Raw genomic sequence first — 59,902 nt, 5'->3', positions numbered from 1 at the left:
CCTGCACAGCACAAGTTAGAAGTAGGGGTTCACAGATTATGCCTCTACAGATACTGTCATTATGAAAATAGAGGATTCAATATGCATAAAGAGTAGAGCTTATACAAATCTCTCAATGTTTCTGGAGGTCTATCCTCAAAATTGTATTTGCTAAAAAAGCAAAAAATGTGAAACAGACTGAAATTAATACTGATGCCTCTTTATGACTTAAAAAGGCAAACAAGATCATCAGCAACAACACTGATTATTTCTTTGCCATTTTTAATGTCTGTAAACACTGCCTCAGGGTAGGTGTCAGTCCAGTGCAATATCTGTACGCTGAAGAAACAAAATTTCACATTTTACAATGCAATAATTAATATATTACACTTTTAAAAGAACATTACGTTGGCTGTAATTACGAATATATAGAGAGCTAAGATGTGTTGCTTTGTCCACAGGAGGGCGCCAAAATTGACACAAACCAAAAGTTCCTCATAGGAGCTTTAATGTGGGGCCAGCTTAATTGTTTGACCTATAGCCTGTCATGAACATAGCCCTAAATGTTTTCATGGCCATAATATTTGCCCATAAATCGATAGGCACATTTTTTAAATCATTTCTTTCAGTTTTAAAGTAATATAACACAGTTCTCCTCACTACAAAAAAGTTTATAATGTTTGTAGTTTGGTTTCAGCTTTTAGCTTTTACCCCTTACACAAAAATGTTGTTCTGTCTGGCAAGTAGGCCTATTTCATAGCCCACTGTAGTATTTTGCTCAATAATGTCACATTGCTGCCATTGGTATTTTGTGGTCCAGTGGTCTGTTTCGTTTTTGTGTTAGTAAAAATATACATTTAACTCTTTCCCATTAGCATCTGCTGTAAAACTACATGTGTTTAGCTCTAATTAGTTGCTAACATTAGTAAATGTTGAAATTGCATAGCATAAGAGCATTTAGACCATGAGAGCACACTGCTGTTAGCATTTAACTTTAAAGTGCAGTTACTGAGGAAATCACTTTATTTGTACTTGTTTGTGCTTACTGAAAAAGGTTATCAGACCAAAACAAATGATTGAGACTAAGACATATTTACTTCAGCATTTTTGCATTGTCACTGTGAGCATGTTAGCATGCTGCATGCTGTTAGCCATTCACTGAAAGCACTGCTGTGTCTAACTCCAGCTCACAGAGCAGCTAGGAAGGCGGCAGATGTTCTTTTTTCCAATCAGTTTCCTCTCTGAAGCAAATGATAATCCTGTGGTTTTCCCCTCATAGCTGAAGTTTGAGCACTGGGGCTTTGAAGACGTGAAATATCATGAAGAGATTTGTCAGTTAAAAGTGGGAGCGATTTCTCTGTCTGGAGGAGCTGATTTTCTGATTCAACACTCAGAGGGCCACATGTTATAGAAGTTATCTTTGACACCATGCTAAGAGATTCAGGAGGAAGATCCCACTTGTGAAATTTGATTTCAGATATTTCAACACGGACCGTGCACTGTGTGTAGGTTGTTCTATGTGGGGTTGGTATGGATGTCTCTCTCAGCTGTTTTCTCCTCCAGTTGGAGTTGAAAAGAGGAGAGGGAGACTCCTTCACCCATCATTGTACCCGTGCTCTCTCCCATAAAAGCAGACATATATTGGATCTTTTCTTTGTCTTAGACACCTCTCTGTCTAGTCACGTCTTGAATTTTCTTGCTCTCTGTTCATGACAGACTTAAAAGACTTTAGTCCAAGATCTTGCTCACAAGTGCTTCAAAAAGTTCAGATCAAAATTCAAACCTTAAGGAAAGAGTTGACACAATGTTGTCTACTCTGAGTGTTTGTTTTTGATCATTATTTCTTGTAAAATGCACCAAAATGTAAAGGTGAGTACACAGCTCCATTCAAACACACGTTGCAGCCCTGTTTCGGGATCACACTCAGAAAACGGCTTCTCAGTGAAGGTGAGACATCATAGGGGTGAAAATACCTTTAACAGGCATAGTGCCTTTATGTTGTTTCTGCATTTATTACTATGACTGGATGTGATCTTAGGTGTTTATGTAAAAAGTTCCACAAACGTCTGGACCTTATCTCTGTTTTGACAGCCTGGGATTTCGGCAGCTTTTGATATCTCATGCTAAAATAGTAAAATAAAACAGCAACTCTAATTCCCAAAACAGTGGTCATTGTAAAAGATAACATCAAGTTTTTAGTACCCGTCTTTGTTGCCTTTCATTTTCACATCCTGAACCTGAGACTCTCAAAATCCACCATAGCAGCAGATACTGAGTAATAGCTCCTGAAAGCTGTTAGCTGACATGCAGATCGGCAGCTGAAGCGGACACTTCTCCTCCTTTAACTTCTCAGTTTTAATGTATCACCTTGAGCTCCACAGGGCATCCTCCCAGGAGTCCCTTTGTCTATGAATGCTAATAGGATCTCTCTGTGTTAATAATAAATAGCCGCTGATAAAATAATAAATTCCTAATGTCCCTCTCAGACCTTTTCTCCCTAGCTCTCTTCCGTCTCAGATTAGTTTATCAGGGTTTCGCCGCCCCAAACACTTTGGGCTTAATTATTTAAAAAGCCTGAAAAATTCATATCCTTCTTTTTTTTTGGGTGCAAAAGCCATCGTTCAGCCTGTGAATATTTGGAGAAAAAAAAGGGGCATAGGGGAATGAAATATTCAGCAGCATGCAGGCCCTTCAATTATTATTTTTTTTCCAGTGCATGAATGTTAAAAAACACATGCAAGCTGAAATGAGCATTTTAAGTTGGAATAATTCCTACAGCAATATAATACAGCTTAATTATTCAGGGCTAAATCTCCCTGCTGCCACTTTACACATTTATGTTTAATCACATTCAGGGGATTCGGATGCAATCACTTTTTCTTTCTGCCTGGAGCGATGCAATTAAGCGTGAAAAAATACAAATTTGGGTATATTTTATGCTGGTAAACATTATATATATAAAAAAGAAAAAAAGTTCTGCCCATTTGGGAGTAGATCCAGTTTGTAGCCAGCATGTTTCAACTTTCTTTACTGGTCAAAGACTCCTCTCTGCCTCTGTCCCCGCAGGTTTGTCTCCCATCAGTGTTAACATCAAATAAAATAAAAGTTGTTTTTTTTTAAATATGGTTCCATTCTCATCTATAATTTCATTACTTAGTAACCCCAGTATTGCTCCACGCTACACAAATGCTTTTGTTTGCCAGCTTGTCTTCGTTCTGTATTATTTAGTGGCAGAACAAACAGAAAGCGATTGCTGTCTTCTTTTTTCTTCCTTCACTCAGCTCTTCGGGGCCTTTTGGTGCATCCACCACAGGGATCAATTTCATAGCTGCAAACCCACTAGATCAGATCAGGTGGGAACACACAAACACACACACACACACACACACACACACACACACACACAAACGCCCATGCTGCATCCACACAGCATCATGGGATGACATCTTTGGAGAACTTAGCTTTTCCAACCTTTCTCATAGACTTCATGAAGAAGATTTTGTACTTTAATGACAGTTTAAAACTTCTTCTCATAATTGAAAAGAACATAATTGATTTTGAGGGTTAAATGATGGGCTCTGAGACGTATTAAACTCTCCAATTAATTTAAATTTCTGTGTGACATGCCCAGAGGTTCTGGGTCAGTTTTTTATCCTGCCCTTCATTTCATCCCTCATGTCCCTGATTTACCTGCTATTTAAGTGAAATAGAGATGAGAATTGCAGCTCTTTAAAGGGGATGAATTTAATGGCTGTGTTTCTTTTGATATCTGTTTATTGGGCTTTGACTCTAGGCTAAATCTCACTTCACTCGTTAGAGTTTTACCAGGGTCGTTTGTGTTCATTTTTATCAGTTAAAAATAATCTGTAGGGGCACACAGAGCGATTAACCTCAACATCATCGTCCCCCTAGATACATTTCACTGCTCCTTGAAGATAACATACGTGTGAGGACCTGCTGTGAGCTAAGGAAGGCTCAGGCCAGATTGGCTCAGCAACAACATTTCTTAGATGGACACAAACTAGCATGTTCTGTTTCAGCTGTGAGCAGCTTGTTCAGCCTTGTCCTATATTGATGGTTTCACTTGCACAATCTAAATCTGCAGACTTATGGATGTACTTTGAAGTGCATTCCTGGTGAGTGTGTGGACGAAGTACTCAACTTCATAACTTCAGCCAACGGTTGGTCTAGTCGAACATGACTCCAATTCAAGGGAAAGATGCTCAGTCAAGTACTTGCTTTTAAAAATACTTATTCCAACTACTTTTTTGTTTAAATCTCACAACATTGTCGTATTTTCAAAATGAAAGAGTGCAGTCAAGAATACATGAATGTACAGTCTGCTATTGTGTTCATTTAGAAAATATTTACATCTTTTGAAATCAAATGCTGGCAATTTTCAATTTTGCAGCTCCAATATAACAGAAACAATAATGGGAACAACCAAAATAACCTGATGAAGCGGGAAAATGTTGGCCAAGCTTTACACAGTGAGAAAACATTTAAAAAAAAAATGTAAAACAACTATTTCAGTCTGTACAAGGCCTCTTGAACTCTGCAATTGTGAAGCATATTGTTATTCCTTGGGATGCAAAAGATCCCTTTGCTTTTTCACTTCTCTGCAGTTGTGTTAGCTCCAAACACATACGAAAATATATAAAAGAAAAGTGTCTCTGTGACAAACTTCTGTATTCCACTAAATGAACTGTCTGATTTGAGTGATGTTTGCTCTACCGTATACGTTCAACCATGAGGATGCACGACGTTTGGGTGCGGCAACACCACTTGGACAAACCACACGCAATAAGACACTAAAACAGTTGATTGTCTGTCTGATCGGATTTTAGAAAAGAAAAGAGTAAGTGAGTTCACAAGGACATTCAAGTGGAGTCAAAAGTACAACACATTTGTCTTTCAAATGTAGCGGAGTATAAGTAATACGTTTCCTTAGAAATAAAACTCAAGTGAAGTACAAACTCCAAAAATGTTTGAAAGGGATCTTAATGAAACATGTCAGATACGCTTATTGATCTTAGTGGCTTTTCTTTGAAATTGAAAATAGTCTACAGAGTTGATAATTTGAATTTCTTTACCAAAATGTATTGTCATGAAAATTGTACATTTTGTCCTTTATATTTCACTTGAAGATAAAAAATATTGTCCAGGTCATTAGACAAAAGTGGCTTTGTGTAGCAGTCACTCCTCTGTTGTTATTATAATACAGGAAGAGAGGAAAGACAATTGAACTGGTTGTAAAAAATAAAAACAGAAAGTGAGGATGTCGGATTGTTAGTGTAAGTGATCAGCGTCAAGCAGCATCAGTCTGCACTGTGAACTCATTCAGCTGTGTTGGTCAGAATTACACTAATAGATTTTGAGAGCAGACAGATTATTAAAACATTTATTAACCAGCTTCATGCAATCAATTATTCATTTGGACGGCTCATTTAAAAACATCATGTCTGGTACATAGCTTACATTATTATTATATTAATAGAATCATATTACCATAACGGCATGAATTATTAAGGATTGTGGCCCAGTGTGTGTATGACCCATCGCTATGGTCAACTTGAATAAAAGCAGAGTTTGTGTTCAGTGACTGCAGAGCAAACTCACACAAACACAGTGCTTATAATTCAGAACTCTAACGCTGAAAGTGATCGATTGAGTAATCCAGTGGATACCTCTGCCTTTGAGTTTGAATGTTTGTGTATCTGTGAGGTTCAGTGTGAGAGGGAGCAGAGGCACACACGCGGCAAAAATACGAAAAGATACTATAGGTTTTAAAAAGTATATGTGCAAGTGCCAACAATTGCGTAGATTTGGGTGCTGTTACAATGACACACACACACACACACACACACACACATTTATAATGCCTATGGGCCCTGGGGCCGTGCTCTCAGGCCCCTCAACTGGAGGACAACGAATCGGCCTCTCTGATTTATGGAAATGCAGATGGAGTTCTTATTATCCTTTTTACACATGCATGCACATACGCACACACGCACACACGCACACACGCACAACTACTTAACACAGACAGACACACACATACGCAACCATCAAGTCCTCTTTGTTCTGCTTTTAGCTGCGTGAGTTTGTCTCTGTCTGTCTATGAATGCAGAAATCTTGATATGTAATTGCTATATCTAATAACACAAATAGTTAATACATTATGTTTTTTTTTGGCAGCAGCAGATTATTCATATTCAAGATAGTGTGTTGTATATGTGTTTGCAAACTGTACAGAATATATTAAAGGTTATAAGACTGGTTAGAAAACATTGGTCTCTTATGTTGTCAGTGCATCAGTCAATACTTTCCATGACTCTCAATTTCTTCTTCTTAAATAGAATAATACTAATAATAATACTTGTTCAACTTTTCGACTGTGTTGATTGGGTTATTTACTTTTATTTACAAAAGTCCTTCAAGAAAATGTATCTTCATGATCATTTAATGTTTTCATACCTCACCTGTTCAGTTCGCTTAAAAGGAACTTGAGTCTGTTTGCCAAGTTAGTGCGGTTCATTTGCACTGGTGTGAAAGCTGTCAATGCACCTATAAAGACGCCGCTTGTAAGGTTTTTTTTTTATTCTTTACTCTGGTGCGTTTCGTTTGTAGTAAGAACATGAACCGACCTGGATCGGACCTAACTGCAGGAAACATTGCAGCTTTTTTTTTTTTTTTTTTTTAGATAACCAGCTACTGTATCCAGGGCTCTCTCTATTCAGCATTGCTGAACATGTGTTAAAGACAAAAGACATACCTGATCTATACAAACTAAGATGAGGAGGTCATGGCTCAGGAGGATTGACGTGCACCTCCCCATGAACTGTTTTCATATGCTCCTTCTGCGGCAGTAGGCCTACATCAACATATTATTTCTGAGCCTCAGTTGCACCTCATTTTCAAACTGAAACATTGGCCTTCAGTGAAAAATGCAAACAATATAAAATACAATTCCCAGAGCCAACCTGTGTATTATCTGTGTCCAAAATAGGGTCAGCCAGTCAGGCAGGAGTTACTGTAAATACTGTTTGTTTACCGTTTTTTTTTTCTGGGAAGAAATTCTGACCTGATCCTGATCAGAAAGCCTTTTCCTTCCTTCCTAGTTTGCTGCTTTCTTCACTGGACAGTCACCTAATCTTCATCATCCAAAACATCTGATCCACCACATTCAGAGGTCACACTTTGTGGAAGTCTAATTTCCCTTTGGTTAAAGTGTCCTTTCAGTCCCACATGTGCGATTATAAAATACAACATAAGTTTGTTTGTTTCAATTTGTTTGCTTGGGGACTTGTCTAATTGAACCAGTTAAAAAAAAAAAAAAAGACCTCAACCACTTTTTTTAAATAATTTTTAGTGGTTTTAAGCCTCAAGGGCATAGAGACGAATCACAAGATAAACCACAGGGCTCATGAGATAAACAGTTCTAAGATGAAATCTTGTTTTTTATTTTATTTTGTGTTTGTCTGTTTGAGCGTGTGTCTTTGATTTTTGTATTGTATAATTTGTTAATAAGTATATAGTGTAAGGTTACCTTTTAGTTGATGTTATATAAAATATGCTGAAGCTGAAGCTTGGTATTTTTTCATTTCTTTTCAATGTATTGACTCATATAGATTTATTAAGTAAGTTGGAATAAAGATGTTAATAAGGACAGAAATACACTGCAACTACAACTACTACTGGCTTATAAGATGATCTGATATGAAATGATCTATACTCTATAACTTCAGTACAGTGTGTTTGCACACTTTCTGACTTTTTTAAGGCTGACATGTTTTTCCAGTTATTTGCACATCATTTTCAATTGTCACATTTGATTTCTGTTATCCAGAGAATAGAATATCATTCCAAGCTGCGCCTGGCTTTTTCGTTCCTTGTGCGGGGGTGGGGTGGGGTGGGGGGGGGGGAACCAGAAGTGAGACACATCCAAACGAGATCATGTGTGAAATTCTGTCCTGAATATTCATAAACCTCCAAATTATCAAATCATCTGTGTCTAAAGAGGGGGAGCAGCTCTGTGGAGGGGTGAAGGTGCAAAAATAACCAGCTTATATTCCGTTAGGAGGTATTCTGATCCTCCAGACGAAAAAAGATACTTGTCTGTCTTTAGAGAGGGGAAGAGGAAGGGGAAAAGTGTATGTATGTGGGGGGGGATGCTCTTCAAAAGATAAAACAAAACAATTAATCTGCTGCTGTTCCTGTTCCTGTGATGATGCCTCCTCAAGCTCCTCTGCACTCTAACATAAGAGCTATCGCCTCAATTTCTTTTTCTCCTCCTTTTTGTGCTCCTCTCGACCCATTCTTTCTTCATTTTCACTTCGGTTTCCCACCCACTCCCCCCCCCCCCCCTCCTGAGTGCTCTATATTTCCTTCACCCTCCCTCACTTATCTCCCCCTCTCTCATCTTACCCCCACCTCCCCGCCCCTCAGCGTTTAGTGATTAATGCGAGTTTTAATTGTCATGCTCACTTTTACGCTCATTAAAGTGTATTATGCAGCAGTTAGGGTATTAAAGTTCAGCCAGAAATTTCATGCATACTGATGAGAATGCAAATTAGTGTGTGTGTGTGTGCGTGTGCGTGTGTGTGAGTGTGAGTGAGTGTGTCTGCGCGCTCGTGTGTGTGTGTGTGTGTGTGTGTGTGTGTGTGTGTGTGTGTGTGTATGTATCTGATTATCCCCAGGAGTGAGCCAGTGTCATTATAGTATGGACTAGCCATCTTCACTGAGCAGAGAAAGTCCATCCATAGAAATCATGTTAATGGGAGTCTTGCAGCTTAATGCCTAATAGTATTTAAAATGTGGTGCCGCATGCTGCAAGAAACGTTGCATGGGCTTCATTCAGCGAGGTACAAACAAATCAGGTACACATGCAAGCTACATGAAATCATATCCATGTAAACTGTATTCAATATGTTGCACACAACAATTCTCAGCCACTGACATCCTGTTTTTCTGTAGCCAGAAGAGCATGTGATGCAAGGGGTTAGCATTCAAGTGAGCTTTAACCTAGTTAGAAAGATGAAATGGTGTGTAGTACAAGATTACAGTATGCAACATATGTGTGAGTTGACTAAATAACAGAGTTGTAACAAAAAGATGCCACAAGGGACTAAACATGGGAGGAAATACACTGTGAAGCGCTGTCAGAATAATTCCCTTGCAGATCAGAGATGCATGGTTTATTCGACAAGACATGAAATTACAACTGGTACCAGTGACCGGATCTTAATATTTGCATGTAGATTGTAGTTCAGTATAGTGTGGTGGTCTCTCTTTTTATGGTCTAAGCTAAAATGTCCTGTTGTACAGGTGAGTGTGGTCCATACAATGACATCACCACAACATTTTTTGGTGAAAATGCCAATCACTAACATTAAGAAGAGCATAAACAAAATAAATGATTAACCTACATTTATGGCTCCTACAAGAGTGTTAAAGTGAATTTCCAATTGAGGGATTAATAAACATTGTATTTTATGTTCGATTTTCTAATTCACAGTAACTGTGTACGGGGGGAATTTTTTTCAATAAAATGGCTAGTTAGGCACGTAGCTGACATGATTGACAGGTGGGCACGATGTAACAGTTTGGTGTAAGGGTTAAAACCTGCCTCAGCTCCAGCTGTCAGCCTGTTGTTATGTTGACTGAAAGTCAGGGTGAGACAGCATTTCCAGTATGGCGGCTGCTGCCGATGAGCCACTTTAGCCCTCTGCCGTTACAGATGGCTGACGTCACTCAGGCTTAGTCCATTCATATTTACAGTCCATGGTTGGGATGCATACACTATACTCACACACCGCTGTTTTGCCTTGCTGGCGTTTTAGTGTTAAGCCTTTACGTATCTGTTTCTGATGCCAGCTCAACGCCGGAACGTCTTTGCCCCACCATTAAACCTCTGACATTGACATTGACAGCAGCGTCAAATAGGAGTAAGGCCAAGCAAGGTAAAGGAGGCTACTGTCTGTTTAAATTGTGGAAGAATTTTAATACGCAACACCTCACTGCAGAACATGTAACTTTTAAAAGTGATGGTGCAGATGCTCAAATTAACTTCCTTATCAAGACTCATCAGTTTTGATGCGTCCTTCTCTAATTTGTTGCGTTCTTAATTGAACCCTGAGAAAACAGGAGCACTTAATTCAGCATGGATAACAAATTACAGGAGTTAATCGTGCAACTACGTAAGAAACCAACAGTACAGTTAAGGGATATTTCAATGTCATGGTAGTTTTATATATATAGACATCAATCCACAAATTCCATTCACATAGCGTCAAATCATAACAAAATATATTTGGGGACTCTTTACAAAAAGAGCCGTTCTTTTTTTTTTTTTTGACCCAAAACACCATGAGCAAGAATTTTGCAACATTTGGCAGCAGTGGCAAGTTCTGTGTGTGCCTGCTCCAGGGACCGCAGACATAAGTTTGCTTTTGGATACATTTGCCTAAAATGATCTCTTCTGATTTGAGATAAATGTCACTATTTTTAGTACAGACTGACAATAACAACACTCATTCTGTTAGCCTCCACACTGGAAAGCTAATCACTGAGTACTGCATGGTCATATGAGATGTGTTTTCAGGTGTTTGTCAGGACAATTTTTATTTCTTAGTGCAATTGGAACACTCATTTGGACATATATTGTTTTTCTATTGTATCGCTCTGTTATAAAATAAAAACATGCTAAAATCTAAAACAATGAAAAAACAGCAGCAGCCTCCAACAATGAACGAGGTGTCCTGGTGAAATGTGTGCACTGTCAGCGAAGAAAAAGATAAGAACCTTATTTACATAATGAGCATCTGAAATTTAAATGTAATATAGTGAAAGAAAGGCCTATACGAAATGAATATAAACTGAGTTATTGGAACGTGTCTGTGGCTTTTTCATTGCAGTGTGTTGTGTCTGTCTTCCTCTCTCAGACCTCCTGCTGTTTCCAGCACGCTGAGCGAATAGGCTCAGTCATTACTGCGCTTCAACTGCATCGTCTGCGGGGGAAAATGAGACAACAGTAAAGATTTTCAACCAGGGGGCCTAAATCATTTACGCAGCATGGAGCAATGTGCTGAAATGAGGCCGCTGATCACTCTGTCCTGCAGCAGCAGCAGGTGGTACTGTAGCTGAGAGAAGACAACATGGAGGAGAAACGACAGATAAAGTCATTACAGTGACAAAATCTGAGTTTATGCATCAATAGAGATGTTTGAAATCAGGACTTAAGTATTCCCTCAACGCTGATCAAAGGGGGACAAACATCCTATGCTGAGGCTGCTGCTGGTAATGACAGTATCTAAGTGTTTGTGTTCCAAATGTGTGAATTGGATGTTGCCGGAAAAAAAAGCTTTATGTTTCAGCCTTGGCTTTTGTTACAATCCAGTGCTCCAATAGTGAATGCCTTTAGAAATATTTTTTCAGTTTACCTGACCATTTAGTTGGGGAACAAAAGCCAAAATAAAGACTCAAATCGAACCAGTTAAATGTCTGATTTGAGAGAGACTAATGTTACACATAAAATGATTCGTGGCCGTTTTTCAAGGCTGGGGTTCAAGTTTTAGTTCCTACTCATTCGTCAACCTAACATTTCTGCATTTGTTAAACCATATCCCGGCACATTAACTTTCCAGGATAGAATTCAGTTTAACGGTGTCTACGTCACTTTTTCAATTTAGTGTACCCTCAGGCTGTAACACACCAGTGAGACCAGATTAGCTCCATTAATCAATCGGGCTCGAATTAACACTGAATCAGACAACTTTGGGTAATCTAAAAGGAACTCACAGAGGATCATCACAAGGCTTTCTAGCTACTTTTTATAATTTAGTCTCATTTCTCTCACCAACCGTGTTTCCTGAAGCAAAATAAAAGTTTTAACAAATTGTACAAACTCCAATACACTATCCACAGAAACCAAAACGCCCCAACCAAACCATAGAGAAAACATCTGTCTGGTAAAAAAAAAGCTAGTAAATGTGTCATTGGCTTTAGAAAATCAAACCAGAGCCAAAATCCCCCCAGCAGTATCACAGTATTTAATACTCCAACTTCAGCTCTTTACTCCAAACAAGTGGCAGCCTCCAGTGACAAAAATGTAGCAAACATGGAATTATGAAAAACTGCAGTTCCTTCAGTGGCCATTCAAGGCTTTATCGCAAAGGACAATCTCTATACAGCCCCATGCCGAAATGCTCAATTTCCCAGCAGAAATCAACTTTTTGAGGTGGTGAGTGGTATCAAGGATTAAAAACTGTTCGTCCAGAGTCCTTCTCTCTGCCACCGTCACCAGAGAGTCCAGCTCTGGGACCGCCACAGAGCCAGCCTTCCTCACCATGTCTGTCCATTGTGCTGCATCCTTGTTCCTGTTGCTTCCTCACCAGTATACCACAGCATACATGAGGAGATTGGCAAAACATCTGCAGCCGCTTTGGCAGATGTTGAGGGACCCCTGCGTTCCTATAGGAAGTACAGACAGCTCTGTCCTTTAGTGTCCATGTTTGGTGAGCAGTCCAGCCTGTCATCCATCTGCAGCCCTAGATATCCATAGCTCCTGACCACCTCCACATTGCCCCCACTTTGATGGAAACAGGTTGTAGATGTGGCATGTTCCTTTAGAAGTTCAACATCATCTCCTTGGTGTTGGAGGTGTTCAGCTGCAGATGTTTCGACCTGCACAACGTCACAAAGTCCTCAACCAGGCTCACTTACTCCCCCTCATGTCCATCCCTGACAACAACCAACTATCAGTGTATTTCTGCATGTGGCAGAGCTTGGAGTTATACTGGAAGTCAGAGTTATACAGAGTGAACAAGACAGGGGAGAGCATAGTCCCCTGTGGTGCTCAGGTGTTGCTAGCCACAGTGTCAGATGGGCAGTCCTTCAACCTGACATATGTTTGGTTTCTCTGTAAGTCTGTAATCCATCCAACCCTCATCTCTGTCAGCTCATCTCTGAGTATGAGAGGGTGGATGGTGTTAAAGGTGCTTGAGAAATTAACGTCCATGATTCTCACCACACCTCCCCCATTGTCCATTTGAGAGTAAGCCCTGTGTAGCCGATAGAGAATGGCATCTTCTACGACCACCTTTGCCTAGTACTCAAACTGCAGTGGCTCCTGCACATGGTGGACCTGGTGTCTGAGGAGATGGAGCAGCTGCCAGTGAAAGGACTTCATTATGTGGGACGTCTGCAACTGTGGGGAGGAAGAATTTTAAATAAATCACCTAGTTATAGGATATCCAGTATAAAATTATGAGTGCGGCCGCTTTCACAGACGGGTGACCCTGCTGTATGCTAGAGCTCTCCTTGGATAAGTCAGTCACTGCACTTAACCCCTTGGATGTGTTTTTGGCTCGTGCCTTTTTGATAGTTGTTCATACATTTCAAATATGGAACAAAAACTATGTCTGGCCCTGTAATGTTTAAATGTCAACCCTAACTTCCAATTATCTGTTTGCATTTGTCACCTTGCTGATTAACTTTTTCTTTTCCATTTAGCCCACTAATTAATTCAATTTGGATATGGACTGCATTTGTTATAGTCTCTGGCTGCACTTCTGCTCTACTCTTGGTTCCATACATGTTCACTTCTGGCAAAATAACATACAAGATGACAATGGCCACATTGACTGAGATATACGAACCAAGAGGTTGCAAATGCTACTATTTCAGGAATTGAAAAAAAAACACAAGGTACTTATGCCCTAATGGAAGGGTAAGCGCTTAGTGAAGAAACCCCTTATCCCAATAATACACCTGTGCCCTACTGATGATGAGTTATATAACCTACACTACGTCCCTAGTTACCCCTGCAACCTGCTTCTGACCCAGGTTTTGTTAAAGCACTACTTTTTCAGTGTTCTTTATTTAAGTAACCTGATAGCTCTCAAAAGGGCTACTTTTAATAGGCCTTTGTGTATCATTACAATAAGATTACCATTTTTTTGTCAACACTGTCTTTTATCAACAGAGGTATTTCTTTAATGTGCTTTAGTCCCACATCAAGCTGTGTTTCCTTTAAACAAACCCACATTCCAGCGGGCCTTAAACGTCACAGGGGGCGGTGCTGCGTTCACTACCCCTCCCCCACTGAACCACGAGGCTCCGGTGTTGACAGGCCTCATTACTGAGTCCGGCTTTTCTGCTTTCACGCCTAACAAAGCAGAACGCCCGGTCTCTTAATATGTAGCACATGGAAACGGGCACACACTAGGAGCGAAGAAGGTCGCGACAAATCTTCGGTTTTTATCAAATGCGTCTTCTTTTTAGCAACAAAACGAGGCTCACACAGGATTAAAGAGCTGCCATGCGGGAATTCCGCCCTCCAGTCCTGTTTTAGCACTGAGCCAGTGGTGGGCAAGTCAAGAACGAGTTGGCTCACTGAGCCGGCTCCTGAAAATGATCGAGGGGATCTGACTTGCTGCAACAGCTTAATTCTTTATTTCTCCTTTTTAAGAAGTGAAAAGTCATAATTAAGGGGGTGGCGCCATTGTTAGATGCGTTCGATTTAGAGCTTATTGTACAACACTGCCTCTGTTGTCTGCTGTTTACATTACATGCTGCTATTTATCATACCAAGCCATCATCACTTGTCACTTTATCTTGTCATTCTCTGCAAATACTGTCTCAATTCTCAATTCCCCCCAGTTAACGTCATCATTCATTTTGTACTGTATATACCCACTTTTATTTGTATTTATCTTATCTATTCTGTTTAATGTGTATTTTTGAGCTTTTTTGTCTGTGCTGTTGTAACGCCCGAATTTCCCCTCTGGGGATCAATAAAGTTTTATCCTATCCTATCCTTATTGTTCCTCTGTGTTATAGCATATTCGTTGCTTTTTTTAAAGCATTTTGAATTTATAATATAATTTGTCATATTAATGTTACATCACAGATATTAAATACACTTTGTGTCTGTTGAGAGGTATCTGTCTCATTATTAACATTAAAATCTGGAAGGCTTGATCTGACTTTTAAATCATTATTACTATATATTTTTATGAATTGATATGAATCATGCATTTCATGCAACTGAAATATTGAATCTGGCTAATCAACAAATATAATTTTTAAGTTTGATGAGCCTATTCTAACCTGAGGGTTTTATGCCAACATAGGTTAAATCATGCTATTCTGGAGGTTATGAGTCGTTGTAATCAAATAAAAATAAAGTGTTTTTTTATTATACACTTGTAATAATAGCCTAGGTAACCACATTGCTTTAGTTTGCAAAATCAAATAAAAAAGAATTGGCACAAAATGACAAGCCAATTTAAAACAGAAAGAGCTGGCTCATACTGCTGAACCGGGCCAAAAGATGTGACTCACTGAAAAGAGCCGGAATTCCCATCACTCCGGGTCAGGCCCCGCCTCTCTCAATTTGTCAACAAAGGGGTATGACAAGCCCGGAGAAGCTCCGCCCCCGTGTTTCCATAAAAGGATGATTTGGCCATACACGGCCAAGAATCAAACCGTGGGTAACCTTTTTTCCCTTCCCTATCCCGTTCATATGGTGCGTTGACTTCCTCCGTCGCCGTTAAAGTGGAGCTATCATGGCGGAGCGCGTACAGCAGCCCCCGGCCAAGCGGCTCTGCTGTCGACAGGGATACAATTCAACATGTAAGCAAGGACAGCGGGCCGCGGGGGCACCGTGCGGAGCCTCGGCTTCCACCGAATCGAGTAAAACCCAGAACCCGGAGTCTTTGCTGGACATCGCGGCGAGAAAAGTGGCGGAGAAGTGGCCTTTTCAACGGGTCGAGGAGCGTTTCGAGCGAATCCCGGAGCCCGTCCAGAGGCGGATCGTTTATTGGTCTTTTCCGAGGAGCGAGCGTGAGATATGTATGTACTCGTCGTTCAACACCGGGGAGGAGATCGGAAGCAGCGGGGAGAGCAGCGACGAGACGCGGCTACCGTTCCGACGGGGCATCGCTCTGCTGGAGAGTGGCTGCGTGGACAACGTACTGCAAGTCGGTGAGTGATGAGACAAACCGGGTTAAAAAAAAAAAATGAACCGAAATACATCGCATCCCCTCACAATTAACAACCAGAAACACAAAGAAACCCAAACATTGATATGTAAGTTACTCTGGAGATGTGGGTATTTAAAGTGATAGGGCTTGACAACAAAGGGGGGATGCGGTCAGGCGGCAGAGGAGAGGCTACAATGGGGCTTTAAATCTGCTGTGTGCATGAATGGGAATGTGTGACTGGGGGCATTTAAATCCTTTTTTTTTTTTTTTGCTCGAGGCTAGTTTGAATGTGAAACACAGCGCATAAAGACAAAAAAAAAAATCCATTAATTGTGTTGAAAAATCAAGCCGTGGCAATAACAAAAGAGGGATTCACTTATTACCCCACATCTCACCCCAAACCTTGAAACCCTTAGAAATAAAAATATCAACCGTTCGCTACTGGCTTTAGGAAAGTGGACACATATCTACGAGACATTAGAGCCGGTTTTAGATCTCGTCAAGTCATCAGAAAGCACTTAAACTACCCCATCCGTGTTTTATTAGAGCAAAAACATTGAATCAACGGAGCTGACGTGTCTTTAAATTCATTTGGAGACATACACATTATCTTAATTCTGTCATTTAATGCTGACTCTCACGTGCCTGTCCTTTTAAACACTATTTTTAAATGCTTACATAAAAGTATTGACTAATAAGGGAAGTGCTCAAACAGTGTTGGGTTGGGTCTCAACTGACATGCATTGCATTTGAATAAGTTGTTCTGTGCGACACAATTGATAATAGACACGTTGTGTCTTTTGATTAGATTTATCCTGGAACACATTGTGCTGATGGAAACTATTTGGAAAGCACTTCAAGTCATACTTGTCGCTAACTGACTATGTAAAGCAGTTGCGTTTATGGTCACTACTGTTATGTTTTGTGCAGTAGATAGATTTTCTTTCTAAGTGAAACAGGAACAAATACACACGCTCGCTGAGCTGACAGCTAGTGCGTGACAACTTTCCTCCCCCTCAAATAACATCTGATTTTATGCCATTTAACTTGTAATTCTCTTACCATTTTGAACGTGCTTTGGCCCCGGTCTTCTAGATTTGAATACCCAGCCAGCACACATATGAAATGTCTGGCATTCCTATTGTGAGTTTGGCACTTTGTTCCCATTTTCATGTTCATTTGTGTCTTTCAAGCTTCCCGTCGCCTCTGAAAGGGGAACACAAACAAAAGCATCTTTTCACTCCCTTGTTAAGTAGAGGAGATTCAGAAGGAGGAAGCGTATTCTTTTTAAATGGGCCCACGATTCACACCATCCACAGCCAATCGGTTCAGGTTCGAGGTCTCTCTTTTTTTTTTTTTGTGTGTGTGTGTGTGTGTGTGTGTCTGCAATCACAGAAGCATTCGAGATAGCTCACTTAAACATTTGGGACTCTTTGATTGTGTCTGTCACCTGTGAGTCCACCTTCTCACAGCCCTGTAATCCCATTACTCTGCATGCTTAATTTGAATAGTAATACAATCTGAACACTTGAGTTTCAGCACGACCTACCCCCCACTTTTAAAAGGATGCAGTGGGCTTTGTGAGGGGGGCCACAGGGAATACACACTCCCAACACACACACAGACACACACCAGCCTCTGTCCTGCTAAAAAAAAAAAAAAAAAAGAAGAAGAGCCCTATATATTCCCAGATATTAAGAAATGTTTTCTGCAGGGGGAGAAAAAATAATCTAGGTTGTTATGGCAGAGAGCGGAGAGGGGCTCGATCTACATGCTTACAAAGAGGAATAATAGTAACACAAACACACATAGAGGGAGGGTTTCTTTCTTGGCTGATTGCACCCAAGTCTGGAATTTGCTGGAAAAACAGAGTCTAGTGATAAATAAAAGATGTAATCTCCTCATGTGTGGGCTGTACCAGAAGAGGGAGTTTTTTTTTTTTTCTCGCAGGACACCTTCAGGAAATGAATTGGCACACATTTTCTGCATAGACCCCCCTCACTCCACAATAAACCCTCACTGTTAATCAGTGCCGAGATAAAGGAAGCCATTTTTTTTTCTTATTGTGAACCATAGTAAATACTGCTGCAGCTTCTATAGTTTATATACCGGTGGAGTCTTTATTCCCTCTGTGGTAGTAAGCATCATATTTGGAAGGATGAAGTTGAGCCGCAAGGTGGAATACTAAAGAAAGTGTGCTCCAAGCTGTAGGCAGTTTAATATCAAACAATAAAGAAGTGACCAGAGGTGAGAAGACGGGCAGACGAGACGAGTTTTTTTCAGAAAATCAATCAGCCGCTCAAACTGTTTCTGAAGCAAAAACACCGATCATTAGATTGTTCCAGTTTTTTTTTTCCATCTTGCATCGCAGCAAACGGAGCATTTCTGGGGTTTTGACTTTTAATGGATAATCGGCAGTTTCTTTGAGGTGGAGATTTTTCAAGAACTGCGAAGACAATCCTCACAAGAATCTTTTAATAAGAAAATCCTGACAAAACTCATAAAAGATGCAAAACGTAAGCTCCAACCTAGTGAGTGTACTCCTTTACTAACTGGTTATGTATTGTTGCTATCTGTGCAATGAGTCATTTAAATTTCCTTCAACCTTTCAGTAAGTTCCTCATCAGAAGGAAAGTCAAACTCACTGATCGTGCGCATTACATTTAAAGACTTTTCCTGCTTAATGCTTAAAATAAGAGGAAATCTGCTGCTTTTTTATTTCTGTGCAATCAATATTAAAAGCACAAAAAAAAAACCTTAAGGGAATAAAACATCCAGTACATCATGTTAAGCTTCAAGTGTGATGTTGAAATTTAAATGGGTTAATTTGTAAGTTCAAACATTCTAAGATTACAGCAGCAATGAGCATGGATAGCCAAATTTAGCACAATTAAAAAAATATATATATTTTAAAAAGTTGGGGAGCCAAAAACAGAGCTGCAGTTGTAACAAATGTATTGTGAACATTCAGTCATAGGAAAAACACTTATCAGGCACACAAAGTTGAACAAGCACACAGTGGACACAAATTACGAATGAACTAAAGAACTTAACAATCGTGCAAACATATATGTGCACCATCATATTTATCTCAGTAAGAACAAACATGGCTTCTATATGTGCTGTCATATGCTTGTTGCCTAAAGGCCACAGTAAAGCCTTGGACCCTTCAAAGGAGGTCAAGTTCAGACATGAAAAAACCTCATACAACCTTCTCTTTGTGTTTTATCTCTTACACATATGCTTCCATTTTCTGTGAAGGTCAAAGGTCATATGGAAGTCAATTCTGCTAATACGCTGGAATTGGAGGATGTCAATCCCCCCCCTCGCTCTTTCCTCTTCGTACTCACTCTGCTGAGAGAGGGATGAAAGACCCTAGAATGAAGCTCAACATATCATTTCAGTCTATTAAATTCCCCATATTTGTTGTGTTTTTAGACTAATTTCTTATAAATCCATAACTTCTAAAGCCTCAGTGTGACAACTTGCTTGCGTGGGGTCGGAGAGTAGGCAGATGAAACCTGTTTGAGGTTAGGAAGGAAAGGTGTATACAACTGTTTTGAAAACACCAGGAAGTCAGTTTTTGTTGTGTGACCCACTCACTGATTTGACCCACTTATCAACACAGTCAGCAGTTACCAGAGAGCTGTGACCCACAGCTCATACAGGCTACAAAGCCATACATCTTTAAGGGTTCAATTTTCTCAACTTGCATTAATAATCACTCTGCTTTTTGCATTCATTAGCCCCTTTATAAATAGACAATTCAGGTTGGGATAATTCCCCCGTTACCCTTCGTCTGCAATTTAAAATGCACCGAGGGTGGGTGAGGGGAAGTGGTTCAATCTGTAAGTGGACATGATGAAAGTAACAGGACCTGGACAAAAGTGTGTGTGTGTGTGTGTGTGTGTGTGTGAACGGAGGAGCCTGCAGGTCAGAACACTGCTGTGTTTGTGTGTGTGTGTGTGTGCGTTTCTGAGTGTGTATGTGAAGCTCATGCTGTTTGTTAATATTTTGTGAACTTGTGCTTCCACAACCTTGTGACACAATGTATAATCACACACTGGGACATCTGTTGACATCATAACCCTGCTTAAATGACTGCAGAATGTGCCTTTCAGAATGATCATACTTTTATACATTTTTCCGTATGACACATGGCTTTATATTATATGTTGTTGTTGTTTTTTTTTCAAGTTGATCTTGTTGGCCTTTTCTCCCTGTGAGGAGTTTTTAACTGGTTATGAAACCAAAAATAACCATCAGTGAAAATATGAATTATTTCAATGTTGTTATTGTATATGCCCGTCACCCCGCTATGGGTTAGGCGTCAGATGGAGCAAATAACAGCATGCAGCTGACGCAGGGATTCAACATTTTCCCCAATTCAGAGGGGTTCAAAAACATGGCAAAGAAAGAGTTGGGGCGACATGCACTAAACGGTCAAAGGTAGGTAGTTAAAACCAGCGCCCAGCGCCCAGTGCCTTGAGGACTTTGCCTCTGTACACATGGGGCGCCTGCTCTACTGACCGAGCTTAATCCACGCCCCTATCCAGTCTACTCTGTCAAGATTTAGATGGAGCTGCAGCCCATGCTGGCATTAAATTAACTGGGTTTTTTTTGTGTGTGTGTGCCACAAACGCCCCATAAATTGTATAAACAATAATAATAAATCTTTTGGGTGTATCTGTTTGTTATAGCTGCCACCATAATTCAATTTGATGACTCGTGGATTGAATTCAAACACATTTGCCAAATATTTGGAGAATCAACAAATCATTCTAGTGATTTTTTTATTTATTTTTTTCAAAGCAGAAATGATTTGAACCAGATTTGCTTCCAAAATCGGTTGAATTTTAAAATTTTGGTTATTTTTTAATCTATTTTTTCAAGGTTTGTGGCTCAAGAGAATACAGCCAAACCCTCAATCCTTGAACCAATCCAAGCTACGGCCTGACATTTTGATCACGTAGTCTGCATCCACATTTCTCTCATTTTGTTCACTGAAGTGCAGAATTCAAGACTGAGCCCCGAAGTCTGTCACAGTCCCGTTTGCTCACAGAAACAGAGAGAGAGAGCCGATGTCTGCTGTCACTGAGGCCTGGCAGCACGTCCACAGACTCCTGTGTATCTGCAGTTTTCTTCACATTTCGTCATGGTGACACTGGAGAGGCTCTCTTGGACTGTCTTCCGTGCTCAGGCGTTGGTTTTGGTTCTTCTGTCAGCTGGGCAAACTGTCACCACACAGAGAAATCTCACCAAGCGTCTGTGGTGAACTTCTGTCATCTCTGGAATGAGACCGTATGACTAAAACTGTACCAGCTCAGCCCTGAAAGAAGAACGCTGTGGTTGTGTGACCATTCAGCGAGGGGCAGCATTACTCCCTCTGCTGTCACGCTTACACACTTTCAATCTGCTGTCATGAAAGAAACACTCTGACCTTAAAGTAAAAGATACAAATATGTGTATCTTGATGTACGGCATTGTCACAAGTTAAAGCTCAACAATCAAGTCCTTCTGTAGTAAAAATACCGCAGTGTAGTTGCCTTTATGCACGTCTGAACATTAGAAGGGGTGAAGTGACTTCAGGTGCGGTCACGGCCATTGCGGTGGTTCACCACGGTTGGCTTGTTTTTACCCTGGTAATTCATTTTTTGCGGTTACAGCAGCAGCCCTATGCTGAAGTGGTGGACGGGTCCACTATACAACACTATAATGGGAATATGGGCCTTGGTATCAAATATACGTGTAGTCAGAGCCACAGTCTCAGCAAAACATCCTGGGGAACAGAAAACTTAATACAGCGGTTTAATTATGTGCGCAGAGAGTGGTAGCGCACCCGGTCACAGGATATAAACATCAACACCCCCGCCCACTCACTCGAGATAGTTGGCTCTCCAACCTCACACCTAAATTGTCATCAGCCAAAATGCTAAACTTAAGAATTCAGAACAGTATAATCCATGAAACAATGGGCGACGTCAGCTCGATAGCTGCTTGCTCCAGGTGACACGGGATGCTTACAGAGCTGTTAGAGTCAAACCGAGTAAAATTCTGGGTCAGGCAGCCCAAAAAAAAAAAAAGAAAAAAGAGCTTAACTCACAAAAAAGCTACAAGCTAAGCTGATAATTCCCCGTGGGTTTAATGAACTCTTTCAAATAGTAATTTCTGATTTATAAAATGTAAAATATGGATTAATGCAGCTTTAATTTAATCGCTGATTCTGTGATACTGTACATACACACTTTACTGCTAAAGTCAGCATTCTTTATTGAAATCAAACTCAAGCTTAGAACATCAAAGCCCACTTTGTCTTATCTCACACACACACACACACACAGATACCTACATGAAGCCTCAGGCCTCATGTAAACAGTGATTACTGCTGCCTCGCTCTCTCATCTGCAATTTTATGAAGAATCAATGAATCGGCGTACACCTATTGAATGATGCAAAGCTTTGTAAGTATGAAGAGGGAGAGAGAGCACGCACACACACCTCCCTCGGCCTTGTAGCATGTTGATCTGCATTAATGGTGTATGCATAGCACTTCAATATGCTTCTTCTGCTCTGTAAGATCAATTTTTATTGGAGCTGCGGTGGGCGAAACACTCGGGCTTGATTTCCCAGAGACCAGTCATCGGGAAAAGCTGCCATGTTGAAAAATGGTTTTATGCTACAGTGACCAAACATTGAAAAAATTAAGGACTCATTCAGTCAAGGTGAATGCTTTCAGAGGCAGAGGTTTCTAACCGGATCATGAGCTTTTCTGTTTTTGCTGGTTGAAGTCTTGGAGTTCTGCCCAGGTATTTTCTGGGTCAGTGTCAGACACAAAGAGGAATGTGGTGGGATTTTTTTTTTTCTGTTCCTGTTCTACACAGAAGAAGAATAAGAAGTTAATATCACCCATTGATGCACAAATACACTTCTATATTTTCAGTGGAGATTCTTCTTTCCTCTGTTTGTGGCTCTCAGCTTCAAAGCCTTTTGGTCAACTCTGAAGATAAAAATCTCTAAAACGCTCCAAAATATGTAGTTGTATTTTCTTAAAAGGCTCAGCAATGATAAAAAATAAAATAAAATCTCTAGCATCTCTTTGGAAAAGAAAAATCTATGAATTTGTTGACAATTATTTTCAGCAGCGATTAAATCCACATACTGTGTTGTGCATATTTCAAGCAGTAGGGTGTCGCATGTGGGATTGAGTGAGTTAGTACGATCATTTTTATTCTTTATTTTGTTTTTTTTCTTGGTTTTAATTTGCTTGCAATCTTACCACAGCTTCTCTAAGCTGCTTTAGCAGCCCCTCCACATCCTTCATGTCTCCCTGATCTGTATTCCTCCGCCGTATCTCTTCATCATTAACCTTCAACTCGACGGAGAGGAGAGGCGTCCGAGAAGGAGGACAGAGGATGGAGGAGGGGAGTAACTAGTTTACCTCTGTCCGCCCTCGATCAGCTGGATGTATGCTGTTTTGTTCCCATCGTGCTTCTTCTGCAACACTTTATAACATTGCTGTTGCAAAAGAAATCAAAAATTTGATTCATCGGCAAATTATTCTCATGACTAGTTCCATGAAATGAAAAACCATTGTACCAAAACATAAAAAAAATGTAAGGCGAGGAATGTGCGTCACCATTTCCATCTTCAAACATTAAATTTCTCACAAAAATACAAAAACCTAGACGTATGTTAAATTACGCATTTTTTTAAAAATGCGTAATTGGAGGGTAATTAAATCAATGTTGAACTTCATAGACGGCAAAAAAATAAATACTGTTTCTGTTCTGGTGTTTTTTTAAGACAGCTTTTATTAAGAATTGAGCTTTTATTAAGAATTGAGCAAACAATGATGGTTTTTATTGATGCACATAAAAACCCCATGAAGGTGTTTATTTAGTCAAAAATGATAAACTGAAAACCTCTTGACTTTGGCTGTCTGATTAAAAAACAAGCAATACAAACGTTTTCTTGAGCTTAGTGACAAGTTTAACTGACAAAAATTATTCCTCGATTTATGAAAAAAGGTGAAGAAAAGAAGGGAATGCCCCAGATGTTGATAGAGTTCAGTAGTTTGATCAATGATCTTCTCTAGGCTGACCGATGGTTTTGGCTCTAGATGCACCTTTCCTACTCAAACTGCAGAGTGGTCTCTCTTCTCTGGCGGCACTCTTTCAAGTTTTTTTCTATCCACCTTCACCTTATCTGCTATCGCCGCAAAATCAAAGCTTGCCGCTGTCCTTGCCTCCTGGGAGCCCTGGGCCTCATGGGTAGGGTGGTGGGGGGTGGGGTCTCCGGAGAGGAGTGCCCTTCGGACCTCCACAGCTCTGCAAACAGAGCTCTTCAGTTAATAACAGGTGAATTGCTCCAAGCATTTCAAGCATATGAGCTCGGTGAGCGAGTTTCTGAGGTCATTCCCACCGAACCGCCGACTCTTGATCTTTTCCTTTTTTGTTTTGATTCTCATGAATAAAAGGCCTTTTAAATAAAATGACATAACACTGTTTACTAAGGTGTGTGTGTGTGTGTGTGTGTGTGTGTGTTGAGTGGTGCCAACTGAATGAGTATTCTACCCTTCAGCTTTAAAGAGCTCCACTTTTTTTTATCAGCCAATTACTAACTCTGTCTGTCTTCTATTTCCTAATGAAAAGGTCATGTACATTTGGTTGTTGGAGCTTTTCTTCTTACAAGCTTTGGGAGCAAACCAAGCCAGTTGTCAAATAAATACCGAGCTGGTGAGCTTCTGGCTCCCACTTTTCTTTTTTTTTTTTTTTTACTGAACCCATGAATTACAGACAGGAAATGCTAACTGGCCAGACACGTGTGTGTGTGTGTGTGTGTGTGTGTGTGTGTGTGTGAGAGGTGTAACTTACTCAGCAGTTAGTTGTAATCAGTGCAAACAAAGGCAAACTAGCTTCCTCTTTTCAAGTCACTATAAATGTTCCTGTAGCCTGCTACCTCTTAAAACAAATACAAACAGACTTCTAGAGCAGTTAATGACGTCATGGGGCGACTATTGGTTGAGTCAGTTGTCTCACAACTGGAAGGTCGGGCGTTCGATCCCCAGCTCCTGCAGCCACATGTCCGATGTGTCTTTGGGCAAGACACTTACCTCTGAGTTGCTTCCACTGCTTCCTCTGTGGTGTACGAATGAGATAGTTACTTCTGATGGTCACTTGTATACATAGCAACCTCTGCCATCAGTCTGTGAATGGATAGCTGTGACCTGCGGTGTAAAAGCGCTTCAGTCTTATTTGAGTAGTCAGAAAGGGGCTATACAAGAAGCCCAAGTCCATTTACCATTTACAATTAGACCCTTGAGGGAGAAATATGCCAAAACTAGCTAACCATCCTACCTCCTGTAGTGCGGGACAGACGCAAACAAAGCTTAGCTATTTATTAACTCATTGGTTTATGAAATAATATACTCAGAAAGTAGCAGTCAGTAAACACATTAGCAAAATCTTTCCTAATAACGGCTAGTTAGCTTAGCTTTCTATTTTCATGTACAAACCTAACCACCTTTGACATCTTTATTACTGGCCACATGACAAGCAGTCTGCAAACAGATTTTCTCTTTCCTTTCTGTAATAATTTAAGTGATGCAATTTTCTGTAACAATATTACCCGGATACATCAGCCAGCTAACAATTAGCTAGGTTGGCTGGCTAGCGTCATCATCTGAATGGAGACTGGGTAACTTTGATTGTTAGCAACAGGTCAGTGGTTGAAATAAACATTCAACAACACAGTGGGTGCATCTGAAATGTCAAACTGCTGGATGATGAAGCTACGTGGCATGTAGCCTAGCTTGTGAGCGTCTTTTTGAAAACACAGTTGCTCACCTGAAAGATTAAGGTGTTATACGGACAGATGTCTTGCAGTGTAAAGAGTATCATTCATTTCTTTCGTGTACATTTGAACAAAGACATTTTCAGCCTCCCTGCTGCATGTGAACCTGCTCTGCCAGATAACACTCTTGCCGTCTGCTCTCAGTAACTATACGCCTGAGCTTGTCTGAGGGAGAGAAACCAGCGTAGAGTTTGTTTAGCCAAATCACCAAGTGCACAGCGCGTGTGTTAAACAACATAAACCCCCTGCTTGCCCCCTAGTAGTGTTGTCATGGGACCTGTAACCATTCACTTCCTGCCCTCGTGCCTCAGCTCTACACAAGAGGATCTCCTTTGGTTTCAGTCTATAATTCAGTCTCTTTGCATGCTCCGCCTTTGTGTCGCTGTCTGTATCTGAAATAACAACCAAATGAGCTCGTTTTCCTGGTCCAACCGTAGCTGCAGGCCTTTTCACCGACCTTCACTGACTCACAGGTGCGTAGCTGTGTTTTGAGTGACTGCCTTGAAGCTCCAACAGGTACAACGTGATGAAGTTTAGACAAGCAGAACCTGGTTTTAAGGCACATCCTGAAACTATTTGATAATGGGTTCATTGTCGGAAAACCCTTGAAGGCAAACTGTTGAAATTGTCGTATTGCCTCACATGAAAATGTACCCTTAGCGTACGCTTTGACCTTTTTTATTCCATTGGTGACAGAGGACAAAGAAAATGAACTGTTCATAAACATTTCCCTCAACTTTAAGTTGAACATATCTTCGAGTCAAAGCCAAAAAAAAAAAGGAAAATGTTATTTTCTTTATGGGTATAATACTCCAGAGCAACAGACTACTACATAAATGTTTTCCTACAGACTGAGCAGTGTACTCCATGATAGTCAAAACCGACATTAACATTAAAAATTCAGTTGAGAATTATAATATCTAATTGTACATGACTCAGCTCTTAACTGCTTTTGAAGAACCTGCTCCTCAAATCTCACTCTCACACACCTTAGAGACAACACAAGCTCCCACAAGCCCTGCAGACCCATCCGGTATGTTTCTACACTGACAGGGTTATGTTCAGCATGCGGCTACAGGTTGACTCATTGTTTTCATCTGTTACATATGAGTAATGTCAGAGTGATGTCGACGAGAAACTGTACCCACTGAGCTTTAATGCACTTTATACAGGGCGAGGCAATGAGAGAGAGCGAGAGAGAGAGAGCGGTGATCAGATGAATGTGTGTGAGTGAAGCTGATGAGAGAATATGATTTCAAGTCCTACATGCAAACTCAAAGTCAAATGACACTGGTTCAGTGCATCAATGTTTAATGCTTTAGTGTAGAGGAAAGAAAAACATTTGATACACAAATCCTGTTGATAAAAGTCAATCTGAAAAGTCTCGGGGATAAGACTTGTTTGAATCTGTGTTCCTAGTGATAAAAGATACAACAGAAAACTCAAAGTCTTGAATTCGCCAGTTTCTTTTTTTTTTGTTTTTTTTTTCCATTTTCAAAATCCAAAAATTGTTGTTAATATCACCTGTTAAAGCTAGTGAAAGTAATAGCTATGTAGTTTAGATGTGAGATGGAACTATAAATAGATAAAATAAAACAATATAAAATAAATAAATAAAAAATACTTAGGTGAATCATTTTGAATTTAAAGTTAAATTCAGTACTTTTGTAAAATACTCTACCTCATTGATCATTTTTAGTCTCCATCCAAATGAAACAAGGAGGAATAGTGTTCTCCAATAATGATCATTTTTACGCCAAGTCATAGCAAAGGTTGGGACCCAATGAACACAAAGGCAGCTCTGGCTGTTTGGTTGGAGGGAACAAGCCAACTGAAACTAAAATCCCCATGCACAGCGACTGATGTGGAGGAGAAGGGATAAGGATGATTGTGTTTATCAGTCAGTCCAGTCACACCTGCTGTGTGACTGTCAGAGCTGTTTCCTCTGACAGGCAGAGCTTTATCAACTGTTTAGCCAAAACAGAAACCAGGCTATGGGTTTGTAATTCTGGTTTGATGAACGGCCATGACACAGTGTGACCTGCATCCTGTTTTGACAGCATGGGGGGGGCGGCTCCTCTTCCTCCACCTCCTCCTCTTCCTCCACCTCCTCCTCTTACTCCTCTCGCTGTTCTTACGTCACTGACAGTTAAACGGCTGTCATAGACAAAGACAAACCCAGATAATGTCGTCAGGCTAGTTGTTCAACACACCGATACACACATTTAAATCATGTGCACTTAATTAGATTTCTAATGAGTCGACAAAGGCTGGCTGTAAACCCTGAGTCCTGACGCAAATACCTGCTCAACAGCAGCATATTCATAGTCAACTGCATCCTGTGAGGAGATGCATCAAATTAACCATATTGGTTGAATGATAGTTGAATCATTATTTCAGCCTGATTACAACATTGTAACCTCACGGTTTACTGAAACCACATTTGAAGAACAAATTCAGGTTATAATTTACCAGTAAGATGCTGAGCGTCTGCATAAAGTAAGTCTGCATTTTGTGGTTCACACATTTTCATGTATTCATGTTGATATGTAAAAGTAGCGATATGAAAATTCACCTGCTGGAAGTGGTTGGCCCTGTCAGATATAATGGGGTTTTCATTTCACATCTGCGGTAAAGTCATTATTTCTGCTCAGACGCTTAATGCAGCTCTGCTTCAGTTACGTTTTGTGTGTAACTAACTAGGTCACAAATGCACCTTTTCATTTAAAATACACAAGGTTTACGTAGTGGTTTTTGAAATTACAGATATCATTTGAACTTTGTACAGGTTCTTCAACATCAGTTTCAACAGACGGACGCTGACTTTTAACCCACACGCACTCTTGTGGTCAAACTGTTTCTGACCTCAAGGAAACAACTGCTGTGCTCGTGAAGGGAAGGTCGTGTGTGTGTGTGTGTGTGTGTGTGTGTGTGTGTGTGTGTGTGTGTGTGTGTGTGTGTGTGTGTGTGTGTGTGTGTGTGTGTGTGTGTGTGTGTGTGTGTGTGTGTGTGTGTGTGTGTGTGTGTGTGTGTGTGTGTGTGTGTGTGTGTGTGTGTGTGTGTGTGTGTGTGTGTGTGTGTGTGTGTGTGTGTGTGTGTGTGTGTGTGTGTGTGTGTGTGTGTGTGTGTGTGTGTGTGTGCGTGTGCAGAACAGCAGACTGACATGTGTCGTGCAGGGTTTTCTTATCTGTCCATTTGTGTAAATTTGTACAACTTGTCTAACAGCTCAACAGGAGTGACTGCATCTGAACAGGAATTAGTTCAGCCACAAACTATGACCCCATGTTTCAGAGCAAATGGGATAAAACCTTTTGAATTAATGAAAGTCTAAAGTGCCTCCAGAGGGGTCTTATTGTCTAGCTGTTTCCCAAAGCTTCCAGTCTTCGTGCTAAGTGAACAATATCCTGCTTCAAATTTAACATAAAAAAAAAAAAAAGTTATCGACATACAGATCCAAATCAGAGGATATTCCCATATTGGCTGGAATGTTAAATAAACGTGTATTGTCTTTTATTTATATCTTTTTGGGATTCCTGAGCTCGTGAGGATCTCTATAGAGACTCTGCTGTATCTCTGGGGTAGGAACAAATGCATTTGGAGAGGAGAGGAGAGGCTCTGGCTGGCCTGCTGATGGACCTCAGAGGATAAACAAATGAATTTCTCTGAACACAGACAGCACTCAAACCAATGCTCTTAAATGGGGAGAGACAGAGAGAGGGGGAAATCCTCTTCTGTCCCGTTAGAAGCTTGACGCGAAACCCTCAGATGACCATCGGAGTGAGGACACATTGACGTTAATATGCTGGTGGGATTGCACAGGTTTTGTCCATCTATACTCCACAATAGTGTGTCATTTCAGGGAGGTCCCAGTTTCCTCCAGACAGGGCTCACTGCAGCCTGAGTTGTCTCTTTTTTAGAAATGGTTTAATGGAAGCCATAGAAAGCATCTTCAGCGGCTTTTGCTGGGAAAGATTTTCGCTTGTCTGAGTGATGAGACTGTTAGCACTTCTTATGAATGCTAAAGGTGGCCTGTTTTTTTTTTTCCCCCCCGACAGAGCTGATACATTTCAGCAGGTCTTCATTGTGTATTCAATTGAAGTTTTGATATTTTATGAGCGTATAAAGCATCTGCTAAACTCAATGAAGAAGCAGAAAACTCTAACTAACTAACTATAACCCTCATCTGAGTGTGCATGGAGGTGCATCCTTCAGCTCCTCATAACACGCACACTTTTAAACCCCCCCCCCCTTTCCCCTGACACAGTAAGCCTACTCTGTTAGCGGCTTGCTCCTATAGCTCGTTAGCACTGACAAGTAGCTTGACAGTTTCCAGGCTTATTTTAAATTAGCTGCTATGCTAGATAGCTCATTTCAAAAAATGTGTTTTGTAAAACACAGATGTTAAGCCTGACTTGATTTTGTATCCCTTACTAACATTTTTTTACATACAACAATTTAAAGGCTAGTTAATTTAACACTAAGGAGGAGATGATGCTACGTCAGCAGAAGCTACATTGTTTCAAACCAACTCTGTATTTAAAAAAAAAAAAAAAAACAGTGGTTGACAACATCAGGTGAGAAGGAAGTCCTTTCTGGACCAGAGGGGAACCAGATGCATCAGAGCAAACAAAAACATCAGCTTGCAGACTCATCTTGTTTCCAGGCTAACGGCACCATAAACTTCTGAGTGTAATGGGAAGCCGATCTGGAACAGACATTAAGGACAGATGGTTATCAGTGCACTTTGAGTATTGATTGGTTGTTTACTTCTCCATTCTGCAGCCCCAGAGGTGTTTCTGCATCCCGACAGGCGAAAGATTAGCTTCCCCATTGTCATCAGAAGTGCTCACACACAACACAATGCTCACCTAAGCTGAGCAGCTCCCACTTGCGCCTGACGGGTGCACTTTGGGGGCCGAGCTGCCTGAATGGCCAAATGTGGTGTGTGCAGGAGTTTAGGGAGGTCGGCTTGTCTTTCTTTTGTATGTTAAGAGTCCTGTTAAATGTAGACTTGTGGCCTTTATAGCTGAGAATGACCCCCTGCAGCCACAGTTTTAGTTAGCAATGATGCTCACAGCCTCGAGCATGATGAAGGTCTCCTCAGAATGAACCCTGTAGGGAGCGGAGTTACCGCTTTCACAGGCTAACATTAAGGCTTTGTTTTCAACCACAAAAACACCAACCCCCCCCCATTCCCCTGTTGACCCCCTCCTCTCTCTCTGAGACGTCCTCCTCTCTGAATCCTATAGAGACAGCTTAAGTCAACTACCTGGGGCTTAATTGGGAGCGAAGTGTTAAACCTCGGTTTCCAGCCAAGGGTATTGAGAGTATCTGAAGGTCTCCAAAGTCGCATGAAACCATTGAAGTATAGTTTTTCCAAAAAGGGCCATAGATGTTATTAAAATGTCTCAGATTCAATTAACAACTATATTAAATACTTTCCATTTCCTATCATATACAATTTACATTTTACAGTGTTTTAGTGTCCTTATAAATGTACAAAGTAAAGGTGGAATTGTTGTGTCAGGGGATTACTGAGCCTGTTTAATCCTGTTCTGTTGGGTTTTCAGTTGGCTCATGACTGTGACAATAATGCCAACTCCAGCAGGTAAAAAGTGGCAGTTTTACAAAAAAAACAAAAACATGAATCAATTATTTAATCCATACACACACTTAGTGCCAATAATCTATGTGTAACAATATGCTTATTGGCGTACATTCGCTGGCGTAATGTGGAAAAAGATGGAATCGGTTGGCCCATTAAAGCTCACTTGTAAAGCTATCGCACATTATTTAACAGCAAGTAATGTTTCGACCTATTTAATTTCCCTGACAATTGTTGTGATGCTAGGCTAGCTGTTTCCATTCATGATCAGTCTTTATGCTAAGCTAAGCTATGGAATACACAGAGCCTAGTTTAGCATCAAACTCTGGATTGAGTCTGGGTGCGTTGATCCAACTCGAGTCTAAATTGGCCGGATACATCGACACATAAAAGCCTCCGCCTTGTGATGCCAGAGCTTTAAATTTCACTCGCTCAACTCTGTTGAACTCTGGAGTCACTCTTTGTTGGGAGTGAAGGAGTTAAGTTTGGTTGCTATTCTGCACAGAGCTGTATTATGCAAGCTGTGGGGCGCAGACACACTGAGAGGAAGTGAATTACTGAATGCTGAGCTCAGGGCTTTGGCCCACTGCCAAGCCAACCCTCCTGCATGTGCACACACACACACACACACACACACTGCCTCACACACTCAGCTGAGGGCATACCGATTTTTCCAGCACAGCCTCCTCCTCCTCTTCCTTGAGTCACTCTCTCTCTCTTTCTGTGACGTCAGCAGTTCAGCTGTGGGGCAGGCGTGACCGGGACAGGGCTTCGTAATGGGAGAACACCCTACATTTTTTTATCGTGTGTGTGTGTGTTTTAAAAAGACAGTCACAGGAAGTGGATGTGTGGTTGTGCATTTCAGTGTGTATGTAGAGTGAGAACAGCTGCACACATGTTTTTCTGTTTCAGTCTCGGATGTCGTCTCTCTTTTTCTGTTGTCGCTCTGCTCGGTATCACGCAGCCATTAAACACCTCTGTTTGAAGCTTTCCTGCACCAGCAGTCTGAAATGTGTCAGCTGTGTAGTGAGTGTGTATGTGTGTGCGTGCATGTTTATGTGCTACATATATGAGAACATTTGTGCAAAGTGGAAATCAAATCTCCCAGCTAATGTTCCAGGGTGGATAACACAACTCATATAGTTTGTGTGCAAACTTTCCGTTGTTAGTCAAACTCACTAAGCATTAAAAAAAATGTAAGAGGCACACTATTTAGAATTACAGATTATTGGTTAATACATGTTTTTGATCACGCTCACCTGCTTCATTTCACAGCTTTTATCATAAGTGAGGGTGGAACCGTCAATAACAAGTGAACCCATGACTACACATAGTCACACATGATGAAATGAAAGATATGGCTAGAACTGGTGTACATTAAAGTCATAAACTACTGAATATATAGGTTTATATAAGCCACATGTATTCTAAATGCTAATGCTACTTTGTGCTACTTTATTCTTTATATTGCTGAGAGACACACAGTATATGATGTACGTTGAAATTGCTTAAGTTACTCACCAAATTGAGATTCATAACACAAATACTTAACATATATATACCTATTGTTAGAATTGAAATGTAGTCATGTTGAGTTGTAGTATTGAATAGGTGACATACTTTCTTATGCTATAGCCATGGACACAAGAACAAAACCAAAACTTTATGACATCACTCATGAAAACACATTGGTCAACAGAATTCTTCATTTGTAAACATTGTCTTAAAGCAAGTAATAAAAAAGTTAGTAAGGCAGATGAAGGTAGGTATAAGTCAGTTTATTATTGTAGTAGGTAAGTATTAAATATTTAAGTAGTTATAACTATCGTCATATGAAAGCAATAAGTTAGTTTTGAGTTAATGAATTATGATCAATAAGTTGTACATAAAAAGTTCCGATATTCAGGTCACTAAAAAAAGAATATAATGTTGTTAAATGGTACATTATAGCGTCTATGAAATATACATATCATTATGAGTACTTTTGTGCACATTAATCATTTATCTTTTTGCACTTTGAATAAAAAATGTATGCTGAGGCATCCCCCAACTATGTTTATCATCTCAAAGAAGACATTATATTTTATTTGTGTTCTCTGTGCTGGATGATGAAGGACTAAAACCTATTCCTGATCACAACTTCACACAGACACCAAAACTCACAGACGTGTGCCTGAGGTGTTATTAAACATTCGACTGTACTGTAAAATATAATCTCTTTAAAAGTTTTAAAAAAAAAGAGGCTCTTAAAACTACATTATTTATATTCGACACATGACTTTTGTCATGTAGTATTTCTTCATTCTTGTACTCACCACATCTGGTTAAAACACTTTTTGTTCCATCACTGCGTTTGTTTTTAGATCTGAAAAAACGGCGTGTTCTCTATAGAAACAGAACAGACAACCGCTCTGCTAAAAGTACCCACACACATGATAAACTCTTGTTGTTTTAATCAGCTCTGACACCATCTGTTTTCCACTGCTAACCCACTAACCCAGTCAGGAACATGTTTGACTCACTCTCTCTCTCTCACTATACTTTTTCGTCAGTATGGAAGGATTTTGATGGTGACATTTTTGCTGCGCAGTCATCTTTGTCCCCTCTGGTTTGACACAATATTCTCACCAACTCCCACATCCAACTTTCCACACTTGCATGCTTTTGTGTTGATGTTGTTGCTAAAATGGAAGAAAAGAGCTCACTTGTCATAAGTAGATTAAACATCCCCCTCCTCACATCAGAAAGTATTTGTGCTTGTTTTCCTGTCAGACCCTCACGTACCTTACAGTAATACCAGTTGAAGTTTAAAGCTATCATTGAAATCTGCCTCTCTGTTTATATTTTACACACATATAGGTTTAAATGTGTGCAAGGGCCATAGGGTTCACACAATAAGTGCTCTCTCTGCTTGTGGAAAACTGATCCTGTCTCCCTGTCAGAGGGTGGAGGTGTTCAGAGGAAGGGCAAACTCTAAAGGTGTTGTGGAAGGGAAATGAAAAGGAAACGCTAATGTTTGGGGTCTCCCTGAATCTTTCTCTCTGTGTGTCTTTCTCATACCTTTTTTCTAGGGCCTGACCGATATGGGATTTTTGGGGTTGATACCGATATATCAGCCGATACCTTTCTTAGATCTATCTTTACATTTTTAGGGATAGATATGTGATATTTGACCACGGAAGACGGCTGTTTTTAGAGATAGAAGAAGCTCCTACTAAACATTAAACAGACGGTTATAGAAACTAGCTGCTAAACAATGTGAAGCTTTTCACCTTTTTCATAAACCAATATTTTGAGAACTACGAGAGCTCAAAAACAAAACTGAAACGGACGGAATGTCAGACAAACGATTCGGTGAACACAAACACAAAGTAACTGATAAATATAAGGATTCACTTAACAGGAAAAAGCTCCAAATATCAACTTCAAATGTGATAATGTTTCATGTTTACACATTGTGTACACATGCTCTCTAGAGGCTAAAGATCTTTCTGTTGAGGGTGTATTTATTTGCTCTTAAACCTACATGACACCAAATCAGTGCTTTCATTGATTTCACAGCTCTAGAACATTTTTTTTTTTTTTTTTAACTAATCAGATTTATTGAATGAAAAATTGTGCAGTTTGGACCTCAGATGTTACGAAACATGTGACTGAACTAAGAGAAGGAACAAAACCAACATGTTGTAAGAGCGCTTCACAGACTTTTTGAAGTGTTTTTTTTTTCCAGTTACATGTTTGTGACCCACTGAAAACAGCCCCGCGACCCTCTATTGGGTCCCAACCCACCAGTTGAGAACCACTCATCTAAAAGACCTGTTAGCCATTTTAATGTAAATAGTAATAACGTGTTAATTTAAAAAAAAATGTCTGTAATGGCTACTAGCAGCAAAAAAAAAAAAAATTAAACAGTTTTTTTTTTTTTTTGTTTATTCTTTTTTTGGAAAGTGACTCAATATCGTACCAACGAGTTAATATTTCCTCCATCTCTCTGCAGGGTTTCACCTCAGCGGCACGGTCAGGGAACCTGCAACGTCCTCGGAGCCCGAGCTGCTCTGCAACGTGAGCGTCAGCTTCGACCGCTGCAAAATAACAGCCGTGACCTGCGGCTGCGGAAACAAGGACATCTTCTACTGCGCACATGTGGTGGCGCTCTCTCTGTACCGAGTACGGAAGCCTGAGCAGGTCAAGCTGCGCCTGCCCATCTCAGAGACTCTTTTCCAAATGAACAGAGATCAGCTGCAGAAGTTCGTTCAGTACCTGATCACAGTTCATCACACTGAGGTTCTGCCCACGGCTCAGAAACTGGCTGATGAGATACTGTCGCAGAACTCCGAGATCAACCAGGTTCATGGTGAGTTCAAAGGCTAGCAGAAGGGTGATTACTTTTTGTTTCCTTTCCTTTTTTAAAACAGATTGTTGGCTGATTTTCAACCTTTTTGTGAAAAGGTCTTTGATTCTCTGTGGCAGAGTTGAAGAATCTTTTGCACTTGGCATCGTTTGGCATTGGCAAAGCCTGTTGTTTTTTTTTTAGCTTCTTCTTTTTGCTTGTATTTTAAACTGGCTACAAAACTGTGCAACATGCAGCTCAGAATTAGTGCAGATGATGTTATGGACAAAATTATATTTTACAGTGTCATGACTAACTCTCTATTAATGCCGTGTTTATGCAAAGCCAGAGTATACATGTACATAAAAATAGCAGGGCACTATGTAACCTGCTATATGTTTACATAGAATCGTGCAAAAAAGTCACAGTATTATGATTTTTTTAAGAGTCATGGAAATTGAATTGACACATTTTTCAATTTTGTGTCGGTCAGCACAAATTACAAACTGATGTGTTTCAAGAGGAAGTATATTCCATTCCTAAACAGTGAACAGGAATATGCACTGAACCTAAAACACTGATTGGGCCTCATTATAAATGATTGCAAAAACTTTCTTTAACATGCAAAAAAAGAACGGGTGCTAAGACACAGACGTGATGCAGAATGAAAGCACGTTACCCCTGTTAGAAATCCTCCGTCTCGCACCAGTGGAGGTCCAGCTGGAGGCGTTTGTCCAGGGAGACAACTCAGGAACAACAAGCTGTTCAGGGAGAACAAGAGGGACACAAACACACACACACACACACACACACACACACACACACAATGAGGCTAGGGTTGACTTAACTAACACATCACAGGAAAGCTTGAAATGTGGAAAATTCCTTTTGTTTTACTGTTTCTGGGCTTGACAGAAAAATGCACATAACATAGCCGATGTTATTTTTTATTATTTTATTTGACTTGTACATATTGCACAAGCATCAGAACAGCAACATATATTATTATTTTTATTACAGGTGTAAAATGTGTGCCGGCTTGCATATACACAACTTACCTGTGACTTTTGAGGTGTTTCTTAGAGTTCTTTTTGGGATAATTCAGCAAGTTTAGTTGTTGTTTTCACTAGTGGGGGGGTCTGTAGAGCTGCTTGGGTTTTTTTTCCGTCGAGTGAATAGCTGATATTTTTTGTTTTGATATATCATACAATGCTTTTCTCCTCATACAGTTAGTGGTTCTTTAGCTCACTGTAAATGTGAGAACATTTAACATACTAGTTCCACTGTATTTATGATGTGTATTGGAGATTTTTTTTTTTTTAAATGGTGTGCACTGTCTTACATGTCCAACAACAACATCTCAACACCACCAGTATGATTGTGTAATGGCTGTGTATGTAACATTATTTTGTCCATCTGAAGAAGATTTGATATGTATGGATTGCATGGTTATTCTTCTGAGTCTGTTTATTGAATTAACCCTATTGGACATTTGTTCAAAACCCTGGATGTCGTTTTCACTCGTGTACGTTTGTAATTGCTGATTTTGCAGAGTTTATGGTATTGATTTGTGTTTAAGCTGAACCAGCACTGCATAAATGAATTAATACAAAATCTGAGCTGTACGCTGCAGCAGCCACGTTCGACACAGTTTTAATGCAAACTCTGACTGAAGAATAATAATGAGCCATTGACAACTTGTGCTACTGATATGGAATTATTTTCGGGGGCCGATACGATTTCAATATCGGGGAGAAAAAAAATCTGATAGCGATATATTGGCCAATTTCTTTTTTAGATCTCTTTTCGATCGGTAGAGATAGATTTATATAGATATACACATTTACTGCGTTATCCCTCAAATGCAGTCATTAAACGCTTGTGAAAAAGAAATAAAGGGAAACAAGATGGTCACTCAACAGGAAAGTAACTGCGCATGTACATGTTTCCATGCTTGACACTCTTAGAAGTGATGACGCTTGTTGTAATCTGAATAAGACACTCTGCTGGTGAAAGAGAACTGCTACTGTAATGCAGTGAAACTCAAATGAAATGCTATTTGACCCTAGAATAAATTCAGTAACATCAACACATATCTGTGATAAAATTAGCCGATACCAATGGTCACTGGATACCCTAATATCGGCCGATATTATCGGCTGGCAGATTAATTGGTCAGGCCCTCATAATCAATACAAAATATTCTATAGCTGACGTCCCCTGAATTTACGTAGAAAAACAAAAACTATGACACATCATTAAAAAATACAAGACAAAAAGAACGATTACTAAGAAGAAAGTGATCAAAAACATTACCAAATCATGACAGTATTTTTTTAAAGAGGCTGTAGGAACACTACCAAAGGGGAGGAAACAACAAATGAAATATAATAAATAATACTCAATGGATCCTTGGAGCACTTATAAGTGTGGACAAGTTATTGTACTGAGCTGCAACATTACCAGCATTACCAATATTTAAGTGATGATCACAGAAATACATTTCTCAAATGATTGAATCCTGATTATTCTGAAATGTCATTTTGCATGAAAAGCATGTCAATAGTTTATTTTGATGTTCACACTTCTGTGCTTTGCAAAAACAGGATTTTTAATGCTGGACTTCAAATCTTCACCGTATATGTTTGTGCTGTTGTGTGACGACTTTGTGTTTACATGATGTTTGACTTAACTCTTTTCTTTTTCCTACTGTCATTGTTTTGCAATCAGGCACTGGTGTAAACATTTACTCCGTGTACATTTTCAAGTGTCACTCTCCTTTATTTTCTTCTATGTTTATGTCTGTATCTCAAGAAATGTCCTCTGGATTCCCCCAGCTTGATATGATCTTACCTTCAGTAATAGACCTGTGAACGTCCTCTTCCACTGAATGCAGATATCTAATCATCTAGATTAGCTAATTGTGTTTGAGCTCCTGTTATGACTCTCTGACTGACTTCCTTTGTTTCGTCGCAGGAGCTCCAGATCCGACGGCAGGCGCCAGCGTCGACGACGAGAACTGTTGGCATCTGGACGAGGAGCAGGTTCAGGAACAGGTCAAGCTCTTTCTGTCGCAGGGCGGTTACCACGGCTCGGGAAAGCAGCTCAACTTACTGTTCAGCAAGGTAACGGATGCTTTTACAACACGCGTGCTAGACGGGACACAAGGTTTCCCCTTGTGGCTGGTCTGTCGTAGCTGTTTACCCATAATGCTCTATGGTCTGTGCAGGTGAGGGAGATGCTGAAAATGAGGGACTCGAACGGGGCTCGCATGCTGACGCTTATCACCGAGCAGTTCATGGGCGATCCCAGACTGGCGCTGTGGAGGCAGCAAGGGACGACAATGACGGATAAATACCGGCAGCTGTGGGACGAACTAGGTACAACAAACACACACACACACACACATACACACACATACACACGCGTAACCAATCAATTTCTTCATTCTGTTGGTAAAGGAGGAAATATTCTGTGAGGATCCCCTTCATGGTTGACCACCTCTTATTGTATTGAACACAAAGTTGCTGCTGCAGCTTGTACATAGATAAATATACAGCAGGCAAGCTTGTCTGGTAATTGTATGTATTATATATGTATTCTGTTCTTTTTCACTTTGCCCTGCTGGACAAGTGTAGCAACTGATGTTTGGTTACCTTAAAAAATAAAAAGAAGAATATATATTTATACATGTGTAAATGCACCTTTTCTTCCTGGTGTTTCATGTCACCATGCTGCTGCTTTTTAGGAAAAACAGATAAAGCAGGCAGCTGGTTTAAATGACTCTTTCTCATTGTTGTTGTGATGGAAAATTAATCAGACTCCAATTAAAGCTACAAAACGGCAGCCTGTAGGTCTCAAATCTCCTCAATCCCCTGTTTTTTCGTTTTGTTTATCTTTATCCAATAATCCCCGTGTTGTTGTTGTCGTCGGGGATTCTTGCTCTGCATTTCGTCACTCACGCCTGACATCACTCCTCTCTGCGCTCTTCCTTTTTTTTTTTTTTCCCCCCTCCTCGTTGTCGTCCTTGAAGCAGCCGTAACAAAGAGACGGAGGATAAAGCCCCCTCTCCTCTCGTCCCATCCCCCCATACTCAGCCTCACCTCCCCCCCCCCCTGTCTCTCCCCTTCCCGTCCACTCACCTCTCCTCCCTGTCCTCCTTTCTTTCTTTCTCACTTCATTTCCTTTTCTTTTCTTCTCTCGTTTCATTTTGTCATCTGTCATCCTTTATTTATCCTTCAACATGTCCATTGTTCCCCCTCCCTCCTTTGCTTCTTTCTTGTGTCTCTCGTGTCTGCATGTTTTTATCCAACGATGAAGCTGATCTCGGCTCAGGTTGGCACAATTTACAACAATTTGTCGACTGTCAGTAAATTAATTAAAAGCTTTTATATGGCTTTAGATAAAGTCATTATTTTAAATCAAAAGGTTTTACATCTTGTTGCACTGCTTTGTGATTGAAGCTTTGACTATGATAGATTGAATTATGGACATTTTCCATCTTGTGCTGACGTTATATAGACACTGAAAGTATTCCGCAAATAAATCAACAGCGGAAATAGTTATTAGTTGCAGGCATGTATCTTGATTGGGGCAGAACAACTGAATCGGTATAATAAAATACAAATAAAACATTGGACACTTTTTTTTTTTTTTATGCGACCCACCTTTCCAAAACCATTTTAGTTTGATAATAGTTAAAAATAGAACCAGTCTCACTTGTACCTGGGTAAAAATAATAGCTTTATTCAAATTCAGATCCATCCATAAACCTTCAAACTACTTGCAATTTTGGTTCTGAAGAGCTTCCAATGACGAGTTATTGTTTGCCCTCTTTGTCTTCCTCAAATGATTTGGAAAAACTACAGAGCAATGCAACGGAAGGAGTAGACACATCAGTACAATAATGTCAGGCTACCAGCTACCAGCTCCTTTTTGGATTTAAAGAGAGGATAATGGAAGGAACTTATTTGGAAGGATGTGTTTTTGCCCCAGATATAAGATCACCACTTCACACTAATAATTGACACTTTTTTTTTTTCTCTCAGGCTGAGAGTGTGAAGTCACATAGATGATAACGTGTGTGTGTGTCTTGATGCAGGTGCCCTGTGGATGTGTGTCGTGCTGAACCCTCACTACAAACCGGAGCAGAAGGGTTTCTGGCTCCGTCAGCTTCGCAGGTGGAACAGTGTGGACGTGTGCCCCTTGGAGGATGGTAACCATGGCGCAGAGCTGACCAATCTAACCAACGCTCTGCCTCAGGGTCCTGCAGGCAACCCAGGTGAGACGACACCCGGCTTGTGAAGAGATCCCACCTTAAATCCCTCCCTTCATCACATCAGAACGTTTCTTTCTCTCTCCTCCTCCTCCTCCTCGTCCTCTAATACCACTTCTGTCTCCCCTTCCCCCCTCTCTTTTTAATCAACTCTCCCTCCTTCAATCTCTGTGCCTGCAAGCCTTATTACCTTTTTAGTGTGGCTAATAGAATGAGCCTAATAACACAGTTGAGGTCCTGCAGCTTTTTTCCACTAAATCAGAGAAAATACAGACGCGTTGACGTTTCTATCAGGCGGCAATAAAACCGTTTCGAATGAGAAGACAGGTTGTTATTACCGCTGTTGTGCGGCTTGTAATGGGCCTTCATTTGTTCTCTTATCACCTTTTTTTTAAACCCTCAAAGATAGTGTATTTTTTTTTTTTTTTTTATATATATATATATATATATATAAGGCTTACATATACACTCTGACAAACCTCTAAATATTTATGTTTTTCTTTACTTATGTCTTACTTATATCTTTACTATATCTACAATTACTCATCCCATCATTTGTTGCATATAAACATGAAGTATGATTCTGTCATGGAATAAAGGAGATCTGCTCAGGGCTACAACTTGAACCCAATATGTTTTTAGTCCTAAAAGGCTAGATAAGCATGAACTTTAAATTAGTTTAACCATCTCAACTCATGACTCGGTCATTGCTGTTGCTGGAACTCCAGCCCAATCAGAAGGCCAGACTATTGTAATTATTCCTCCTATCATGCACCTGTCTCTTTGTTTTTCTACCCCGGTACTCTTCTTCTACTATTTGGGATGTTAAACACCCGTTGTCTTGCGTTTCCTCTCTTGAAGATTCACTGACCCGGCCTCACAGGACGGTGTTCACGCGAGCAATTGAGGCGTGCGACTTGCACTGGCAGGACCCACACCTGCAGCAGATCATCACCAAGGACCAATACACCAACTACTGTTACCATGACAACCTCGACAGCTCCCTCTTCGATACCCGAGGGTGGCCCATGTGGCACGGTGAGGGAACAAGGAACATGTGGATACAATATTTGTGAAATGAAAGAAAAATCAGAAAGGACATCTAAATGTACCTACTTTTTTCTGCTTCCCCCCCGTAGAGCACGTCCCGACTGCGTGCGCCCGAGTCGACGCTCTGAGATCACACGGTTACCCAAAGGAAGCTCTCAGGCTGGCCATCGCCATCGTCAACACGCTGAGGAGGCAACAGCAGAAACAGCTCAACTTCTTCCGCACACACAAAAAAGGTCAGTTTATCCTGCATCAGGCTTCTACTTTTAAACATTTAAACGATGCTCATTACCTTGTCCTTTTCTTTTCAGCTAGGCCTTTGTTGTCCAAATACTCTTTGAGGTATGATTATGAATAAAAGATCAGGACCCTCAAAGTTCTGGTGCTTACAGAAGCAATATTTTCCTAATTATTTTTTTCCCCCAGCCCATTCAAAAGCACTTAAGGCACTTCCATCTCAAAGAGCGCGCAGACCTGAATCATTTTCAACCTGAAAATAAAACATTTAATATAAATAAAGCCTAAACCGCTACAGAAAACAAGAAAGAGACCGTATTTGGCTAAGGGGTTTCCAAATTCTTGAACATTGCAGAATAGTATCATTAAGAACTATAAAAATATAAAATCTTTGTTTCTGTTTTCTCTGCAGAGTTGCTGCATAAAGGTGTAACATCAGTCACTAACCTGGAGGGCTGGGTGGGTCACCCTCTGGACCCCATCGGCACCCTGTTCAGCACCCTAATGGAGACGGGGCGAGGCAGGGAGGAAGTAGCCAACACCCTCCTCGACTTCCCAGGTACACCAACATTCCGCCTTTTTAAAACCTGGCACACACTGCATGATTTTTGGCAGATTTAGACCTGATTTGTGAGTCGCAGGACTGATTCTGAAGGGCCGAACAACAAGCGATTAGGCACAACATTTCAGCCAGTTAGAGCAGATCCACAAGATGATTCCCTGACTTGAAGGCTTCCCCCCCCTCACCCTGATTACACCTAACTGTCAGAACTTCTCAAAGCACCATGGCAACAGCAACAGAAGGCATTCCTGTTTGATGTGACAAAGATATAAACAAGAGAAACATTGGCAGGAAATAGTTACACACCTCCAGCTGATGGGTTATCTATGTGTCCTAAATGATCCAGTCATACACTGAGCTGACCTTCCACCAAGAGTTTTCACGTTCGTTCAGTTTATGCCAGGTTTACACAATAAACAGCAGTGGAAACAAATCACACAGATCTTAGAATAAAAATGTTTTTGAAAATTAGCAGAATTTAATTTCGCCTCTGACTGATATCTGATCATATCTGTAATGATTAAATTGTTAATATGTTCAAGCAGCTTTTAACTGTTGGAGCTGCTGCAGGTGGAGACAGTTTGAATTGTTTGATACTACTCGACCTAAGGTTCCAACCCTTCCAATTGGTCAATAAACTTTCTTTAAAGGGTTACCAGCAGATTCATGGTAGAGGAGGGAAGAAGAAAAATAGGGCCAACAACTCCTCTGTAATACTGAAAATAGACTTTCCTTTAAAATGTTACAAACCTTAAGCTTTGGAGGCACTAAATCAATTGGAATTGTTTTAATTCACTTTATTATTACAGGATAGCTTGAGAGAGACAGGACATGTGAGGAGAGAGAGAGAGAGAGAGAGAGAGAGAGAGAGAGAGAGAGAGAGAGAGAGAGAGAGAGAGAGAGAGAGAGAGAGAGAGAGAGAGAGAGAGAGAGAGAGAGAGAGAGAGAGAGAGAGAGAGAGAGAGAGAGAGAGAGAGAGAGAGAGAGAGAGAGAGAGAGAGAGAGAGAGAGAGAGAGAGAGAGAGAGAGAGAGAGAGAGAGAGAGAGAGAGAGAGAGAGAGAGAGAGAGAGAGAGAGAGAGAGAGAGAGAGAGAGAGAAGGGACTGACATGCATCAAATAGCTTCTTGACCGGAGTTTAGCCTGCGAGGACATGGAGCACTGTAGTAAATACTTTACTAATATATTCCAGCGGGGAAATGTGTGTTTACACCCTGTGCGTGTTTGTATAACAGACACATTTGTGTAAGAAGCATGTCTCTCAATAACAAACAGGACCTTTACATGAGGGGCCTGCTCTGCTCCCCTTATTTAATAATAAATAACGGGTTGTAATTTATGAGCTTATGGTGTGTTTTTAATTCAAAATCTGAGTCTAAAAGCAAGCATAGCCCCAACAAATGTCAAAACTACAAAATATACTTTCCAATATTGTGTATAAAGTCGCAAAAAAAATGGCAAGAATCCCCTTGAATGTCACGCTCCCTCCTCCACAAACACACACCTTCCTGGGCTCAATTTGAACATTTACTCTGCAGTGATTGCGCCCGTCTGTCAGAGCTCAGGAGCCTCAGGTTGTTATCAGCTGTGATGACACAGACGAGCTGATTGGCCCCCAGTCATCCTCCAATAACAGCTCATGAATAAGAAATGTGGCGGGAAAAACACACTCCAATTAAAACACATTAATTATGCAGCAGGCCAAGAAAGACGAGTTCAACTATACAGTATGGACGAAAAGTTTGATTCTCTCCTGAAGGTGGACTGATTAAGAAGTTGTGTAAGGTTTCTATTCAGACTTTGAACACTCAGATTTTTATATGTGAGTGTGAGTGTGAGTGTGAGTGTTCATCGGGGACGGTTAACCCTCCTGGGATGAAGTGTGAGGTCTGCCAACGCATCATTAAGCCATTAAAAGACATGATTAGAGTCCTCAGGAGGATACACACTCCAAAAAAGAACCTGAGTGAACAAATAGATCAATAACTTCATCAATACTTGGCCCAAAGGGAACGTTTGTTCTTCCCAAGCCATCCCTCACCCGCCCCCCTCTCTCTCCCCATCAGGCTCGCTGGGTTCAGGCAGGAGGATGGAGCTTCCTGTTTTCCCGACAAAGCAGCGTTTCCTAGAGGACGGCGAGTCATTCGTGTCGCTGGCAGTGGAGACGGCTCTGATCGGTTTGGGGCAGCAGCGAGTGATGCCCGATGGACTCTACGCTCAGGAGAAAGTGTGTCGAAACGAAGAGCAGCTCCTCGCCAGGCTTCAGGAAGTCGATTTAGATGACACATTAGTGAAGATCTTCCGGAAACAAGCTGCCTTCCTGCTAGACGGTGCGTTTAAGCCCCTTACGCACACGCACAAAACTCAGTTTTACACGTTGATATTTGTAGCGCACAACAAAAGTCAGAAAAAAATCGCTTTACAACAGCAAATTATTCCTCTGGGAAAACATTTTTTTTTCAAAATTACACGTCAGTCTAATCAACTATTGTTGTGATATTTCATTGTAGACTTAAGCATTTTCCCTAACAAGGCTATCACAGCATAGCTACAGATGCTAGCTTTGTTGTTAAATTGTAGAAATGAAATCAGAGGGGGGGGGGGGGTGATCATACTAAAACACTAACGACTGTTGAATTTTAAAGAAAAGATATGACATTGTGGGGAGTACACAAAATGATCTTTCTCACAGTAAATGGTAGCCTTGAATTAAATTAACTGTGACCGTCCGATAGACTTAGCTTAGGTATCCAACTAATTGTATTAGTTATGAGGGAAAGAGAAGGGGTTACATTTCCTACCTAGATTGACCTTTTGTTTTTGTTTTTACAATAACCCTAAAGGATATACGAATCTGGGTTTTTACCCTTAATAATTGTACTCTGTGGGGGGAGCCAGCTGCCTAGTGGTTAGTGCGCGCGCCCCATGTACAGAGTCTGCAATGTGGTTCCTTTCCCGACTGTCATTCCCCACTAAAAAAAACCTTTAAAAAATGGTACTTAGTGAGGTCCTTCATGAGTTGAAGTATGTCTACTGTTAGTGGGGGGGTTATTACATTTGGAAAGATCAAGGCTAGCTGTTTCAAACTGATTCCAGTCTTTATGCTAAGCTACGCTAAAGGCTTCATATACAGCTTACAGGTTGAGAAATGTTTTGACCTTAATGATTTTTTTTAATTTTTTTTTTTTACAAATGTCCTCCTCTTTGTTAAACATGTAAACACAAGTCTCTCATCCCCAGCAAAACAATGACCTACAGATTATCTGCAAACAGGACGACTCCCTGAAACAAAACCGTCTTCGTGCTTTAATGGGCCGTAACATGAAATGTGTTCAGTTGTGTCTGCTCTGTGTACTTAAGAGTGTCGTACATGTTCTTTTACACACTGACTGTTTGTTCTCCAGTGTTCACAGCTGGGAGTGTATTGAATGCGATGTCTCTGTGTTTGCTGATGTTGTGTGAATGAAATGTTTGTGTACAGAGGTGAATGTGTTAGTAACATGTGGTTCATCATGGTTCAAGGCCCCTTTAAAACACTTGAAAACAAACTAATTATAGAGCCGCTCCCGAAACTATAAACATGTCGTGTCTGGCATGACAAGACACATCCCTTTACAATTAAAAAATTAAGGATTTCTCTGGCTTTAATAACTCTTAGAAATATTTGAGGTAATGTAAGTACTCAACAAAAAATATATAACATAGGTTTAGTCAATTTGTATTAATTAAGATATTTTAATGAAAATATTGTCCAAAAATTCTTAATTTTGTATATTCCAAGAAAAAAAAAGCAATATTTGGCAAGTGACAGAACATGAGACATAAGAACAAAGATGGTAAAGACAAAAGTCTGAATCATATTCAGTCATAAGTTAAGATACAGGATAAATAATCAGACATTTTCAACAGCTTGGAACAAAGTGTTTAGTCCTTAAACTGATCAGTCAGTATATCAGCGGTATCACATTATCAGGCTATAAATGATGTCACACACACCAAGGTCACCAGTGTGTCGTATGTAGAAAAAAACCACGCAGCTGAAATCTGTGTTTTTACATGTTCTTCTCTCTGACGTACAGACTGTACTGACTTCTCTAACATGTCCTGTGTTTGTGTGTTTCTTACAGCCGGTCCTTACAGTGGTCTGGGGGAGTTACTCTACAGAGAGAGTGTCCCCATGCACACGTTTGCCAAGTATCTCTTCACCTCCCTGCTACCTCATGACGCTGAACTGGCGTATAAAATTGCATTAAGGGCCATGCGGTGAGTAGTGAACGCCTTCCTCAGGTCTCAATTTCAATATTTCTATATGCTTATCTTGTGTCAACTTGGATGTTAATCGTCCAAAATGAACAAACTTGTTGTTAGAGGCTTCTTAGAAACTTGTAGAGAGGAAGAGAAAATAATGAGCATCTGGTCACAGCTTCTCCATAGATCCTCTGATCGAGAGAAGATGATTTACATGTTGTTTTTATCAAGATGAATGTGGTTCAAGGAGCAAGGGTAACATTTTTTGGCACATGGGCAGCACAGTCTGATTTTTTTCACTTGACTTAAACATCTAAATCAAAAACAAACTTGTCACATCATCCATGAATCCATAATGAAGCAGTCGAGATCTTCTTCCACTGGAAATCCCCATGACCATCACGTAAATAATTGAAGAGTCATACGTTTTCCTCTTTTTATTTGGTAAACAACAAAACGGTATCATTGCAAACATCTGGTGAAATGGGACGAAGATGTCTGCGCTCATGAAACTGTTATTTTACATGCATACATGTACATTTCATCCCTATAATCACCATCACGCACACACATTTCATTTGACATCTTAACTCAGAAATCAAGCAGAAGTGAGGTCAGAAGACATATAAGCTCACTCAGCCCACACATTATACGCTTTATAACAGAGTTCGTCCCAATCGCTGACAGTTGATGTGTAATGTGTTACATAAAGGATAGAAAGCCCTAAAAGTTTGCAACTTGCATGGCAAAGTTCTTCAAAAAGTTGCCCCATAAACAGACGTTTAAGGCGGCAACAATCATAGAAATAGCCTTTCCTACAGGGACCCAAGCAGATTTTCCTTTACACACACCAAAACATCACATCAGTGTTTTTTTTTTTTGCACACGCCTTGAGGAGTTTTTTTTAAAAGCTCTGTTTTGTGTTTGGTACTCAGTCGTGCTGTGAAAATGTTTTCCGATGAGTCGGTTGGTACCTTGTCTTCTTAACCTCTAAAAGGAGGAACAGAAATGATAGATATGAGACTTTGAGCTACTGACTTGGGCAAAACCTTTAAATGTGCCCGCCTCCTCTTCTACCTTTTAGTCTCATTTGTTACTAAAGAGTGTGGTGGCGGAGACATAAAGGAAGCAGGGGAAAAGACAAGTCAGATTGAGGAGATATCTGGGGCACTGTTTAATGACAAAAACCTCCTTTTACTGAAATATTCACTAAATAATTCAACGCTGCTGAAATCGAGTTTTATAAAATGTTTGAATAATAAATGCATGCTGTTGGTTTCCTCACTGACCGCCGTGGGTAGTATCAAACTTGAGGTCCTCCCTCCCAAATTAAAGTCCTTTGATTTATGTGATATGTAAATCTTTCTGTTTAATCTCAAACTTCAACTTCAAAGAAGGAATATCAAACTACAGACACAACAAATCCCAGCAGTTTTAGTTGGATTGAAAAAAGTGTTTCAGGGTTAAAGGAACCAAGTTGTTTTTTTGACTCGTCCTTATAGAGTGGGAGAAATCCATTGATAACTCTGTGTGTTTGTAGAACTAATAATGCTTTCTCCTCTGTTGCTCAGGTTGCCCGTCCTGGAGTCTACGTCCCCCTCCGCTGACTTGTCCCGGCCTCACCACATTGTGTCCCTTGTTCCAAACCGGCTTCCTCGCTGGTTCACCCTCAGCCACATAGAGACCCAACAGTGTGAGCTGGCCTCCACCATGCTCACTGCTGCTAAAGGTACACTCATTCAGTTTTTTTACAAGTTCATTTTTAGCACTTCTGAATGGTTTTATAATTCTTTAAAAAGAGGATGAAGCATCAGCTTTCATACTGTGAAATGTTGCAGTAAAGGGGAGCCTGGCTGAGCGGGACCACCATAACAGCAGTGTTTACCAAATGACAAACATTTTTAAACCTTTTAATGAACACATACTGGTCATTGTAGTAAATAAAAAGACACCTGTCTTAATTTCTTTTATAAGAATTAAACATTCTCTTGGAATGAAGTGATAAACAAATGAAGGGAAAAAAGACAAGTTTACCAGTTAACATACTCCCTGAGAAGCCCCCCACCAACATTTTTTGGGGAAAAGAACACAAATTCTCTGATTGAAGACACAAATTTTAAGAATGATCAATGGGTGACTAACATTCCTGCTCTGTTCTTGTTTTGCTTTGTTGTGTCACCAGGTGATGCTCTCAAATTACAAACAGTGTTAGAGTCCATCCAGAAAAACATCCACTCGGCATCCCACATCTTCAAGCTGGCCCAGGACGCCTTCAAAATCGCCACCCTGATGGACAGCCTGCCGGACATCACGCTGCTCAAAGTCTCCCTGGAGCTGGGTCTTCAGGTAAAAAAAACAACACTCAAACACACATACACACACGGCATGTTTCTATAAATGACATGTCTCTAAATGATGCAGATTCAGAGTTAAGTTCTTGGTTTCCACAGGTGATGAGAATGACGCTGTCTACCTTGAACTGGCGGAGGAGAGAGATGGTGCGATGGCTCGTCACATGTGCCACTGAGGCTGGTGAGTTTGTCTGATGCTTTGAGAAACAGGTATCTTCATAACAAAAAAAGTGAAACATTTATCTTAAATTCTGAATATTTTTTTAGGCAATAGGCCAGTGATTTTTTTGAAAATCACAAACACGGTATCTGCGAGCATATAAGCGATCATGTCAGCTATATAAAGCAGGCTAATGAGGTTATCTAATCTTGGTTGTCTAAAAAAACTTTACAATTTTGAAAATTTCAAGTCCATATGTTTTTTAAACATATTGCACAAACAACATACAAATTTTTCTTTACTGTTTATTACACTTTTGCTACTTTGTTTTTGCATTGATTGATTGAAGTATTTACAGAGCAAATACTTCAATCAATCAATCAGTAAATTAAATTCCAAAATTAGAAAATACTGAATAAGTTTACATCCGGCTTTTTCATGTATACTAGAACTACAGAACTCTTAAGTACTGCCCCTCTCTGTCTCTTAAACATAAAGTGTACACATAAACTCATGGGTGCAGTAACATGTTGCTCATCAAAATGGAGCGTAACCTTGACATTTATATTTGGTGCATATACTTTTTTCTTAATCTGCAGAATAACTGGCAACTTAATGAACAGATTTAAGGAAAAGGTGCTGGAAAATTCTATATTACAGTATCGTAGTAAATAGTTAGTTCCCCTTTACTATAGTCCCCTCTAAATCATTATGTACTATTTCTGTTCAGGGTTAGTATTTTTGAAAACCAGGACAAATTTCATAAGACTTGAGAATTGGATTTTAGAGCGCTCACAGTGGGAGGGTAGAGAGGGGGAAAGGAATGACTGGCAGGGTAGTAATTATGGAAGATTGTGGGCTGTTGGCTGATTAAGTGGGCCTCATGTTTGGACGTGAATACTGAAACCTGGAGACAGATTTCCCTGAAGTGGACAGGAAACTGCGTTCAGAGGAGACTGAGCTGTAGAGGGGGAAACCCTCCGCCCAGATGATTTCTCGTGAAGGAGTCCCTGTTTCTGTGAGCGCTGTTTGAATGGACACATTGAGAACATGCCAGTGGGTGATGCAGATTGGGGCCAGGCAGCATAATGTCAGAGAATTAGAAATAGAAAATCCAATTAGATTGTAAAATACTTAAAGAGTGGTGAAGCATGTTTTCATGTTGAATACTGGAAACTTTTAATGATTTGAATGATTAAGTTTACCAGCAGTAATGTCGGTCATGGAGAAATGCTCCGAAAGAAAATATTGTTTTTGGTGTTGCATTAGTTTTAGTTGAAAATAAAGGTTTCAAGTTGTATAATATGTTTGATGGACAAGTTTTTACATATTTGGAGTTGTAAAGTTTTTTTTTTTTTTATTGCTAATCTATAAATCTAGAACTCAACATTAAGATTTTTTTTCTTGAAACAAATATGAAATAACAAATGTAGAAATTCTACAATTCCCCTAAATCTGTGTCGACTCCTAGTGAAGACTTAAATCCTTAATACAAACTGCTCACAAATGAATCCTTTGATACACAGTTTCAGTAAAAAAATTATAGCATATGAGTAATTCAAATAAAGTTTCCAACCTTTAGGAAACGGCTCTCTGCATAACATTTTAGAGGCAAAATAACACATGTGCTTTACAGAGTTTATGAAGCAGCAGGATGGTATATTGGGGTTGCGTCAAAAACTACATACAATATACTTTTAAGTTTCACCAGACATCCTTCAAGGAATAAATTGTAGTGTTTCAAATGGATTTGTATAATGTAAGGCATTCCCAAATGAAGAGAGAACAAGAACATCACTTTTAAAAAAAAATATTAAAGTAAAAAATAATTGAAATTGAAGAGTACCTTAAATTGAACCTTGAGGAATGCCAAAAAGAAAATCAGTACAGTCAGAATACTTTCCATTAGTAAAATCTTAATTTAAAAACATATCCTTTCTTTTTCCCTCTTGTCTAGGTGTTTTTGCACTGGACAGCATTATGCAGAACTGGTTTACTCTCTTCACCCCCACTGAAGCCACCAGTGTTGTGGCCAGCACAGTCATGTCGAACAGCACCATTGTCCGCCTGCATCTGGACTGCCATCAGCAAGAAAACCTGGCCAATTCCGCCCGCACCCTTGCCCTGCAATGTGCCATGAAGGATCCCCAAAACTGTGCCCTGTCAGCTCTGACACTGTGCGAGAAGGACCACATTGCCTTCGAGACAGCCTATCAGATTGTACTGGATGCGGCCGCCACGGGAATGAACTACACGCAGCTGTTTACAATAGCACGCTACATGGAACACCGCGGTTATCCAATGAGGGCTTACAAACTAGCAACGTTAGCAATGACACACCTGAACCTCAGCTACAACCAGGACACGCACCCTGCCATCAATGACGTGCTCTGGGCTTGTGCTCTAAGCCACTCACTGGGGAAAAATGAACTGGCATCTGTCATCCCCCTGGTGGTGAAGAGTGTGAAATGTGCCACCGTCTTGTCGGATATTTTACGCAGATGCACACTCACAACGCCAAGTATGGTGGCTCTGCACAGCCGCAGGAACTCTGGGAAGCTAATGCCTCTAGACAAGGCTCCCCTCAGGCAATTACTAGATGCCACGATTGGAGCTTACATCAACACAACGCACTCTCGGTTGACACACATCAGCCCACGCCACTACAGCGAATTCATCGAGTTCCTCAGTAAAGCCAGAGAGACGTTTCTCATGGCACATGACGGACACATCCAGTTCACACAGTTCATAGACAACCTGAAACAGATATACAAGGGCAAGAAGAAACTCATGATGCTTGTTCGAGAGCGATTTGGTTGACAGGATTCAATGACCAAATCATCCTTTTTTTTTTTTACTTGAGTCTCCTTTTATATCCTTTCTAACTTGAAGTGAAAATACTCCTTAAGCAACATTCACGCAAATCTTATTCCTATGATTTGGCAGTGAAAGGGTCAGATCAACACAATTTCCTGAAGGCAAGTTAAATGGAAAAAATATGTTTTCATTCACAAGAAATGTCTTTAAATTGGGATTATTGATTGATTTTAGTGTTTGGAGTAATATTGGACTACCCAAAACAATAGCAATGGGATATAAAATGTGTTTTGGGGGCGAATCTTCTCATTAAAAGTTCCGAAATTGAAGAAGAAACACAGAGTAGAACATGAAAGAAAGCTGGTATTTATGTGTACAAAACCATTGAGGAGAAAACGGTCAGATCTTACAAGTTTGTGTGTCCCTTTTATATGTATGAAAGTAAGAGTTTTACACTGAGTATATACTGTATTGTCCAGTGGCAAAATGTCTGCCTTGCACTCCTTCTTCCCTCAACTAACATTCATAGCCTCAAAAAGAAGAGAAACGGCTTTAAACCAAATGAAGCAACTCCATCTGAAGTGACAAGTACCTCTTTTTAAAGGATTGAGCTTTACTCTTCAACTTACCCCAAAAAACGCCTCAACCATCTGCTTTGTGGAGTGAAAGAAACCTCCAAATTTACTATCAGAATGCATTTACTCAGACTGGATTTGTTTCCTGCCAACTTCGGGCTGATTGTTTTGGCTTTGCAGTGTTGCCTCAAACATTCAGTATGCTAATTTTACAGACACATTTGTGAGAGAAACACAAAAACTTACTGTTGCAGTGCTTGCTCTTGTGGAAACTTGGCAAAATATTCATTCTCAGGGATTTCTCTTGGAAGAAACCGGACAAAAAGAAAACAAAAGAAAACAAAAGCATTTTATTGTCCTGTATATATGAAAGTATATGTCTGAATATTGAAAAAAAAAATGTAAATGTTAACTAATTTATGACAAAATATTCTATGTAAGGCACAATACTTGAAGCTGCAGTACTTTTGGTTTTTGAAACAAGATAAAAAACATATCAGAAGGACTACAAAATGTTCACCTTGCATTGCATCAGGGGCCAGTTCAAAGACTCGTGCGGCTGGTTTATCTCTGCAGACATGTAATGACCTGCAGATACTGGCCAGTTGTTCAAGACAGGAAATGGACTCGCAAAATAGTATTCTCCTGAACACAGAAGGGTATTGAGGATTGTCGGAGTCAATGAAAGAGACGACTGTGGATGCAGAGCAGTAGCATCATTCAGCTGGCATCTGTTGCGATATATTCCAGAAGATTAAAATCTGCTCCAGTGTCTTAAATGTGTTCCTCCTTCTTTTATGCCTCGTGTCCATGCCTATTATTCTGACACCACGACTTTGTGCAGGACAGAAAGTTGCTATATACTGTAGTTCTTGACTGTTCCACTTTTTTTACGCTTTTTAAATTTTTCCTTCTTTTCAGTTGAAATGGTTTTAACTTCTCTTTAGAATTCCTAACACAAGAACAGCCTTCTTTCTTGCCTTGTCTTAATGCTTTAAAATAACCAAATGGGAGTTCTAACTACCAAACCTTTTTCATGTGACAAACAACTTTGGCTTCAACCTTTTTTAGCGTCTTTAATTTCTAGCTGAACCAGCTCTGTATTCTGTGCTTTAAAAGCTAATTTCAACTGTTTTTCAGTGTTGTCTCTTGTTCGTGGCCTCAATAGAGGTCTGTTAGTAGCTCCTTTTTTGTTGAAATGTAGGCTCCCTTTTATTTATTACATTAGGTAAATGACTGTAACCATGTCATCATGCTCATGAAGTTACTAAGATTTGATACACTGATCAATTTATTTATGTAACTAAATCACTGTTTTATAAACTTGTTAATGAATCAATATTTGTTTTGAATAAATGCGTTTTGAGAGGATGAAGTCTTGTGTTATTTAAGCTTTTCACAGGAAGATGTAATTTTAATTTTATTTCTTTAATTTTGTTGCATTTACTACCACAAATTTGTAGTTACTAAAGTACAAATTGGTTTCAAAACATCCATGGCTTCAAGATTAATTTCTGTTATCTAGAATGCCATAAAGTGACAGAAAAAGAGATACACCAAATCCACAAATGTAACTGTTATGTACTGAAGCAAAGTCTTCTCTCTGTTTAAAAGTTCATTGCAGAGTACCACAGGGTTCAATCTTAGGTCCCTTTTATTTTCATTTTTTTTTTACATTTGATACTGTTTTCCCAGGCTAGGTCCAAGGCAAGACGCTAGTTCAGCAAGTAGTTATAGTCATAAACTAGTGAGATGGTTGTATGCTTGTGTGGCAAGTTGTGTATTTAGGGCACTCTTGCTAGATGCAAACTAGGAGAATTGTTACCATGTTGTTGTTGAGTTAGTTGTGAACTAGTTATTGGTTAAAGATAGATATAGACTAGTGCTGAGCCTGAGCTGGATGTAAGCTAGCTGTAAAATAGTTGTAAGAGAGCTTTTGGGTAGTTGAGCATTAGATGCCTTGTTCCAAGCTAATTTTAACCAAGTTTGGTTAATCACTATAAACTAGTTGTTAGCTAGATATAGGCTAGCTGTAAAATGGTTAACATTAAATAAATTTTGCCCGAAAGATAATCTTGTATGAACTGAATAGACATTTGCTAACTTTTTCAACGGAACATAACCTTTTTAATCAGATATTTCTGATATGTGGTGTTGTCATGTCATATGAATTCCTCACACGAGTTGACTTTTTGTTCCCAGTTATGACAAATAGCAGGCAGGAGAAAAATTGAAAATTCAATATTAAAACCATGACTACATTTTAATGGCAATTTATTATGAGAGGAAGAGATGTATAGTGCGATAAAATGCTCAACCTCAGCATTTAGCCTTTAGAAGTTGCGGCTGAGCTCAATTAAATGTTAAACTGATATCCTGATCATTGTTTAATATGAAAGGATCGTCAATAAGATCCTTTTTGTACACACATGATTTCTCTTCTTTTCGTGTATCTTTTCCTTTGTTAAATTTTTGTTTTCTTTTCATTTTAGATCATTCTTATTCTTTCTATGCTCTTGTAAAAATATGCAAACAATGTAATATTGCTGGAATTTAGAATATGTGATTTTTCACCCCTTTTTCCAGGTAAGTTATCATCAATTGTTTCCATATTGTATGAACATGATTACAAAAATATCCTGGAAACCCGTAGAAAGAAACTTCATTGAATATTAAATGGTGAATAATATTTTAGACATTAATAGAAAATATTCATTAACGAGCCGTGCACTGAGAGTCTGACCCTGGAGCAGCAGAGCTTTAGATCACTGCAACTCAGTTTGGAGGCATATGAGGTTGGACAAAGCACCTTGGTGAAGATTACTAGACTGCACCAATCATCCATCACGCTTTGGCTTGTCCTTGGAATGCATAATGTAATGATAACCTGATCCAGTATGCAAATGAAGACACAGCGGGGTGACTGCAGGGAGAACGGCCCCACCTGCCCCACAATACAAGTGGCCCCTAAATACTGATCTGCTGTCAGGTGACAGACCACAAAGAGCAAACCAGAACCATTGAGTTCAAAGGGTACTTTCTTCTGCTGTTTGTGAATTTAAATGAGTTAAACAACAATTTCATTAGCAGGTAATGTGATTTAGCTTTCTTTGAGATTAACAGCAGAAGTTAAACCAACACGTGTGTTTTTCAACACAGATTTCATTGCAGGAAGTTTTGGTTTCTATTTTTAATACAGAGCTGGTGAAGTCAAAAACTCATTGATTAATGCTCCATGACTGTCATGCCAACTTATGTAATTAGACTTGATGTCTGGCACTGCTGAAAACATTTCACACACATGTAGAGATGATGACAATGTGATGGGAAATCCTCATGTTTATGATGATTGGAAGCCATTTGTGTTTATTCTGTTTCACCCATTGACCCCAGAAATAAACCATCCATCCATCCATTTTCTTCCGCTTATCCGAGGTCAGGTGCAGTAAGTCAACCCAGACTTCCCTCTCCCCAGCAACGTTTTCCAGCTCCTCCTGGGGCATTCTGAGGCATTCCCAGGCTAGACGGGATATATAATCCCTTCAGCGCATTCTGGGGTGTCCTCCCAGTTGGTTGTGCCTGGAAAACCTCTAAAAGGAGGTGTCCAGGAGGCATCCTTAACAGATGCCCAAACCACCTCAACTGGCTCCTTTCAATGCGGAGGAACAGCGGCTCTACTCCGAGCTCCCCCTGAATGTCCAAGCTCCTCGCCCTATCTTTAAGGCTGAGCCTTCGCCACCCTCCGGAGGAAGCTCATTTCGGCCGCTTGTATCCGCGATCTTATTCTTTCGGTCACTACCCATAGCTCATGACCATAGGTGAGGGTTGGAACGTAGATCGATCGGTAAATCGAGAGCTTTGCCTTCAGGCTCAGCTCCCTCTTCGCCACAACGGTCCGGCACAACGCCTGCATTACTGCTGACGCCGCGCCAATCCGTCTGTCGATCTCACGCTCCATCCTACCCTCACTCGTGAACAAGACCCCGAGATACTTGAACTCCTCCACTTGAGGCAAGGACTCACTCCCCAACCGGAGAGAGCAATCCACCTTTTTCCGGCAGAGAACCATGGCCTCGGACTTGGAGGTGCTAGCCCGCATCCCAACCGCTTCGCACTCGGCTGCAAACCGCCCCAATGCCTGCTGGAGGTCCTAGCTTGAGGAAGCCAACAACACCACGTCATCTGCAAAAAGCAGAGATGAAATTTTGAGGTCCCCAAACTGGAAACCCTCCTCCCCCTGGCTGCTCCCTGAGATCCTGTCCATGAAGATCACAAACAGGACCGGTGATAAGGGGCAACCCTGGCGGAGGCCAACACGCACTGGGAACATGTCTGACTTTGTGCCGAGGATGCGGACACAGCTCCCACTTTGGTCATACAGGGACCAGATGGCTTGTACCAACGGCCCCGCGGCGCCATATTCCCGCAGTACCCCCCACATGATCCCCCAAGGGACATGGTCAAAAGCCTTCTCCAAATACACAAAACACATGTAGACTGGATGAGCAAATTCCCATGCTCCCCCAAGAAGCCCTGTGAGGGTAAAGAGCTGGTCCACTGTCCCACGGCCAGGACGGAATCCAGATTGTTCCTCCTGTATCCGAGGTTCGACAATCGGCCAGAAATAAACCACACAGTGGTAAATACCTGGCCTCAAGAAAGTCCAGCCTTTATGCTACAAACCATCAAATACCAAGTCAGACAGACTTGACATCGTTATAAGGATGAACAATGCCTCAACACTTTTTCTCATTGTTCAAAAGTGAAGCTTTGCAGCAAATGCTAAAATACCTTGCACTGGTGACTTTGTTTGGAGCCAGAGTCCGTGCAGGATGAATCGGCTGTTGGAGCTGCAGTATTGTTGTGTCCCGCCCCTTCAGTTACACAAAACACACATTTAACTTTCAGACGAAAACTAAGGTCAGGTTTGTAGCACGAACAAGTTTGACGACTCGTCTTAGTGTTACATGTCTTCTCGTAGTTTTTTTCTATCTGCTGCACACAACACTGCAAGAGCCTTAATTGTCAAGAGAGCTGCCATGACATTATACCCCTTTAGTATCAAAAAGGATGTTCATCCACACGTAGTATCATAGACATCACTCTTGTATCGAGTCAAATGTGCAACCAATGGTCAACATTTCATTCTTTTTAAGTTATGTAATGAAACTTAATTATGAAACTTTCAAAACCAAAGCAAGCAGTTTTGTGGCTAAATTTCGCCAACTTTAACTTGTGTTTATTGTCTTATTAACTAAGGTCACCTGACTTTGTTCTCCAAAACCATTAGAATGTATAATTACACATTTTTATTCATCATTTCTAACGTGACCTGAAAAACCCTGAAAAACTGAGTCTTGGGTGGTATCTAAAAAATAAATAGTTTGAAGCAAAAGAGCCAATGAAGAATATGTATTACAACACATGTGACTGACAATGTGTTGCCCAAAACTCAAAATCAAGCACTTCTGCTGTTGTTGGATGCTCTCCCTCCTCTTTTCCAGATAAATGTTTGATTCTCTAGTTGAAGTGTTTACCGTCAGTTTATTATTTCAATGCCAAAACATTTGGTTCAAATTGAAGCAGCTCTCTAACAATGATATCCTTTCACACATCCTCATCAACCATAAGCCAATGGTTTCACACTTTGAAGCTGGTGTGTCTCTGCAACAGTTTTTGATTATTATTTTATCATTTCATTAACCTTCAGACTTCAAGCTGTGAAAGATTTCAATCTTAAAACCAAACAGGACCTTTGTCTCTATTAGGATGCATCGTATTTATGACCTTTTTCCTGCTGGATGAAAACACCGTCACTCTTTTTTCTCTCATCACCCTTTCATCTGCACCAAAGAGAAACTTTATGTGGGAGCTGTTGTCATTTTCAGTTTGAGTCCAGCAGCCTGTAAGGTAAAAAAAAAAAAACCCTTCATATTCACAGCTTAAGAGGGAATCTAAAATGTCACAAGCCGGAGCGATTGCTGCCCATAAAGTTTTCATAAATGTCAGAGCAGACTGAACAGCCAATAACAATTAGGTGTTTCCTTAAAGGCCAAACCCTTCTTGCACATGAAGCTAGCATCTGGTGGAAAAAAACAGCCAATTTCATCTAATTTGGTTAAACCTGATTTCCATTTCAGTCGCTCTTGTTTTTTCAAGATTTTGCCTCATGAAGTTCAGCTTTTTTCCTTATTAAAGGAGCCAAGACATACCTGTCTCTTATTTTTTTCTGGCTCCTTGAGATTCCATGATCATCATGCAAAACCCGTTTTTGTCCATTTAAAGAAAATCCTTTAGATTTAAATTGTTTTACTATCTAGACAAACGTGGAGTCATTGCTCTCATGGTCACAAGCAACCAGTGATGGCAGTCCAATCAGAGTCTCTGTGGGCCGATTGAAAATACCCTCTGCTGTATCCTGGCAACAGAGCAGGCCTCTCTGTCTGTTGATTTCCATTACTGCTAATGCTGAGGCTCTTTGACCCCAGTATTAAATATTATCTCCCTGTTATGAGGATTTTCAGGTGAGAAGAATGATTTTTTTTTTAATCTGAAGGATGATTTGTGTGAGCGTTTCTAGATTAAACTGGATGCATCTTAGAGTATAACAATTAGTGTGGTCAAGTAATTGCTATCTTGTAGGCTACTTGTTTTTTTGCTGTTTTTTTTTTTGTTGTTGTTGGCATTTCCAGGTGCTCAAATCACATAAGCACCTCAGAGAGATGTGTTTCTGTTCCCAAGTGAAAATCTGTGAAATCCTTGATTGATATTTATGACCAGGGCTGTAATTAAATACTAATTAGAACCTCCAGAGGTCCAGCCTGAGCAGTGTCTTCCACATCCTCCCCGTCGGATGATTAATAGTCGCCATTTATTC

At 40.3% G+C, this 59,902-nt stretch overlaps 1 protein-coding gene and 1 long non-coding RNA gene across 2 annotated transcripts; one reads left to right on the top strand and one right to left on the bottom strand.

Moving 5' to 3' along the window:
* Positions 1-10,168: 10,168 nt before the first annotated feature.
* LOC136183169 (uncharacterized) lies at positions 10,169-15,456 on the bottom strand. The gene is made up of 2 exons (XR_010669004.1): positions 15,325-15,456; positions 10,169-13,186 (listed from the first exon to the last, which is right to left on the bottom strand). It is a non-coding gene; the product is annotated as an uncharacterized lncRNA (long non-coding RNA).
* A 69-nt stretch (positions 15,457-15,525) lies between these two features.
* zswim6 (zinc finger, SWIM-type containing 6) lies at positions 15,526-54,396 on the top strand. Its single transcript, XM_065965507.1, has 14 exons — positions 15,526-15,966; positions 35,420-35,776; positions 38,729-38,877; positions 38,982-39,132; positions 40,854-41,033; positions 41,889-42,065; positions 42,167-42,313; positions 42,727-42,873; positions 44,941-45,204; positions 47,002-47,137; positions 48,694-48,851; positions 49,305-49,468; positions 49,573-49,654; positions 51,591-54,396. Exons 1-14 carry the CDS (start codon positions 15,549-15,551, stop codon positions 52,451-52,453), a joined length of 3,393 nt encoding a protein of 1,130 aa, XP_065821579.1. The 5' UTR covers positions 15,526-15,548; the 3' UTR covers positions 52,454-54,396.
* Positions 54,397-59,902: the final 5,506 nt, after the last annotated feature.

The sequence above is a fragment of the Labrus bergylta genome, chromosome 17 (genome assembly GCF_963930695.1).
Source record: "Labrus bergylta chromosome 17, fLabBer1.1, whole genome shotgun sequence".
NCBI lineage: Eukaryota > Metazoa > Chordata > Actinopteri > Labriformes > Labridae > Labrus > Labrus bergylta.
Note: the sequence above shows the minus strand (reverse complement) of the source record. Positions and strands in the feature narration are given on the sequence as shown.

Coding starts and splice junctions, on each gene's coding strand:
- zswim6 (XM_065965507.1), top strand. CDS start 15,549: ATGGCGGAGCGCGTACAGCAGCCCCCGGCCAAGCGGCTCTGCTGTCGA. Junction 42,066..42,166: donor AGGGTGGCCCATGTGGCACG/GTGAGGGAACAA, acceptor TCCCCCCCGTAG/AGCACGTCCCGACTGCGTGC. Junction 45,205..47,001: donor AGCTGCCTTCCTGCTAGACG/GTGCGTTTAAGC, acceptor TGTTTCTTACAG/CCGGTCCTTACAGTGGTCTG.